The 71,065-nt window shown below is 48.6% G+C and overlaps 1 protein-coding gene, 2 long non-coding RNA genes and 1 pseudogene across 3 annotated transcripts in view; 2 read left to right on the top strand and 2 right to left on the bottom strand.

Moving 5' to 3' along the window:
- Positions 1-4,228, bottom strand: part of Insyn1 (inhibitory synaptic factor 1) — a 10,712-nt gene extending 6,484 nt beyond the window's left edge. Inside the window, 2 exon segments of the mRNA NM_001113791.1 lie at positions 3,075-3,795; positions 4,209-4,228. Of these exon segments, the coding sequence (NP_001107263.1) occupies positions 3,075-3,230 (156 nt within the window). The 5' untranslated portion in view covers positions 3,231-3,795; positions 4,209-4,228.
- Positions 4,229-30,234: 26,006 nt separating this feature from the next.
- Positions 30,235-35,594, top strand: LOC100911193 (uncharacterized). The gene is made up of 4 exons (XR_015627285.1): positions 30,235-30,394; positions 32,273-32,566; positions 33,327-33,436; positions 35,243-35,594. It is a non-coding gene; the product is annotated as an uncharacterized LOC100911193 (long non-coding RNA).
- An 18,518-nt stretch (positions 35,595-54,112) lies between these two features.
- On the top strand, positions 54,113-55,933 carry LOC148004161 (uncharacterized). Its single transcript, XR_015627284.1, has 3 exons — positions 54,113-54,464; positions 55,128-55,263; positions 55,476-55,933. It is a non-coding gene; the product is annotated as an uncharacterized LOC148004161 (long non-coding RNA).
- Positions 55,151-55,470, bottom strand: LOC148004162 (signal recognition particle RNA; annotated as a pseudogene).
- Positions 55,934-71,065: the final 15,132 nt, after the last annotated feature.

Raw genomic sequence — 71,065 nt, 5'->3', positions numbered from 1 at the left:
TCTAGCCACCTGGCCTGTGCTCTTTGTCCCTTGGGATGGTCTGTCTCTAAAGAAGATCCATGGAATCTGAGGAGTTTAGGGAACCTGCTGGGATGGGCCTGGCATCCTGAGTATTGGGGAACCTGGGAGAAACGAGGGCTAATTAATGTCTGACTGTCATGCCACATCCCTGGACACTTCGGTTTCAGCTTTCAAAGTGCTTTCAAATTCCTTACCTCCCTTAGTCCCCCACCCCTACCCAGGGAGCTGATGGCAGAGCTGTGGTGGGGACTGGGAGGGTGGACAGAGGGAACTCCAAATCCTCCGCAAGTGTGAGCAGGTATCGGCCCCTCCTTCATGCTATGCCTACAATGTCACCATGTTAGATATCACTTGCAGCATCCCTGTGAGGGACAAGACATCAGAAGCCCCTGTTCTGAGAGGAGCAAAAGGAGGCTCAGGGGCTTAGAGCAGAGGCTTTGGTGGCTTGCATCTTTCGGTCAATTTCAGGCTTTGTGCTCAGGAGTGTGTGTGTGGGTGTCTTCCAGGGCTAGTGGTGACTGGCAGGGAAGAGGAGGTACAGACAGCAGAGCCCGCTTCTTGCTGCCCGGCTCCTTTCAACAAGGTTCCTGTGCAATACCCCCGCCAACCATGTTTGTAACCCTGGTCTCCATACTTAAGTATTTGGGCTGAGCTGGCAGGTGCTGACATCGGGTATGATGAGGGAATAGGGGCTTGCTCATTCTACCATGGGCCCGCCACAGCGCTGATAGAGAAGCACTACAGAGGGCCTGAATGGAGCCAGCCAAATCAGCTTTATGTCTTCCTGAAGGACCTAGAGCTACACCAGAAGTTTGATACCAGGACCTGAGCTCCATAGATACTCCTGTTCCCAACAACCTCCAGCCCACAGGAAGTTGGTAATGACATCTCTTCTCCGTTTGGGTCTCTCTTCCTCTCTGTCCAGCACCCTATGCACACATCCCTTTCTGGGGGAACTAGGGAGCTCTGAGGCTCAACCTCCACCCAGCTGGGTACCATTGGCAGCGGGCAGGCAGTGGCATACGGGGTAGACTCTGGTTTCCATAGCAACCTGCCAAAGTCTTGGGTGGAGACACATGGCCTACAGATGTGGGGGGAGGGGACTCATCACTCTGTCCTGGCTCAGACCTCTGGGGTGTACAGACTATCACCTAGAGTGCTGGGGTGAGGGGCATGGGAATCAGTAAGTCTGAAAGGGATGATGGAGGCATCTAAAAGCTCCATAAGTTAACCCTGGCACTTGGGCACAACTCAAGCATCAGGCATCCCTCAGAAGTTGTCAAAACGCTGAAGTTATACAGCAGCCTTCCTGTGAAGTTTCAAATAGGTATTGGGAATCTTGAGTTCTAGGCTCAATCCTGTTATGGGTGGGTTGTGTGGCTCTGGGCAAGCCCCTATTCCTCTCTGGGCCCCAGTTTCTTCAATAGTTAAGTGGATAGGGCTTGTCTGAACTACCTGTGAGATCCCGCCAGGTTCTTTTTTTTTTTTTTTTTTTTTTTTGGTTCTTTTTTTCGGAGCTGGGGACCGAACCCAGGGCCCCGCCAGGTTCTTGATAACTACGCTGAGGCAGAAGAGGCAGGGGTCTGGAAGATGCCCCACTGGGAGTTGTACAAAGGCTAACCCCCAGGATTATAGAAAATACCAGCTCATGTTGGGGTCCCATGTCCAGGCCTGAGACTGACAGTTTGGATAGTTCCCATGGCCCTGATAAAACTGCAGAACATCCAGAATAAGACAGGCTGGGGGCGGGGAGGGGTTTCCTAATCCTCTGGATTCATGAGGTCAGAGGAAGATTGTTTAGGGGCTGTGGTCTTTGGTGTCCAAATTGTATTATGGAACCCAGAGCCCAGCAGCCCAGCATATGGGCAGGAGCACTACCACCTCTCAGTCCTGTCTCTGGTGAGTTATCTCCTGGCAGGATTCATGAAGCAGACCCTGGACCATTGGCTACACTGCTTTTAAGAGGCCTGACTTCAATTCACAGCTCCCTTCAAACAACCGCTCTCCCTGGCTTGGATTCAGACCATGCTGCAAAGGCATGGCCCAAGGCTTGCCCATTTCCTCAGCTTCCTAGAGCCTCCTTCCCCAAACATAGCTGGTGGGGGAGCTGGAGTCCATAACTCAGAATGATCCATTCTCCCTCTCTCTCTGCAGGGGCCCTGGTTACAATCAGTTGAAAGTTGCCTAAAGCCCACCTGGCTGGTGAAATGGGACCCAGCGGGCAAATTCAGGCCAGCGGCTCAGAATGCTGGTCATGCATTTTAGACTTGAACACAGCCCAGGGGGCAGGGTGGAAGACATGTGTACCTCATTACTCCAGCAATGTGGGAAGCAGTAATTAAACTAGGCTCTGCTTAGAAAGACAGAGAGGCTTTCTCTGTGACTTTTTGGTCCTTGCAAAAAAACACCCAGAAGCATGTCCTGTCGCGGGTTGGGGGTTGGGGTGGGGACTCAGCTCCATTAAAAAGAATTCCATTTTTTCTTCAATGAACAGAAGGACCTCTGATCCTTACCAGCAGCTCCTGGCCACCTTTTGACCCCAGGGCAGGGAGGCTGCAGCTGGTTTTAACTCCTCTCTGCCTTTGGAAATAAGAGTTTGGAATATCTGATCCCTGAAGTAAATCTTTTTGAGCTAGGCCCCAAGCAGTGAGGATTGACTAACAGAGCCATCCACTCTCCTAGAGTCCTTGCTCAGAGTCCAGGAGGCAAACAGTGGGGTCAAGGGGCAGCTTGGGTTTCAGAAGAATGTGTCCCATTAAGAATGGAGTAGGGCAGATTTAGTCCTCATTGAGCACCCTGAGTGCTAACCATAAAGATAGGCTCACTGATAGCTGCTCAGACATTCTCTGCCACACCAAGGCCCCATTACTAGCTCCAGGGATAGGGATTTTAAGCAAAACAGATTTGAGGCAAGGAGAATGGAAAGGGTGGTCCTCAGCGGAACAGCCCATGTGCACATAGCATTGCACACTCAAACACAGGTAAATGCTTTACTGCTGAGCCCAGCCAGGAAGGGTGAGGGTCTGTGTGGCCCCTGTTGGCCTCTCACTCACCTCCCTCAGCTCCTTAGCCACTTCTTTGAGTTCCCTCAGGATGCCTTCAAGTTGCCCGATGACCATCTTCATGCGCTGTCGAATCCGCTCTCTTTCTCCACCACTGTTGGGGTCGTCACTGGGCTGCCCGAGGTCCGGGGCACCCCGAATGTTCATCCTTCACCACGTGGCCGCAAGCCTGCCCATACTCGCCCCAGCGGGGCACACACTTCGTCTGCCTCCACGGAGCCCCCCTCGGACGGGCAGAGCTCCACATCTTAACGGCCCCCCAGCCTACCCTGGCCTTGGGCGGCCCTCACCCAGCCCCTGCTGCCTGCCACTCCACCTACTCGCCTCTGGGTGGGGGATGGAGCACCCAGAGGGAGACAGAATCTGACGGGGGTGGGGGGGTCAAGGTGAGGACACAGGAGGGCAAGGGGAGGGGCCTTGGGCCCAAGAACAGCTTCCAGGACTTGAAGTGCCAATGGTGTACAGAGCTGATCTTTGCCTGAATCTGGATGCGGAGGCAGGGGGATGATTCTGCAAGGACTAAGGGTAAGAGATGCCCTTGGGATGGGGGAAGGCAGCAATCCCCTCGCAACTCCTAGGCAGTTACAAAGGCAGAGGTCTTTAGATGCAGCCGAACCAGCAGAGGGACGGTGATCAGGGTCTTCCAGATGTGGAGGGGGCTCCAGATGTGAACAGCGCTGGAGAGGGAACTGGATTGGAGGAGGGCAGCCCCCTGCAGAAAGAGCGAGCCTGGCGTCAGCTCTCCCAGGCTGCTGCACCAGCCTGCTGCTGCTGCCTCCCTCTTCTCCCTGCCTGCACCCTCCTTCCTAGCTGGAGATTTATTTATTTATTTTGTTTGTGGGGAGGGGTGGTGGAGGCAGATGGTTTTCAGCATGCCCCTCATCTACAGGAAGAGTGGAGGAGCCCCTGTTTTAGAGGCATGAGTCCTCAGCCTCCTCTGGGGCACTCTAGCCGTGCCCCCCCCCCCCCGTCCCCAGGCACCAACCAAGCTTGGCCAGACAGGTTCAGCACAGGGCCTCTCCAGTTCTTCACCCTTCTTTCAATGACCACAGGGTGCCCTCCTACCCAGAGGACCCTTCCTCTCCCAGCCCCGCCTTCCCTCCGAAGCCGAACTCCCCTACTCACCGAGGGTTGGGGCAGAGGCCTTTCCTCTAAGCAATGTCGGGGGCCGAGCCCCAAGACGAGATTGGGGGGCCCCCAAGGCTCCCTAGGGCGGGCTTCTCTTTCTGGACCCTTCGGCTCCTGGCCTCAGGAAGGTCCTCCGATCGGTGACCGGAGACATCTGGGCGGTGGGAGGGGGCGGGGCCTCCGCGCTCCCGGGAAAGGGGCGAAAAAAAAATCTCCCCACCACGCTGGCCAGGCTCCGGGTCGCGAGGGTCCGGCGAGCTCGGGGGCCCCGAGGCCACAGGTGACCCGAGCCGAGGTAACACCAGTCCGGTCCAGGCGACTGAGTCAAAGTCGGAGGGCTGGGGAGGGCGCCGGGATCCCCTCAGCCCACGCCCGGCATTCCCCGGGCTCCACTGGGTTCGCGATTCTCTCTGTCCATTCCAGATCGTCAGGTCTGAGCCCCTCCGGGGTCTGTCCTGCCCCTGCCTTGCTCTGCCCTTCCCGAGCTGGCACTACTAGGCGTCCGGAGTGCACTCAGCCGGGACCCAGAATGTCGGTGCTCCCGCCGGGGTGGCGTCTGGAGCGGCCGTAGAAACCGCTCAGCTCAGCCCGGCAGTCGGCTCCATCAACGTTGGGAAAAGTCCGATTTCTTCGAGTCTCGGGGGAGGGGCCGCGGCCGTGGCCTGGGGGACCGGGTGTCGAACACGGTGGAGATGAGAGCACGAGGTGGGGGGCGGGGGAAGATTAGCACGGCGGGGCTGAGCAGAGGAAGGAAAGGAAAGCAGAAGGGGGCGAGCGAGACGCCAGGGAGGCGATGGAGGAGGCGCGCCGGGCCGGGCCAGGCACACCAGGCGCGCAGCCTCCGCTCGGCTCCACCGCCTCCAGCGCGCTCGCTCACCGCTCCGCGCCTCGCGGCCCGGGGCGCCGAGTGGCTGCCGATGGGGCAAACGAGGCACCGGGGCTGCTCCGGCCTCTCTGCCCAGCCGCTTCGCCCTCGCTCTGCCCTGGCCGTCCGGCTCGGCGGGCCTGGCCTGCTTACCCCGAGCGCCGCCGCGCCCCGCCGGACTGGCCGCCCGGCCGGGCGCAGGCTCCCTCAAAGGCCGCCGGGCTCGCGCGGCTCCGCTCGCCTCGGCGCTGGCAGGGAAGGGGCCGGCCCCGCGCGCCGGGAGGGAGCTTTTAAAGTGACACACACGCCTCCCAGTGCCCGGAGCGGAGCGCGCGAGCCGGGGGGTCTCGCCACCCTAGGGAGCGGGTTGGACTGGACGCCAGCAGGGCTGGAGGAGAGCTAGCCGGCCGTTGCCTGCCGCCCGCTGCACCGGGTGCACAGAGGCCCGGACTTGACTCCAAGTTCCTTCACCTCCTTTTACACAATCCCTTGACCCTCCTCCCCTCACTGTGGTGTGCCCCGGGGTTCCCCTTCTGGCTGTTACCCTCCTCTGCCATCATACCTCAAACTGCCCCAAATCTTGTGTCAGTTCAGTAAAAAGAACACAGCCAACCTTTACTGAACACCTATTGTGTGCCATGCTCAGGATGAGAAGGGCTTGGTGAATACTGGGCTGTTTCTCAGAAGGTTCTGTTCCCCTAGTTCTTCATCTAAGTTTTAAACATCTTTCTTTCTTTCTCTCTTTCTTTCTCTCTCTCTTTCTTTCTTTCTTTCTTTCTTTCTTTCTTTCTTTCTTCCTTCCTTCCTTCCTTCCTTTCTTTCTTTCTTTCTCTCTCTCTTTCTTTCTTTCTTTCTTTCTTTCTTTCTTTCTTTCTTTCTTTCTTTCTTTCTTTCTGGCTCTGTTGAGTAAAAATCGAGGAAAAGTTCCCCATAAGGACATTCTTGAGCAAACTGAAGGGTGGTGCACACAGTTCTAGGAGCTTTGGTAACCTGGCAGGTATGACAAGGATTCCCTCCATCCCCCAATGTTCTTCCCAGGAATTTAACCCTTGAGCTGAATCTTAACTGAGAAGTGGGAGTCCGGGTGACTGCCCTGGGGAAGGGAGGAATCAGCTTTCTAAGAGGGAAGGAAGATGGGTGAAGGAAATTCTCAGGAGAAGATGTGGGAGGTGGGGTGGGACAAGTTTCAGTCAAAGTGGCTCTGTTGATAACATTGGGAAGTCTGTATGAAGTGAAATAGAGGAAGACTGGATTAGGAAACAGGAGGCCAAGGCTAGAACCTCGGGATTTAGACAGTGGTGATGGAACACATCCCTTTAATCCCAGCACTTGGGAGACAGAGGTAGGTGGATCTCTGTGAGCTTGAGGCCAGCCAGGTCTGCTACAGCCTGAGAGCTATTACACAGAGAAACCCTGTCTTAGAAAACAGACAAAACAAAGAAAGCAGCCTGGAATTTCTTTGGCAGAAGGGGCCTGTGCGGTTGGGGGAAAGTCAGGTGCTATCTGCCCTTCTAAGAGACCTCACTAAACTCCCAAAAGTACATGGTGGGTTTGAGGAGGCCACAAGCCAGGTGCTCCATTAGGAGGTCCTTCTAGGATTTGAGCTGAGGGAGGCCAGCAACAGGATGTGGAGGAAGGGGTGCTCTCTTGGTGAAATCACTTGGTGATTTCCTGAGAGACTCTGAGAGAGCTAGGAGGAGGCAGACTTGTGCTTCTGGTTTATAGCTTGTTAGGCTGAGTAAATGGTTGTGCGCATCTGAGCCGTCTGGGGTGAAGAGCAGAAGTTTGGAACCTTAGAGAGAATCAGAAGGAAAATAGATCCCTGTTCATAGAAGGGCTGCGGCTTGACAGTGGTGGACTTATGGTGGCTGCTTTGGCTCATTCTCAGAGAAGATGAGATATTAAGCAGGTTAGCTGTGCAGAAGTAACATTAGCAGCATCAGGACCAGGCTGGCTGCCTAGAAGACTCTAGGACTGAGATGGGGAGGGAGTATTCAAAGAGGTAGGAGTAGAGCCCAGGGAGTGGAGCCCAGGGAGTGGAGTTGTGGGTCTGACATAGAGAGGCTTGTCTCAGTGGTGTCAAAGGCTGCTCATGAGAGAAGGGAAGCAGAGTGTTCAGGTGACCTTCACACTTAGGAGGCCATTAGTGACTGACAGGGACAGTGTTCTGTGTGTGTAGGTAGGTGAGAGGGAGTGACAGGAGCCACATTGTTAGGCATTTAGGACTGAATGGCTGGCGAGGAAGACATTCCAAAAGCTGGGCAGACAGGAAGTGGAGCTCCTGAACACAGAGGTAGGGAGGGCTGGAGACTTGGAGCCAGATGCAATTTTAAGGTGGCCTAAGGGGTTCTGGATTCAGGACAGTGAGAGTGATGAAGGTATCAATAGTTTCAGTTGGCCTCTGCGTCCTCTCAGAGGTTATATTCCCAGGGTCTTCGACAGCTACTGGGGAGTTCCTCCTCTTGCTGCCTTTTGAGGGGACCTAGATGCCTGAACCGGGGACAGGTTCACCTGAGGAGGTAACTCCAGAGATCCCACCAATCGCTTGGCTTGAACTTGTGGTAAAGTGCACATGGTAGCACACGCGCCATTTTATCTAGAGTCTCTAGTTCTGTGGCACTAGGTACATTGCCTGGAAGTCACAGAGTCCCATCCCTGCTTCTGCAGAAGCGATGGTGCTGGGGGACAGCCAGCAGCAGGCATGGACTAAGCCCAAAAGAGTGAAAGGAGGGTATCATCTGAAGCTTGGACCTGTCTCCTCTCCACCTCAGTAGGGGAGATGCACTTGAATTGAGAGTGTTGGGACCCAGGGAGGTTTCAGGCTAATGCTTACTGATGGGTCTTCGGACTCATTTGGAGGCTCCATGTTAGAAAGGGGGAGGTGAGATTTCTTCCATCTTTTGTGTGGTTCACACTATGCCTAGGCACTGTTTACCACTGAACTACACAGGAGGACCCCCAGGACAGAAGATGGGGGAGGGGCGAGTGTGCAAATGCCCTGAAGAACGCTGGTCTGGCCAGGGTGGCCTAGAGAAGAGCAGGTCCAGGGAAGGAGTTTCTCACTGGAAATCTTAAAATATCTGCCATGGCACAGAAGGGACAGACAGATGTGGATGTGCTTAGACTTGCTTCTTTGAGTTTTGGGGCTTGACACCCCTCCTTTCCTGGATACATGACCAAATGTTCTGTGTTCTCCAGACTCTGCTTTGGTTCACCCTAACACCGTTCCTCTTCCCTGTAGTCTTCCCTAATCTTCTAGTCTACGGGAAGCACTCTTTTGCCCTTAACCAAATACCTCCCACGATGTTCATTTGTGTGCTAGCTGTGTGACCTCAAACAAGTCACTTAGCCTCTCTGAGTGAGGATAAGGGAGCCATAAACATTTTTGTATCTTTCTGAATTGGCTACCATGGAGCGGAGGTGTTGGAGAGAGTATTTTCTACTCTTTTACTGTCTCTCAGACTCAGAAGAAAATGGGATGACAGCAGTGTCCACTTTGTAGGTTAATGCCCAGGCCCCTAGGTGCTCAGAAATGGTCACTGCTATCAGCTCTTATCAATGCCTTCATGCCTATAAACTTATTTCTCTCGGAGGCTGCAAACTCCACGTGGTGATGCCTGCCTGTGTCCTCCCATCTCTCAAAGGGGCCAGTGTAGTGGACTGTGACAGTAAGTGACTCTCACCTCTCTTGCCTGATTTCTATCATTTCACTTCTGACAGCCTCTTCCTTTGGGAAATGTCTCATGATTGTCACACAGTCATAGTGGGTTGTCAGTTAAAGGACCAGCTCCTCCGTCCATCCCTGCTCTACTGCCGTCAGGTGGACGTGTGACTCAGATGCTGTGCACCATAGGACTTCACCCTCCAGTCACAGTGATTGGTCCAGGGTGGCCAGTAGTACCAGTCAGACTCCGTCCATGGGATGGATGTGTTAGTGATGGGAGGAAGTAGGCATCTTCCATTTTAGATGAGGGTAGGATGGTGTGGGCGTCTTTCCTACCCCACATAGAAAGCAAGCGAGAGAGAGGGGTGCAGAGAGGATGCTGGAAGCATCAAGTTCCCTCTGTGGTCCTCATGACCTTGGCTCCTGCTGCTATTCTTTCCTTCCTGCGAGCATCTTACCCTCCTACAAAATGTCTCCTCTTATTCATTCCTCATAGTGGGTTGCCCAGTGCTCCTCATGTCAAAGGGCTAGGAACAGATGCCCATGGCTAAGGAGAGAAGCTTCGTGCCAGGCCTCCTTGGGTCTGGGTCCAGGCATCCCATTTGCTAGCTGTGTGAGTTTCTGTGTCTACAAAATGAGCAAAGTGGGATGGGAGGATGGCTCAGTCATTGTACTGAAAATGCTTGTTGTGCAAGCATAAGGGCCTGAACGGTGGCTAGCGTGTGCCATCCTAATGATGGGGGGTGGGGTAGAGATAGACTTTGGCGGCCAACCTAATTTAATGGGTGAATGCCAGGCCAGTGAGACATCCTGTCTCTAAGGAGGTGGGTGGCGTTCCAAATGCCCACCTTTTCGCTAATCACATGAGTAAGTAGCAGTTCCTGAGTCCCAGTTCCCCTCTCTATCCATAGATCCCGATAACTGACTTGCGGACTGAGTAAAACAGTCCAGGTGTAGTGCTCAGCACAGCACTTCGGCATTCAGTAAATATTAGTTGTATTGGGATTGGGATCTGGAGAGTTTTTTGTTTTTTTTTTTGAAAACAGTGGTTGGGGGGCTGGAGAGATGGCTCAGCGGTTAAGAGCACTGACTGCTCTTCCAGAGGTCCTGAGTTCAATTCCCAGCAACCACATGGTGGCTCACAACCATCTGTAATGAGATCTGATTCCCTCTTCTGGTGTGTCTGAAGACAGCTACACTGTACTCATATAAATAAAAATTAATAAAAAATTAAAATAAAAAATTAAATAAAAAAGAAAACAGTGGTTGGAATAAATGAATCATACCGAACTTACTGGAAAATGTCTCCTAATAAAGGGTCTAGAGAGTCACCACCGAGTCTTTAGAAAAAGCCATTTCAGACCAAGAGTCTGATCAAGCTCTCTGTGGCTGGCAACAGTGAGGCTCATCTCAGGAAAGCCATATCCAAGGCACTCCCACCATTTGCCCTTCATAATATCCCCAAGAAGCTTCTCTAGAGTCCCAACCCTCTGCCCTTGCTCTGCACCCCTGTTTGCTCCCTAACCCTTCTGACCCATCTGCACCACTGAGTCACTGGACTCAGGCCCACCCAGCTGAACCTGTTCTTAACAGGACCGGCAGGTGCTTTTCTTCTTTGTCTAAGGTGATGGCGGTGTGGTTCCTGAGCCCGGGGTTTCTGCTTGCTCCCCAAACCCTGTCTTCTGTAGATTGAACATAGCTATGCTCTCCTGATTACCATCTTGCCCCTCTGACTGCTATTTCTAAGGTGCCCAAAGGTCAGTGGTCTTCAGATTCTCATGAGGTCTCTTCTCATGATACCCACCTTTCTCAGGGCTGGAACATCCATGCCCCCAAGCCCTTGACTGCATTATCTTCTCTGTTCTTTGTTTATTTGTTTAGAGATGAGGGCAAGGTCTCTCCATGTAACCCTGATTGTCCTAGAGCTCTCTCTGTAGAGTAGCTTGGCCTCGCAAAGATCCTCCTGCCTCTGCCTCCCGAGTGCTGGGATTAAAGTCTGATCAAGCTCTCTATGCTACCAAACCTGGACTTTGACTGCATTTTCGATCTCTCAATGAGGCTGCCCACTGGGTATTTCCATGATGATGACTTGCAGCTGCTTTCAACCCAATGTGCCCAAGTTTGAACCCATTATCTTTCTCCCAGATGTGTCCATTCTGTCTTAGCATCTCAGGAATGGCTGCCCCTCCATGAGCACCACAAACTTAAGATGTTCCTAGTCACCTGGACTTCTTATTTCTACCCCCTTGGCATCAGAGACTGCTTTCTTCTCTCGGTGGGTGACAGAGCAGCTTTTGTGTCCGTCCATCAGTCTCTGCATGTGCCTTCTGCTGGATCTTCCCACTTTCAGACCTACCCTGAGGAGCCTCCCTGTTTCTCACCAAGGGCACCAACCCTCATGCTAGCTTTTTTTCATAATTACTTTTCTTTTTTCCCTTCCCCTCCTGAGATTCTCATATATTCCAGGCCATCCTGGATCTCCCCACGTAGCCGGTGGTGATCTTAAATGCGTATTCACTCTGCTTCTGCTTTCATTATCCTGGGATTATAGGTATGCACCATCATGCCTGGTTTCTGCAATACAGCAGGTTGGACCCAGGGCTTCATGCATGTTAGGTCAGCAATGTACCCTGAGCTACATTCTCTTGGTCAGCTTTCTGGCCTGCCCATTACAGTTACCTCAGACTCTCCTGTTCACACAAGGTTTCTTCATCTCCTTAGTGTGGCATCTACGTCCTTTCAGAAGATTGATTTTTTTTTTTGACAAGATCTCACTGTGTACTCCAACTGGCTTGGAACTTACTATGTGGACCAGGCTGACCTCGAACTTATAGAGATCTGCCTGCTTATGCTCCTGTGTGCTGGGATCAAAGGCGTGTGCTACTGTGCCCCTCAGCAGCTTCCTGGCACGCCAGCCTTGTTGCCCTCTGTCACCCTTTGCTCTGTGCTCCTGAGGACCGAGCTGCTTGCAGCCTCTCCCTGTTCACTGCCCTCCTCTTCTCCAGGTCATCTGCCACACCCTCCTAGAACCTTCTTCCTATGTGTGAGGACCCTCTTCTGCACTACCATAAGCCCCCATCCAACATAGTACAGTGCTTGTCATGTACCAGTAAGGCAAATTCACTTTTTCCACAAAACTGTAAGCTGCTGAGAGCAGGCACTGGGCTGTGCTCCCCAGGCAAAGGCCAGTAGAGTTGGCCGATGCATTGAACAATTTGCCCCATGAGCCAAGGCCTCCGGTTCAGTCTTCAATTGAACATTCTGTTGCTCTCAGTCAAACCTTTGTTAGGAAAAAAGATCCAAAATTTTCCTGGAAATGTAGCTTTAGCTTCTGGTTTATAAAAAAATTACAGAGAAAGTGGCTGCTACTCTACCTAGAAATTCAGTTTCTACATCTATGTTGGTGACCTGATACTTGTTTCTCTTTTTCTTTCCTTTTCCTTTCTTTTTCTTTTTCTTCTTCCTTTTTCTGTCTTCCCTCCCTCCCTCCCTTCCTCCTCCTCCCTCCCTCTCTCTCTCTCTCTCTCTCTGTCTCTCTCTGTCTCTCTGTGTCTCTTTCTCTGTCTCTGTCTCTGTCTCTCTGTCTCTGTCTCTCTGTCTCTGTCTCTGTCTCTGTCTCTGTCTCTGTCTCTGTCTCTCTCTCTCTCTCTCTCTCTCTCAGACAGGGTAGTATGTAGCCCTGGTTGGTCTAGAACTCGATATGCAGACCAGAGATCTGCCTCAGCCTCCCTGAGATCTGCCTCTCTCTGCCTCCTGAGTGCTGGGTTTAAAGGTGTGAGCCGCGGGCTCTTTGTTCACCAACTAGTCCAGCGTTACTCGGGAGGCCCAGGTCACTGCCAATTTGTGAGTCTTGTTTTAGTCACAGTGCCCCAGAGAGGGAAACAGAGGGGATTGCCACTTGTTTGTGCAGTTAGTAGGCATTTGGACCTTGCCAGTAAGCGTTCAACCCTAGCTTTGCTGCCTGCGTTTGTGAGTAGTTCAACCAGGTTCTGCCACTTTCTCTAAAACACCCAGGGTAGCAGTAGTGATCCCAATGTCTTTTTCAAGTCACCCTTGGTGTTCGTTCGTACCCAAGCCTCAGATGCTCCCGGAGGGCTTTTCCTCAGAGGTCTGATTCCTGTTGGGCCGAATTATGTGGTGTGAGGAACTGGGAAGTCTGCACTTTCTATTTTCTTCAGTGTGTATTTCACAACTTTCTGTTAAGCACAACAACATTTTGACTTTTGCCTTTAATATGTTTAGATATAAATATCTAGAGACATCCTTTTCCATCCAATATATCCGAGAGACAAATTGCTCGATTGATCTGAGTTGACTGTTGTCAGTTTCAAGGTGTTTTTTTTGTGAATACTGAATGAATTGCTAACCTGTTTGTTTGTTTTAAATTCTTATCAATATGTCTTTTAGATGAGCTAAGGTGGAAAAAGCCTGTAGGCAGGAGCATGGTGGGAGCATAGCTCAGGGGACCCCCTCATCCCTGTCCTGTAACTCAGATCCTATCCCAGGGGAGCCCTGCATGCTGAGCCCTGCCACGGTACTGTGCCTCAGTTTCCTCCTCTGAGAATGGGATGTTCGGGTACTCCAGGAAGACAGTGGGACACAGCCACACATGTCACCCCATCAGTTTGCCAGCAGCCCAGGGGAGCGGGGTAGTTGTCACCCGTGCTCCTTTATGGGCCTGTTTATTGGCTGTCTCTACTCTGTCTCTCAGCTGTGCCTCTTTTCCCTCTGCATTTGAACCTGCTCTCCAGACTCTTCTTAGAGCTGAGGTCCCACCTCTCCACAGGCTCTTAACTTCCTGCACAGTCAGACTTCTCTGGGAGTCATTGCATCTCTGTCTCTTGGCCCCTGTTGTACTCACGCTTTCTTCCACCATCCCCATTCGACCTCCACCACTAGCCTGAAAACCCTTCAAAGCTAAGGTCACCTTGACCTCCAAAATGCTCCACCTACATGGCACATTTGAGGGCACAGAAAATCGGCTTCACGGCCCATGTCATGCATTTCCCTTCCTGATGCTGGAGGACACCTAGGTCTGCTGGGTTCCTGCCAGCTCAAGGCTCACAGCTGATTGACTCGCTACCTGCTCATCTTTGAACTCTAGGGTTGTTGAGGGCTCAGCTCTGCATCTTTCTCTCTTCACCTTAGTCTTTCCCCATCTGCACCCTCTTCCCTGGTGATAGCAGATTCCACCAGTGTGGCTCCTTGTAAGTTCAGATCCCCAGCCTTGACTCTCCTCTACTTCATGTGGTTCAGTTATGGTAATGAAGGTCACTGCTTTCCCTGTTGAACTGACAGATACTGGCTGATAAAGTTCAGGATGGTGAAGCATCTTGCTTGAGGTCACACAGCTTATCTACAGCAGGCTTTGTTTCAAATACCTTTAGTTGTGGTGCCTCTCTTATTAACAGTAATTACACCTTATTGAACCTGACTGTTCAATGATGCCTCTGCTCTGCTAAGCCATAATCTGTTAAGGCTAGGACCATTCTGTCTTACTCATTCACATGCTCCCACTTTTAAGTTCAGTCAATATTGGATGGGGATGGAGGACTGAGTGTGTGTTGATTGACTTTTGGGTAACAAAGCTACCAACTTCTTTTCCTTAGCTTGGCTATGGATTATGCCTCCTTTTACTTTTCATTCCCCCATAAATCTTTGGAAGAATTATACTAATAACAAGCTGGGCAATGGTGGTGCACACCTTTAATCCCAGCATTTGGGAGGCAGAGGCAGGTGGCTTTCTGAGTTGAAGATCAGCCTTGTCTATGGAGCAAGTTCCAGGGCAGCCAGAACTACCCAGAAAAACCCTGTCTTAAAAAGAAAGAGAAGGAGAACTTGAGGGAACTGGAGATGGACCGCAGTCGCAGTCGGTAGAGTGCTCTCCTGGTGGGGGGGGGGGGGAGCTGGGGATTCCATCCTCAGCACAGCATAAACTGAATGTGAGGATACACACCAGTAATCCCAGTACCAAAGAGGTAGATGTCAGAGGGTTAGAAGTGCAAGATAGCCCTTTGTTGCATAGCGAGTTTTAGGCTAACTGAAGCTACATAAGACTGTCTAAACACAAAAAGTAGACATCCCACTCAAACTGTAGTGGCGTATCTAGGAAATTGTCCCATGGGATCCCACAGCCTAGCAGTGATGGGGGAACAAAGGCCTAGTGAGTTCAAAGTGATAACTGAGGTCTGCCTTACTGATACTGGCCAAGCCTGACTGTATTTTGCACTTCCCCAGAGAGCCCTGCCACCTAGTCATTTATACCCTCTTGTGAGAAGGGGAGGAACAGGGCTCCAGGCTGGCCTGGTTTGGGGAGGGGAGGGCCAAAGGCTTCGTTGGATGAATTGAGGGGGGCAAGGTGTGAGACTGAAGATGAACTCTGAGAGGAAGGGCAGGAGCCACCGCACGGAACAGCAGGTTCTTGTCAAGCACACAATTTAATTCTGAGGCTGTAGTCCTTGTGCCTGGGAGATTTTCTAGCTTGCAATAGTGTCGTTTACAGATGGATTTGCAGCGGTGAATTACAGAGTTTGTAAGCAACAGCTTCTCTGATGCCTAGAAGGAAAAAAAGCGTATCCCTCTGCAAATTATAAATTCATAACTAACAGTGTTATCCAACAGGATGCAAAACAAATTCATTACTGAGTACATTATTCCACTGAGCATCAAGTGAATGAACCAGGCAGGGTTTGTGGGATGGGGGATGTGACAGGAGATGAGAGCCAAACGGTCCCTCCTATATAAAGAATAGTCCTTTCCTACTCTATGTATACTTTTGGGAACATCTCATGGTAACCAGAGTGGAGGGTCTGGGGTGACAACTGTCCCAACATCTCATCAGTGACCATCACTATGACCTTCACACCTTGTTTCGATGATGATAATCCAACCACTTCCGTGTTAGCTTACAATTCCCTGGTGGGAACTCACATATGGAAGTCTGAAGTGGCTAAGACCTCAAGGAGGCATTATTCCTAGATTCATTCATACTGAGAGGCATGGGGCTGCCATACAAGAAGAGAGGTCAACAGCTGGGTCTACGGTGAAGTATCAGAGCGGGGACATTTCCTGTGTCTTTCTAGAACATTCCTCCCAGAAATCAGGCTTCAGGGTACTGAGACAGCTATCTGATTGCTTCTGGGTGGTGGGAACAAAGCGAATGCAGCAGCAGACTTCAGGATCTATGGGGGAGGGGAACACATCTTTGTGATCCAGATTACGTATTCTGATGTGATCAAGGTCAAGTTTGTAGGCCCTGGATTTTACTTCTTGTGTTATTTTTAGAAAATGAGAAAATACAAGTAAGTAAGACTAATATACCAATATTATAAATATATAAAACAATATGTGATACACACACACACACACACACACACATATATATATATATATATGAGAGTCATCTTTAGGGTGGGTTAACCTGAAACTCTACTGTGCCTCATGTCCTACAGGAGAATCATTTGTTCAGGAACTTGGGGCTGGGGATTAGCTTAGTTGGTAGAGTTGCTTGTGTAGCATTTACAAAGTCCAGAGCCTGATGGTACAAGCTTGTGACTTCAGCACTCAGGAGATAAAGGCGAGAGAATCAGAAATTAAATATCGTTCTCAGCTACAGGCAGAGAAAGGCGGCTATGCCCTGCCTCAAAAGAAGGAAAGGAAGGAAAAAAGATCAGCATTTGATAGCCCTAAAATCTGGTGTGGGAAGAAGAGATAATCATACTCAGCTTTTTTTTTAATCAACTTTTTTTTTTAATTTTTGAGACAGGGTCTTACTATGTAGCCCAGGCTGGCCTTGATGGAGCTTGCTATTTAGATCAGGGTGGTTTTGAACTCACAGAGCTCTGCTTGCCTCTGCCTCTTGAGTGCCCAGCCACAGTCACCTTTTAAGAGAGAACAGGTATCCCGTTGGTTGGTTGGAAGTTTCCCTATACTCCCAGCCTACCAGTTTCCTGACATCTGTCTCCATCTTGGTTTCTCCTCTTCTCTCTCCTCTGATACTGTCGCCTCTCTCTGCCACCTTCCTCAGGAAGAAAGCAAAGTCCCCTCTTGTCTTGTGCTGAGAGTTCTGATATTGGCGCATGTCTAAACAGTTGGCCTAAGAATCACTATTCCCCTGAAGAGTTTCCCCATTGAAGCCGAAACTTCAGTGCCAGCTATTAAGATAAAAATATTTCAACCATGTTTTGTGAGTGCACCTGTGTTTTTAGGAATAGATATTCTATATAGGAAATGTACCTTTATTCGCTAGCACTGTAGAGTCAGCCTATTTCTATGTTGATAGATAGACCCATGTTTTCTGTTTTAATGGCTGCATATTAATCCATATGGTTTCTTTAGACTTTTGTTGCTATGCATTTAGGCTGTTTCCAATTATTGCTATTAAAACACCCACACATCATCTTTGCACATTTATCTAATTATTTCCTCAGGGTAGGTTCTTAGAAGTACAGTTTCTGAGAATGCACTTTCCAGAGGATTTGCCATATTGTTATTTTTCAGGAAGTCCGTGGCAACGTACGCCCTTATCAGCAGCTTCTGTGGTACACACCGTAGCCGTGTCCCTGAGGGTTTAGGAAAGAGCACTTATGAGCATTGTGGTGGAACAGGAAGTGGTAAGAGAGTCTGGTAAGGATGCAGGGTCTCAGGAAGCAGGAGTGGGAGCCACAAGACCCAGCTGCTGTCTTCACAGACTACGTTCTGTTCCCCTAGTTCTTCATCCAAATTTTCAATATGTTTTTGTGCCCTCCCTTCCTTCCTTCCTTCCTTCCTTCCTTCCTTCCTTCCTTCCTTCCTTCCTTCCTTCCTTCCCTCCTTTCTTCTTAGCACTCTGTCTCCATGTATCTAAACACCAGAAGAGGGCATTATAGATGGTTGTAAGCCACCGTGTGGCTGCTGGGAATTGAACTTGGGATCCTTGGAAGAGCAGCCAGTGCTCTTAACCACTGAGCCATCTTTCTACCTCTCCAGCCTAGGTTCTTGTATAATGTCCATGAGAGGGCTGGCATTGGATGGACCAACTTTATGAAGGAAGACTTTTTCCTTCACATGCTGGGGGCAGGGGTGAGCCATAATGATGGTGGTGACATGTGACCTTGATGTTGTGACATGCACGAAGGGGAGAGTGGTGGTAACTGTGTGGCAGATGGGAACAGAAACTATGGTAGAAATCACGAAGTACAATGTAATTGGTAGCACTGGTGGTAGTGGTATTGACTATGATCATGGTCACAGAAGTTGAGTGGTGACATGGTGGTAGCAGTCAATGTGGCATTGCTAAGGGAGATGAGGTGGTGGTCCTGATGGGATGACAATTGTGATGGTCACCGTGGCAGGGAGAAAGCAGTGGGGAGATGGGCATCACACAGTGGTGTTTGGGAGATTTCCTGAGGTTAGTGTTGGAATGCTGTGGCAGTATAGGAATGGCTACGAACCAGGGCTCCTGCATGGTCCAGACTCGGACTCTCTTTCTTTCCCCCTGCTTCTGCCTCTCAGCAGTTCCCTGAGTCTCTTCACTTAATAGCATTGCCTGGGAAGAGCCCTTTCTCTGAATCCCCAGGTAAAGCCTGCTGTGCATGTGCACAAAGCTGTAGGACTCTCTCCTCAGGCAAGGACGTCTGGAAAACTTCAGGATTTGGAAGGCATATGTCTGAGTGGCCAACAGCCTGGGCATCAAGGGGTTAACTCTGTGCCTGGAGATAGAGCTTAGCTCTCCTTTCAGACTGGCCCCTGCTCCTGTGCAGAAGCCACTGAAGCCAAGTAGGGGTTCATTTTTGGGTGGCGAGAGGTTTCCCCCTCCCGTTTTAATGTTGCTAGTGACCTCATAAGGTTTCCATGGTGACAAGACCAAGAATCCAGGGGGACTTGGTGAAATAGGTCAAATAACCACCCTCAGAACGTTATCCTAGACACTGGGGTTGGGGAGGACTCTGTAGTCATGGGAGAAGGATAGGGCTGAGAGCATGCTAGGCTGGGGCCCCAAGAAGGGCCTGCAGAAGAGTCCTGTGTCCACCTTTGTCACAGAGCCCATCTGACCCTCTCAGCAGGCTGCCTGCAGTGGCATCCTGGAGCTGAGTGTGGCTCTCCTAGGGAGAGCTGGCTGCTACAGGACACCCACAGAGGGATGTTCCCAAGAGGAATAGTGGCTGGTTCTTAGATGAGAAGACAAGGCTCAGAAGAGGTGTGAAAGGCAAGGGGGTTGGCCTCCAGTAGGGTCTGGAATGGCTATCAAAAGCTGGGTTTTTCTGAGGAACGGCTTGGGAATATGAGCAATGACATCCCTGTGACCAGGTTTGATCCAGATGTGCATATTGCTTGCACCCTGAGGATGTGGGTTACCTGGTACCTGCTATGCAGTAACCTGCCAGTGGTCAATGTGGTATATCCCTCTCTTCTTTTCTCCTCCCTTCTCTACACCACTCAGTGGCCAAGGCCTCCTGAAGGGTTCTGAAGCCCTGTACTGTCCCTTAGTAATTACTGGCTTTCAGGCTGAAATGCCTTAGGCTGAGGACTCTCTCTAAGGGTAAGGCATAGAAAATCCAGGATTAGTCAGCTTGGGAGAGGAGCCGTGAGCTCATGTCAGGCCACACTCTGCACACTGTGGGTGAGTGAAAGTCTACAAACTTTCCTTTCTAAAGTCAGGCCCTAAGGAACAGTTGTACCTTTGCAGCCCTGATGGCAGGAGAAGCATGTTGCCCAATCAAGAGCCTGGAGGCAGAGGGTAGGCAGTAAGTGTCTGCCCCAGGAAGCCTGGATATTGGCTAAATGTGTCTCTTTACAGAGGACAAGTCCTCTTGGGGAAATCTGCTTCAGTGAATCCAGGGAGCAAGTCCTGGATTCATGGTTGACCCATGAATATTCCAAGCCACTCTTAGCTGGAACCTCAGTTACTGGGGGGTCTGAGCCATGCTGGGGATGACAGATCCTCATAACAGTCTAGAGCCCCCAGCAGGCATGGTTCAGTGGACTATCTGGAACTGTACCCCATGTCTCGAGGCCTGGACTACTGTTTGCCAGGCTGCTACGAGCCAGGCTTGGGTCTTCCCTCAGAGCAGCTCCAGGCCAGGCCAGGAAGATGGTCTGACACCCCCCTCCTTCCCATTGGCAACCCTTCCTCCTCTCCTCTCTGAGCAGAGGAGTTACAGGTTTGTGTCACCATGCCCATTGTGTGTCCACATGTTTGTGCGTGCCCCCATGTGGGAAGGTCAGAGGACAATCTTTGGTGGTGTTCCTCAGGTGCCTTCTACCTTTTTCTGTTTGAAATAGGCTCTCTTGGCTAAATGGAACTCACCAAGTAGGCTAGGTCAGCTGACCAGTGAGGCTTAGGGACCTACCTGTTCCCCTCTGCAGGGATTACAAACACATGGGCCACCACAGTGCTCGCTCTCTCTCTCTCTCTCTCTCTCTCTCTCTCTCTCTCTCTCTCTCTCTCTCTCTCTCTCTCTCTCTCAAATTGGGTCTAGGGATCAAATTCATGTCCCCATACTTGGAAGGCAAGCATTTCACTAAGCTATCTCTCCAGCCTATGCCAGTTTTATGGCATGCAAGGGATTAACCAAGGGCTTCACGCATGCTAGACAAGTACCCTGCCTACTGAGCCGTATCCTTATTATTTCTGTTTCTCTTTTGGTACTGGATGAATGCAAGGCCTTGTGCTAAGGCCAAGCTCTGCCACTGAGCCGTATCCCACCCTCAAACACCAAGCCACACTCCAGCCTCCATCACTAAGCTATACTCTGTTGCTGTAAAATTATATATATATATATATATATATATATATATATATATATGTGTGTGTGTGTGTGTGTGTGTGTGTGTGTGTGTGTGTGTGTGTGTGTGTGTGGTATGACAGCATCCTACAATACCCCACCACTAAGCCTTACCTCAGCATCCACCACTGAGCCTTATCCCAGCTCACTGAGCTGTACCCAAGCCTCCAAGGGCTTATTCCTGAACCTCAAATACCCTTTAGTCATTTCTACATTCGTTCTGGAACTTCTTTTTTCCCCTTTGTCTTAACGTTTTCCAACTGGGTTTTGCTAGTGTATTATTTTGACACTGGCCATCTTCCTGACCTCTTCTCTACTCTGTTATTAGTTTTTCAGTTGATTCTCTTGAGTTTTCTGAATAAACAGTCCTATCATGTACAAATAATGATAGCAATTTCTCTTCCTTTTCAAATGCCACACTTCTTTTTCTCTTTTAATGTAATAATGTATTGGCTTAAACTTCCAGAACAATATAACATAATTATGGTAATAGCAAGCTCCCTTGTCCCACTGTGACTTAAATATGAAACCCCCCTCCCCCCACCAATAGTGTTTTATTACTAAGAATGGTGCTGATGTTGGCTGCAGATGTATTTTTTTTATTGTGTCAAGGAAATTTTTATTTGTATTTTACTGAGTTTTGGCAGAGTAGATGTCCAGTTCTATTAAACTCATTTATGGTGTCGGTTAACATCTTAACACATAATCTTTCCCTTTCTGATAATCGATGTGATTAATTACATAGACTTGCTTTCTGATATGTCTTTTTTTTTTATTATTATTAACTTGAGTATTTCTTACTTACATTTAGAATGTTATTCCCTTTCCCGGTTTCCGGGCAAACATCCCCCTAATCCCTCCCCCTCCCCTTCTTTATGAGTGTTCCCCTCCCCACCCTCCCCCCATTGCCGCCCTCCCCCCATTGCCACCCTCCCCCCCAACAATCACGTTCACTGGGGGTTCAGTCTTAGCAGGACCAAGGGCTTCCTCTTTTTTTTGGTTCTTTTTTTCCGGAGCTGGGGACCGAACCCAGGGCCTTGCGCTTCCTAGGTAAGCGCTCTACCACTGAGCTAAATCCCCAGCCCCCCCCCCCCAAGGGCTTCCTCTTACACTGGTGATCTTACTAGGATATTCATTGCTACCTATGAGGTCAGAGTCCAGGGTCAGTCCATGTATAGTCTTTAGGTAGTGGCTTAGTCCCTGGAAGCTCTAGTTGCTTGGCATTGTTGTTCATAAGGGGCTGATATGTCTTTCTTATCATTTCTGACACAAATGTTTGTGGAGTGGAGAGGAGACTGGTTGATCCGGGGTCAGGGTAGGGAATTCAGGTGGCATCTGAATTGTGCCTGTGTATTCCCCAGGGCTACACTGTTCTCTGTTTCCAGAGTGGAATCTCAGGCAATCCTATTACAGTGCCCAAGGGGTTGAACTGAGGCTCAGGAGGGCTGGATGGGAGAGTTAGTCCCGGAGTGATCTTTCTAAGGACCCATCAGACCAGACAGTTTCCTCCAGTGTCTCTTTGCTGCTTTTAGCAGAAGACACAAGCTGTTGGCACATTGCCTAGGCCTTTGCAGCCAGCCTTTTTGCCTATATGCCTCCTTTCATCCCCAACGTGTAGCCCTTAACTGTTCAGAACTCCTGGAAGCAAACCCAAGCCTCCTCTTTGAGGTTCCAATCCTCTTACAGAGGAACTTTCCTGTTGGAATACCCTCCCTCCTTCCTTCCTTTCTCCCCAGAGAGGACTCAGTGTCACTACAAGGAGGGGGCTCCCCACCCTAGAGGTTGTCAGGCCCTGTGCCATAGGCCTTTTGCTTACCTGGGTAGAGAAGGACCTGTATTTCAGGAACCCCAGGGTGCTGAGGATCAGCCTGATTCCTCACAGTCCCAACTCAGAGTCATCTCCAGGACAAATGTTCAACCAGCTTCAAGTGGAACACATTGTTTCCAACAGTGGGCACCCTCTCCTTGCGTCCCCTCCACTGGGCAGTGACTGGCCATGCTTGCTGTTCCAGCTCCAGCAGCAGAGGATCCTAGGAGGCCTGAAACCCTGGCACACAGCTGCAGCTCCCTGGAGTCTCTTTAGAAAACGCAGCCGGCCTTGTTTCCTTCTCATAAACAGCGACTGAGCATAGCATCAGGCCCCAGGGGAAACTGTTCCCCCAAAGCTGCTGCCATTGGAGATGCAGGAAGGGGGGGACAAGTGGGCCCAGGAGGAACCAGATGATTCCAGATCATGTCAGGAGGAGCAGGAGGGGGGTATAATGGCTGTGTCTGAGTCTTTAGGTTTGCAGTACGTTATACAGGCTGGCGCCTGATCCACTCCGTTTCCCTTCTTCACATCTGGACGTCCAGTCCCAGGCTAGTGCCCTGTCACCTCCTTCCAGGGCCCTCTCACCCTAACAATCACTTTTCTGTCTTTGCCATCACTCAGCAGCTGGCTGTAGCATGCTCGGTTCTTGGGGCAAGCCATTATCTAGTGGAGGACTGTTTGGTGGCTAAACCTGGAGTGGGTAGGTACAGCTCAGACCAGCACCCTCTTTATTTCCCCACCCCTAAGTTTGATGGCTTCAAGGGCATCATCTTTGGTTGTGGGTTTAGACAGACCTTAGTACAGATTCTAACCTGTCCCTTTATAGCTGTGTGATGTCGGATAGAATTTTTGTTTTTCTTTTCACCTTCCTGAGCCTCAGTCTCTTCATCTGTAGAACAGAATACCCACTCCTAGACTTGTAAGAGACCCTGTGAGAGTAAGGCACTTAGCAGAGGGCCTGCCTGACCCATAGTAGGAGCTCAGTTAACTTAGTTATTGATCTATAACAGGTCAAGGGAGGCTGATCTCACACATCTTCCATTGCCACTGAAGAAACTGAAGCCTACAGAAGGGCAGGAGATGACATCGCTGTGTCCTTTCCTCTACCAGTCAGGCCCTAAGTCAGACAAAGGATCTATTGGGAGTCAGAGCATTGGATTTAAAGCCCCTGCTTTGTAGGACCTTGATACTCTGGCTTGATTTCATGCACATCCAAGCCATGACTAATTCATCTAATAAACCTTTCTACTGGGTCCAGCAAGTGTCAGGCACAGTTACATGCTCTTCATATATAAGAACTTTATACAATCAATAGTATTCAGTACATATTACTTTAACCCTTCTTCCAAGCTCCCAGGGGAGATGCAACCATTCATCGATCTTTTTTTTTTTTTTTTTTTTTTTTAACAAAGAGAGCTTTTTATTAACTTGAGTGTTTCTTATTTACATTTCGAGTGTTATTCCCTTTCCCCGGTTTCCAGGCAAACATCCCCCTAATCCCTCCCCCTCCCCTTCTTTATGGGTGTTCCCCTCCCCACCCTCCCCCCATTACTGCCCTCCCCCCAACACTCACGTTCACTGGGGGTTCAGTCTTAGCAGGACCAAGGGCTTCCCCTTCCACTGGTGATCTTACTAGGATATTCATTGCTACCTATGAGGTCAGAGTCCAGGGTCAGTCCATGTATAGTCTTTAAGTAGTGGCTTAGTCCCTGGAAGCTCTGGTTGATTGGCATTGTTGTTCATAAGGGGTATCGAGCTCCTTCAAGCTCATCGAGTTCTTTCTCTGATTCTTTCAACAGGGGTCCCGTTCTCAGTTCAGTGGTTTGCTGCTGGCATTCGCCCCTGTATTTGCTGTATTCTGGCTGTGTCTCTCAGGAGCGATATACATCCGGCTCCTGTCGGCCTGCACTTTTTTGCTGCATTCATCTTGTCTAATTGGATGGCTGTATATGTATGGGCCACATGTGGGGCAGGCTCTGAATGGTGTTCCTTCTGTGTCTGTTTTAATCTTTGCCTCTCTATTCCCTGCCAAGGGTATTCTTGTTCCCCTTTTAAAGAAGGAGTGAAGCATTCACATTTTGATCATCTGTCTTGAGTTTCATTTGTTCTAGGCATCTAGGGTAATTCAAGCGTTTGGGCTAATAGCCACTTATCAGTGAGTGCATACCATGTATGTCTTTCTGTGTTTGGGTTAGCTCACTCAGGATGATATTTTCCAGTTCCAGCCATTTGCCTACGAATTTCATAAAGTCGTTGTTTTTGATAGCTGAGTAATATTCCATTGTGTAGATGTACCACATTTTCTGTATCCATTCCTCTGTTGAAGGGCATCTGGGTTCTTTCCAGCTTCTGGCTATTATAAATAAGGCTGCAATGAACATAGTGGAGCACGTGTCTTTTTTATATGTTGGGGCATCTTTTGGGTATATGCCCAAGAGAGGTATAGCTGGATCCTCAGGCAGTTCAATGTCCAATTTTCTGAGGATCCTCCAGACTGATTTCCAGAATGGTTGTACCAGTTTGCAATCCCACCAACAATGGAGGAGTGTTCCTCTTTCTCCACATCCTCGCCAGCATCTGTTGTCCCCTGAGTTTTTGATCTTAGCCATTCTCACTGGTGTGAGGTGAAATCTCAGGGTTGTTTTGATTTGCATTTCCCTTATGGCTAAAGATGTTGAACATTTCTTTAGGTGTTTCTCCGCCATTCGGCATTCCTCAGCTGTGAATTCTTTGTTTAGCTCTGAGCCCCATTTTTTAATAGGGTTATTTGTTTCCCTGTGGTCTAACTTCTTGAGTTCTTTGTATATTTTGGATATAAGGCCTCTATCTGTTGTAGGATTGGTAAAGATCTTTTCCCAATCTGTTGGTTGCCGGTTTGTCCTAACCACAGTGTCCTTTGCCTTACAGAAGCTTTGCAGTTTTATGAGATCCCATTTGTCAATTCTTGATCTTAGAGCGTAAGCCATTGGTGTTTTGTTCAGGAAATTTTTTCCAGTGCCCATGTGTTCTAGATGCTTCCCTAGTTTTTCTTCTATTAGTTTGAGTGTGTCTGGTTTGATGTGGAGGTCCTTGATCCACTTGGACTTAAGCTTTGTACAGGGTGATAAGCATGGATCGATCTGCATTCTTCTACATGTTGACCTCCAGTTGAACCAGCACCATTTGCTGAAAATGCTATCTTTTTTCCATTGGATGGTTTTGGCTCCTTTGTCAAAAATCAAGTGACCATATGTGTGTGGGTTCATTTCTGGGTCTTCAATTCTATTCCATTGGTCTATCTGTCTGTCTCTGTACCAATACCATGCAGTTTTTATCACTATTGCTCTGTAATACTGCTTGAGTTCAGGGATAGTGATTCCCCCTGAAGTCCTTTTATTGTTGAGGATAGCTTTAGCTATCCTGGGTTTTTTGTTATTCCAGGTGAATTTGCAAATTGTTCTGTCTAACTCTTTGAAGAATTGGATTGGTATTTTGATGGGGATTGCATTGAATCTGTAGATCGCTTTTGGTAAAATGGCCATTTTTACTATATTAATCCTGCCAATCCATGAGCATGGGAGATCTTTCCATCTTCTGAGGTCTTCTTCAATTTCCTTCTTCAGTGTCTTGAAGTGCTTATTGTACAGATCTTTTACTTGCTTTGTTAAAGTCACTCCGAGGTACTTTACATTATTTGGGTCTATTATGAAGGGTGTCGTTTCCCTAATTTCTTTCTCGGCTTGTTTCTCTTTTGTATAGAGGAAGGCAACTGATTTATTTGAGTTAATTTTATACCCAGCCACTTTGCTGAAGTTGTTTATCAGCTTTAGTAGTTCTCTGGTGGAACTTTTGGGATCACTTAAATATACTATCATATCATCTGCATATAGTGATATTTTGACTTCTTCTTTTCCGATCTGTATCCCCTTGACATCCTTTTGTTGTCTGATTGCTCTGGCTAGAACTTCAAGAACTATATTGAATAAGTAGGGAGAGAGTGGGCAGCCTTGTCTAGTCCCTGATTTTAGTGGGATTGCTTCAGGTTTCTCTCCATTTAGTTTAATGTTAGCAACTGGTTTGCTGTATATGGCTTTTACCATGTTCAGGTATGGGCCTTGAATTCCTATTCTTTCCAGGACTTTTATCATGAAGGGGTGTTGAATTTTGTCAAATGCTTTCTCAGCATCTAATGAAATGATCATGTGGTTTTGTTCTTTCAGTTTGTTTATATAATGGATCACGTTGATGGTTTTCCGTATATTAAACCATCCCTGCATGCCTGGGATGAAGCCTACTTGGTCATGGTGGATGATTGTTTTGATGTGCTCTTGGATTCGGTTTGCCAGAATTTTGTTGAGTATTTTTGCGTCGATATTCATAAGGGAAATTGGTCTGAAGTTCTCTTTCTTTGTTGTGTCTTTGTGTGGTTTAGGTATAAGAGTAATTGTGGCTTCGTAGAAGGTATTCGGTAGTGATCCATCTGTTTCAATTTTGTGGAATAGTTTGGATAATATTGGTATGAGGTCTTCTATGAAGGTTTGATAGAATTCTGCACTAAACCCGTCTGGACCTGGGCTCTTTTTGGTTGGGAGACCTTTAATGACTGCTTCTATTTCCTTAGGAGTTATGGGGTTGTTTAACTGGTTTATCTGTTCCTGATTTAACTTCGGTACCTGGTATCTGTCTAGGAAATTGTCCATTTCCTGAAGATTTTCAAGTTTTGTTGAATATAGGTTTTTATAGTAAGATCTGATGATTTTTTTAATTTCCTCTGAATCTGTTGTTATGTCTCCCTTTTCATTTCTGATTTTGTTAATTTGGACGCACTCTCTGTGTCCTCTCGTTAGTCTGGCTAAGGGTTTATCTATCTTGTTGATTTTCTCAAAGAACCAACTTTTGGTTCTGTTGATTCTTTCTATGGTCCTTTTTGTTTCTACTTGGTTGATTTCAGCTCTGAGTTTGATTATTTCCTGCCTTCTACTCCTCCTGGGTGTATTTGCTTCTTTTTGTTCTAGAGCTTTTAGGTGTGCTGTCAAGCTGCTGACATATGCTCTTTCCTGTTTCTTTCTGCAGGCACTCAGCGCTATGAGTTTTCCTCTTAGCACAGCTTTCATTGTGTCCCATAAGTTTGGGTATGTTGTACCTTCATTTTCATTAAATTCTAAAAAGTTTTTAATTTCTTTTTTTATTTCTTCCTTGACCAGGTTATCATTGAGTAGAGCATTGTTCAATTTCCAAGTATATGTGGACATTCTTCCTTGATTGTTATTGAAGACCAGTTTTAGGCCGTGGTGGTCCGATAGCACGCATGGGATTATTTCTATCTTTCTGTACCTGTTGAGGCCCGTTTTTTGACCAATTATATGGTCAGTTTTGGAGAAAGTACCATGAGGAGCTGAGAAGGTATATCCTTTTGCTTTAGGATAGAATGTTCTATAAATATCCGTTAAGTCCATTTGGCTCATGACTTCTCTTAGTCTGTCTACATCTCTGTTTAATTTCTGTTTCCATGATCTGTCCATTGATGAGAGTGGGGTGTTGAAATCTCCCACTATTATTGTGTGAGGTCCAATGTGTGTTTTGAGCTTTAGTAAGGTTTCTTTTACATATGTAGGTGCCCTTGTATTTGGGGCATAGATATTTAGGATTGAGAGTTCATCTTGGTGGATTTTTCCTTTGATGAATATGAAGTGTCCTTCCTTATCTTTTTTGATGACTTTTAGTTGAAAATTGATTTTATTTGATATTAGAATGGCTACTCCAGCTTGCTTCTTCTGACCATTTGCTTGGAAAGTTGTTTTCCAGCCTTTCACTCTGAGGTAGTGTCTGTCTTTGTCTCTGAGGTGTGCTTCCTGTAGGCAGCAGAATGCAGGGTCCTCGTTGCGTATCCAGTTTGTTAATCTATTTCTTTTTATTGGGGAGTTGAGACCATTGATGTTGAGAGATATTAAGGAATAGTGATTATTGCTTCCCGTTATATTCATATTTGGATGTGAGGTCATGTTTGTGTGCTTTCATTCTCTTTGTTTTGTTGCCAAGACGATTAGTTTCTTGCTTCTTCTAGGGTATAGCTTGCCTCCTTATGTTGGGCTTTACCATTTATTATCCTTTGTAGTGCTGGATTTGTAGAAAGATATTGTGTAAATTTGGTTTTGTCATGGAATATCTTGGTTTCTCCATCTATGTTAATTGAGAGTTTTGCAGGATACAGTAACCTGGGCTGGTATTTGTGTTCTCTTAGGGTCTGTATGACATCAGTCCAGGATCTTCTGGCCTTCATAGTTTCTGGCGAGAAGTCTGGTGTGATTCTGATAGGTCTGCCTTTATATGTTACTTGACCTTTTTCCCTTACTGCTTTTAATATTCTTTCTTTATTTTGTGCATTTGGTGTTTTGACTATTATGTGACAGGAGGTGTTTCTTTTCTGGTCCAATCTATTTGGAGTTCTGTAGGCATCTTGTATGCCTATGGGTATCTCTTTTTTTAGGTTAGGGAAGTTTTCTTCTATGATTTTGTTGAAGATATTTACTGGTCCTTTGAGCTGGGAGTCTTCACTCTCTTCTATACCTATTATCCTTAGGTTTGATCTTCTCATTGAGTCCTGGATTTCCTGTATGTTTTGGACCAGTAGCTTTTTCCGCTTTACATTATCTTTGACAGTTGAGTCAATGATTTCTATGGAATCTTCTGCTCCTGAGATTCTCTCTTCCATCTCTTGTATTCTGTTGGTGAAGCTTGTATCTACAGCTCCTTGTCTCTTCTTTTGGTTTTCTATATCCAGGGTTGTTTCCATGTGTTCTTTCTTGATTGCTTCTATTTCCATTTTTAATTCCTTCAACTGTTTGATTGTGTTTTCCTGGAATTCTTTCAGGGATTTTTGCGATTCCTCTCTGTAGGCTTCTACTTGTTTATTAATGTTTTCCTGTGTTTCCCTAAGGGAGTTCATGTCTTTCTTGAAGTCCTCCAGCATCATGATCAAATATGATTTTGAAACTAGATCTTGCTTTTCTGGTGTGTTTGGATATTCCATGTTTGTTTTGGTGGGAGAATTGGGCTCCGATGATGCCATGTAGTCTTGGTTTCTGTTGCTTGGGTTCCTGCGCTTGCCTCTCGCCATCAGATTATCTCTAGTGTTACTTTGTTCTGCTATTTCTGACAGTGGCTAGACTGTCCTATAAGCCTGTGTGTCAGGAGTGCTGTAGACCTGTTTTCCTCTCTTTCAGTCAGTTATGGGGACAGAGTGTTCTGCTTTCGGGCGTGTAGTTTTTCCTCTCTACAGGTCTTCAGCTGTTCCTGTGGGCCTGTGTGTTGAGTTCACCAGGCAGCTTTCTTGCAGCAGAAAAGTTGGTCTTACCTGTGGTCCCGAGGCTCAAGTTCGCTCGTGGGGTGCTGCCCACGGGCTCTCTGCAGCGGCAGCAACCAGCAAGATCTGTGCCGCCCCTTCCGGGAGCTTCAGTGCACCAGGGTTCCAGATGGCCTTTGGTGTTTTCCTCTGGCGTCCGAGATGTGTGCACAGAGAGCAGTCTCTTCTGGTTTCCCAGGCTTGTCTGCCTCTCTGAAGGTTTAGCTCTCCCTCCCACGGGATTTGGGTGCAGAGAACTGTTTATCCGGTCTGTTTCCCTCAGGTTCCGGCGGTGTCTCAGGCAGGGGTCCTGCCGCTCCTGGGCCCTCCCCCACGGGAGCCCAGAGGCCTTATACAGTTTCCTCTTGGGCCAGGGATGTGGGCAGGGGTGGGCAGTGTTGGTGGTCTCTTCCGCTCTGCAGCCTCAGGAGTGCCCACCTGATCAGGCGGTGAGGTCTTTCCCACAGGGTCTGGGAGCAGAGAGCTGCTGCGGGCTGGGATCCGCGGGCGTGGGACCTCCGGCAAACACAGGACGTGCCCGGTCCTAGATGAAGTCTGCCTCTGTGTGTCCCGATCTCACCAGGCAGCTCTCTTGCAGCAGACAAGTTGGTCTTACCTGTGGTCCCGAGGCTCAAGTTTGCTCGCGGGGTGCTGCCCAAGGGCTCTCTGCGGCGGCAGCAACCAGGAAGACCACCATTCGTCGATCTTAAGGATGAGAGACTGGAACAGTTTAGTGGCTTCCCAAGGTCACACAATGAGTGAGTGTGGGGGGAGTCTCCATGCTGAGGTTCCCATCCTTGGGTATAGATCAGGCTCTGTAATGTGATCATATGAAGTGTTAAGGTCTTCTAATGTGGGGGTCACAGGAGACATTCTAGGGTGTGCTTGGCAGCCTATTTTCAGGTACAGCGAGAACATTGGCTTCATCTATTTTTATTAAGAGGCTTGTGTGGCTCAGGTTGCCCTCAGACTTGCTGTATACCTGAGGATGGTCTCAAACTTTTGATCCTCTTGCATCCACATCCTGAGTGCTGGGATGACAGGGCATGACTCACTGTCCTGATTTATGTGACGCTGTGGATCAAACCCAAGCTTCAGTGTGATAAGAAAACACTACTGAGCTACATTTCTGTCCCTGCTTCGCCCTACAAATGCCAATCACGGAGGCCACATCTCAGGCCATCACAAGTGTTTCCCTGGAGAGAGAGGACTGTGGGAACTTGGAACAGAAGAGCTCTTTATTATTCAGAATAACTGCACTATTTAATTTACTATTAATAACAGCTCTCCAGTCAACCTTTTCTTAAGAAGTGAGAACCAGAGAGATGCCCCTCTCTTCCCGCGCCTCCTCCCTTCTTTTCACAGAGTACTGTGGACTCAGTCACGAGAGCATGAGCTGTTTGGGGGGTTGGTGTGGGCGAGATGGAGGCTCAGATGATACAGCCAGCCCAGCTACCTTCCTCCTACAGAGCTTGCTTTGTTGTTCCTTCCTGGTTGTGAGGGGAGCATGGGTGTCCTGTAGGCTGAGCAGGAAGGCCAAGGGCTGATCTGGAAGTGACACTGAGTTTAAAGCTGAGAGAGGGCTGTTGACAGCCATCTTTTCCCTCCTAAACCCAAAGGTGATGTGCACACAGGGGCCACAGGCAACAGAAGACTGAAGGAGCTAGGGTTCTTTTGGGAAATCATGCTCTATCCTGGCTCTACTAAAGGCCCAGTATAAGAAGGAATATGTCCAGAGAGGAACAGAGCCTTTGAGGAGAACTGACCCCAAGCCAGGCAAATACTTGACCAAACAGTCAGAAGACTCACAGGGACCAAGAATAATGGTATCTGAGTGGGATACCTGTCCATTTCACCTAGGGCTCCACTCAAGGCCTTATTGTCTAGGTGTTGGGAACATGTGGAGCTCCCAACTGGCAAAGTATAGTTGCTACCACCATAGGACAGTGTTGGGGCAGTCACTGTGTCTGGATGGACATCTTGAGGGTGAAGCAGAGATTCTTCTGCAGGGCTGAACTTGGCCCTTACATATTTATTTAAGGTGGCACCCCAGCTCTCAGTAATGATTGAGCTTGGCTCAGTTCTCCACATTCTAGCCTCAGTGTGATCTTGGAGTTGCTGTTAGCATCCCGCCTCATGCCTCATGTCCTCTCATTCCTGGGCTGTAGTCAAGCATCCTCATATCCTCTGTTTTGGACCCCTCCTTGCCCTGGCCATCTGTAGAGTGGGTGAATCCTAGACACCCTTAGGAGGGGGTTGAAGAGTGTTCTGTCACACCATGCTGTGGGCTGGTTTCAGTCTGCTTGATGTAACAGTAGCTTTTTTTTTCCAAGCCAGAGCCAGGTTTCATATACCTGCACACACACACACACACACACACACACACACACACACACACACACACACACATTCCTAAGTATACATGCTACCAAACAGGAAGCCTGGCTCATTGTGAGGCCTCACTCTTTATTCAAGGAGCAGTCTTGGGTGTCTGAATGGATGCTTGAAGACTCCGTCTTTGCAATTAACACACTGCTGCAGTATTATTAGCCTCTGATAGGCAGGTCTGCCTTCGCCAGAGACTATAAATACGTGGGGCCAATGACTCAGCAAATCTGTTGCTATTTTTCTTGCAGGTCCGTGTGGATCTGTGTCTGTGTACACCATGGCCCCATCTCCCTGCAGCTCCCATGGCTAGTAACCATGGAAACACAGTCCTCCCCAATACCATACTCTGCTGACAAACACTGGGAGTCCCCCCAGCCCGCTTCCCACCTCAGGGAAGTAGCATGGACCTCACCAGTTCCCAGTAAGCAAGGGATGGTGGGATGAAGAAGGTGAACATTTGCTCTAGGGCTTTGAAGGCCCAGGCCAGGCCTCTAAGCCCTTCCATTGCCAATCTATGGTCAAGGCCTTGTTACTTGCCTAAGGTGAGTGCTCTGTGTCCTAGTGTAATTGAGGGTGGCAGGGCAGTTCACAAATGCTGTGGACAGTGTGGCAGGGGAGCTGGGGATCAGGTGTAGCAGTGGTAATAGGGATTGAGGTTAATCAATGTGGGGTAAACACTTGGAGCCTTGTTTCTCTGTTGAGAGAAGCTATGGAAGAGAGAGTTCTATTCCTTCCTCTCTTTCTTCACTCTGTCCCTCCTTTCATCCCTCCATCCCTCTATTCCTTCCACAAATGTTCTCATTCACACTTACTTGTGTTTGTGCCTGGCCCTGTGCTGGGTGTGGCTCCTAGGGATAAATCAGATAAATCAGTTAGAGCCTTTGCATTTGGGACTTGTTAGCTTGGAAACAAGAGAGTTCCTTGAATGATGCTCAGGAATCCTGGAGATCAAGGCAGAATAGAGCAGTAGGCATAAGAGTGTGACTTTCTAGAGGCCTGAAGTGAATGATGTATGACTGGAGAACATGGGATCCACCAGGGTCCACTCTGTTAGGAGGTGCAGTATTGGGTATGGGTGTGAGTAGGTAAGAGATATCTGAAGTTCTAATTCTGCCTCGAGTCAGGGACAGCCCTTGAGGAAGCTGCCTAAGTTTTCTGACTTTTAATGGGGATGATGAGATGACACCTACCTGGTTAGTCTGGGTAAAAAGCAAGATAACTCTGCTTCCAAAGACATGAACAATATTGTACTAAGAAGATGCCAGGACTGTTTTTATATGTACCCCAATTTCTTCCTTTCAGAGCCAAAAAGAGAGCTGAACTAGATGGTATATCAAGGCATTTTCTGTCCTCAGTTTCTCTATGTTCAAAACAGGAAGAAGCAGCTTTTAACAGATGGGAAGATGCAGGGAGCAGTTGGGACCAACTTGCTGTTCCATGCTTTAGGGAAAGCAGGGGTCAGGCCAGAGCTGCCATCTCTAAGGATACCATCTTTTTGCCTGGAGCAGCTTCCCCAGTAGCTGAAGAGCCCCAAAGCCAGCAGCCACAACTATGCTGGCCTTCCCCTTTCTATTCTTCTGCCTCAACAGGGGAGAAAAACATGAGCTCAGAAATGTGAGGACCATTCAGTCTCCAAGCCACTTAAATCCCAGTTCCCAGATTTCCTATGTGCCTGAGGATCTGGTACACCAATTATCTTTTTGTCAGTTTATAAAGGAGTCTCACACCAAGCTAGGACTTCTCAACCTGTAGATCAACACCATCAGAAAACACAGACATTTACATCATGATTCATAACAGTAGCAAAATTACAGTTATGAAGTAGCAACAAAATAATTTTATAGCTGAGAGTGACCACAACATGAGGAACTGTAGTAAAGAGTCACAGAACTGTAGTAAAGAGTCACAGCATTAGGAAAGTTGAGACCCACTGCACCAAGCTGATGCTGAGTGTCTACTATTATTTCTAGATAGGGAATCAGAGACTCAGCGAGCTTAAGATCTGGTCCAAGGTTGCATGGATACAGTGCCAGGGCCAGGACTTCAGTCCATCAGTGACCTTCATACTACTCTGCATCACCATGGCTCCATAATGGACTTCTATGGATGGGGAGCTGGGGAAGAGGGACACAGTATGCATACGGGGCTGGAAAGATGGTTCAGTCAGGAAAGTGATTGCTGCACAAGCACAGGGACCTGTGTTTAGAACCCCGGAACCCGTATAAAACCCATGCAGAACAGCCTACTTCTGTAATCCCAATACTGGCAAGGCAAAGACAGATGATCCCTAGGCGTTTCTGCCCAGCAAGCCCAGCCTAATCAGCAAGCTTCTGGTTCAGTGAGAGGCTCTGTCTCAATAAACAAGGTGAAGAGTGATTTAGGAAGGTACTTGGCATTGACCTCTGGCTTCTACGTATATGAGCACACCTACATGCATTCCACAGTCACACATACACAGAGAAGTAGTATGTATGTGACTGTGATCCAAAAGCAGGTTGTAGGATCATGTCTGCAGAAGGAGTACAGGCATTCAGACATACTCCAAGATGGTGCCTGAATGATGTGAGTCAGGATACAGGATTTGAATAGGCTGTTTCTCTAGTTCAGAGAGGAAAGTGGGGTGGGTTTGGGAAATCTGTCAATCATGAATATTAAAATAAACATGTTTTGGAATTGGCTAAGTAGCTATTACAGAAGGCTGTGTCTGTGTTCCACTTATATAGAGAAAGTACCATAAACAGGAGACAGATTCTAGTCTCTGTGAATACCAGCCGTGGAAGGCAGAGTAGACTTCAGAGAAGAAAATTCTTCAGACAGATGTGACTATTATGGGCCAGGTCATTCCAAGTCCTTCCTGTGTCCTTCAGTGATCTACAGAGCAGATTCACTGCCTGACTTAAATATGGGCACTCTTACATCTAAAAACAGCCCGGGTCATAAGGTCTAACATTCCATGGCTATGGTTTGGTTGGTTCAGGCACCTGCCTAAGAAGCAAACGCAGAGAACCTTGAGCTTTGTCTTCAGATGGCCCTGGCTGTGTCTTAATATAGTCAGTCCCAGGTCCTCAAAGCTTTGTCTGCAAAATTTCATGGGTGTGGCTACTTTGAAGTGCCTTAATGAGGGTCTAGTGGGACCTAATTTGCCAGGTTGCCCCTAGGAGTTTGGGGCTTTATTCAAGTATCAAAGTTCACATATTTTTCCCTCTTCTTTTTCCTAGGCATGCCATTCTAGATGTCTGGTTCAGTGAGACAGAGGCTTCAGCCTGAATCCTGCTGTGCCCATGTAGAACAACTTCTACATGTGGAATACATTGCAGTCATGTTAAATGCCATACACATGCATACAAGGCCCTTGATGCTACCCTGCCAACCTATTATTTTCCCCACTGTGCAGATGCATGAAGTGCAGACTAAAGTTTTGCTGGCTCCACAAAATGTCTTAGAAAGGTGTTCCCCTTTTCTAGGATACAAAGGATTTAAACACAAATTTATTCCTTCCTTTCTTTCCTTCTCCACCCCTTCCTCCTCCTCTTTCTTTTTGTAAATTAAAATTGACCAGATAAAGCAGGATTATTCTGTGAGAAGACTTGATTAATTCAATCTGAAGCTGGGTGTGGTGCTACATACCTTTAATTCCAGTGCTCTGGATCCAGAAGCAGGTGAGTCTCTGAATTTTTTTGAGAACAGCCTGATCTACTGAGTGAGTTCTTGGACATCCAGGGCTACACAGAGAAGCCCTGTCTCAAAAAAAAAAGACCCCAAAAAACCCCCAACAAAGACAACAATAACCCCCACTAGTAGTAGTAGTAGTAGTAGTAGTAGTAGTAGTAGTAGTAGTAATAATAATAATAATAATAATAATAATAATAATAATAATAATATAAATTCAATCTGTTTTGGGGTAATTTCTGTTTTCTATTTTTCCTTTCTGTTTGGTAAATTTCCTTCTCTCAAGAAGGTAAGAACAGCTCATACCTGGCAGGTGGCTAGAGACACTGGGATTATGCACTTGTACTTATTCTGTGTAAGAGAACAGCCACTCTGCCTGGAACACAGTAGGTCGCCTCACTGCTAGTACCACTTGTCTCTCTGTTGGAGCCAAAGAGAACCAGAGTGCAAGGCAGGACTCCCCCAATCGTTATAGATTAGGAGTTTGTGTCCCTACAAAATTCATATTTTAAAATGCTTATCCTGGGACTGGAGAAATAGCTTGGTGATTAAGAGTCAAACTCCTCCTCCAGAGGGACCCAAGCTCTATTTGTCGGCCTTTCATTATGTGAAAGGCTGTACTTCCAGCTCCAGGAGACCCTATGCTCTCTTCTGGCCTCTAGCAGAACACATGCCCACATGTGTAAATCCATAGGCAGACGATACATATATACATGATTTTAAAAATATTTAAAATTTGCTAACCCCTATCTTGATGGTGTCAGAAGGTGGGGCCTTTGAGAGGGATTGAGTCCTAGCATCTCCACACATGGGTCTTAATGGATGTGATCAACACCCACTTAAAAAGAAATCCCAGAGTTGCCAAGATGGCTCAGCGGATAAAGGTATTTGTCACAGAGCCTGATGACTCAATTCTTCCCAGGTTCCACATGGTGGAAAGTGAGAACCAACTCCTTCCTGCCAGTTGTCTTCTGACCTCTGTATGTGCTGTATCCCTTGTGTTCAAGGGCCTGTACGTTCAGGGTAGGTCTTTCCACGTCAGTTACACCTTTACTGACACACTCAGAGGTGCGTCTTCTAAGTGACTTCACATCTGGTTGACAATGAAGATTGACCATCACCAGGATCTTATAGCCAGATACAACCAGAGGGGTGTCCTCTGCCCTTGTCTCATCCTCAGTGCCCAGATCCCATATCTGAGTCCTGCAGAGCTCCATAAACCCCATGATCACTTCTGCAACTGCCAAGCCTAGGCTATATGGAGCCTTTACATCCAGGAGTCACTGGCCGGCCACATATGAGGAGACAGAGTATAAGGATGAGAACCTACTTAGTTTCTTGTTTCCAGGCTCACATCTCCCCACCCTACCCCCTACCCCATGGCTCTGTGACCCTGAATATGTTAGGCATGTGGCTAGAGAACTCATCCCTAAGATCAGCTTTTTGGGGAGTGCTTATAAAGAATCACAAGGCAAGGCTATAGGCCCACCACTTTATTTCATATTGGAAAGTCTAAGAAATCCTTCACATACTCCAGAGCAAGGCTTGTGAACCTGTATTGACAAGCTAATGTGGTAGTGCCTGCATAATGTGCAGAACCATGAGTAAACCAGGTCCTAGTTTTCTCTTCTTCAGTCAACTGATCATGGAGAACACCCCATCAGGCTATAGGTGCATGTTTGGCAGCAAACAGCATTGTATAAGGAGTAGAAACCACAGGCATTTGGGCAATTTCTTCGTGTAACTTGCTTGTGCCTTCAGAGCCTGCTCCGGCGTGATAGCTTATACACCATTTGGTAATAGACTGCTGTTGTGCATGTCCTACTTTATGACTTGGTGGGTCTGATAACACCCAGCTCACAATGGACTGTTCAGGTCGCATGGTGACTTGGTGTCCTATTGTCAAATGTTCAGTTTCCACTAAGGCCCAATAGCAGGCCAAAAGCTGTTTTTCAGAGAGAATAGTGTGTGTTAGATGATGGTAGGGCTTTGCTTCCAAAAGCCCAGTGGTCTCTTCTGTGTTTCACCCACAAAGGCTTGCCAAAGTCTCCAAACAGCATCCCTATCTGCCACCAACACCTCAAGTACCATCAGGTCTGCTGGGTCACATGGTCCAAGTGGTAGAGCAGCCTGCACAGCAGCCCGGACCTGTTGAAGAGCCTTCTCCTGTTCCAGGGCCCACACAAAGCTAGCAGCTTTCTGAGTAACTTGGTACTTGAGTAACATACCCAAGTGAGGAATGTGCTGTCTCCAGAATCCAAATAGACCCACTAAACGTTGCGCTTCTTTCTTGGTGGTGGGAGAAGCTAGGTTCAATAACCTATCTTTCACCTTAGAAAGAGTACCTCTGCACCACACCACTGGACTCCTAAGAATTTTACTGAGGCAAACCATTCTCGAATTTGGGTTGAATTTATTTCCCATCCTCTGATATGCATATGTGTTACCAATTGAGTCCAAAGTGGTTGCTACTTCCTACTCACTTGATCCAATAAGCATAATGTCATCAATATAGTGCACCAATGTGAAATTTTGTGGAAGAGAGAGATGATCAAGATCCCTTCTAACTAAATTATGATGCAGGGCAGGAGAGTTAAGATATCCTTGAGGCAAAACTGTAAAGGTATACTGCTGGCCTTGCCAACTGAAAGCAAATTGCTTTTGGTGGTCCTTACAGATAGATACTGTGAAGAAGGTATTTGCTAGATCAATAGCTGCGTACCAGGTACAAACTACTTTCCTAGTTAGGGTTTTAATGCTGTGAACAGACACTATGACCAAGGCAACTCTTAGAAGGACAATATTTAATTGAGGCTGACTTATAGGTTCAGAGGTTCAGTCCATTATCGTCAAGGTGGGAGCAGGGCAGTGTCCAGGCAGGCATGCTATAGGAGGAGCTGAGACTTCTACATCTTCATCTGAAGGTCTAGGAGAAGATGGACTTCTAGGCAGCAAGGGTGAGGGTCTTAAAGCCCATGCCCACAGTGACACACTTTCTCCAACAAAGCCACACCTTTTCTAACAAGACCACACCTCCCAATAGTGCCACTTGTTGGGCCAAGCATATTCAAACCACCACACTAATCCTTTAGTGTCTATAGCTAGAAGCTCATCTTGTGGCAGAGGAGAACACATAGGTGGCTCTGTATCTTTGGTCATCAGCAATGCTATAAAAACGGTCAAGGAACTATGGAACATAAGGGTGAAATAACTAACCCATTCTGGGCATGAGGCAAGAGATAGACATTACTCCTTGAGTTGAGTCTTGAAGGATACAGTGAGCTAGGCAGGAGGTTAGCCCTTCTGAAGAAAGGGAGGACACCATGTGGTCCCTGAGTTCAATCTGTTAGAGAAGTCCCCCACCACTCATGAGAAAACAGGGCAACTCTTGCTTCAGGGGTTGGCAGTTCTGGGTTCCAACTGGTATTGAACAAATATTAGTGGACTGAGCCCTGGAGCCCCACAGAAGGAAGGGAGAGTGAGCAGAGAAACCCCTGAGTAGACACAACACTGAGTCCTGACTGTGGTAAGTGTTGTTCTTATCTTTATCAAAAAGGACTGTAACTAGGGCCCAATAGAGGGCATGATCCCATTGTTAGACCAATGTCTGAAATGGGCTTCTCTAGGGGATGGAGGGAGGTGTGCAGATAATCGAGGGCAGAGGGGCTACCCACAGCCACTCAAGAAGGTCTTGGGCACAGGGTGTGAACTGATGCTTTCTGGGCAATGCTAGCCTCTGGGAACTGGGCCTGAACTTTGTGCCCCACTAGGCTCTCCCCTTCCTCTTCATGGATATTATTAGACACATCCTTCAACTCCCAGGCTTGGGTGCCAGGTGTTCTCCTCCCATCCTGTCACCAAGCAAGCTTGTTAAGATTCTTATGAACTTGTCTGTGACTCTCCCAACCAATTTCAGAAGCACAGCAGATCCATTCTATGACCAGTGGCAAATGCTCAGGAATTGGACTTTAGAAAGCCTGCGTGACCTTGGGCAAGTCAGTCAACCTCTTTGGGTACCTTGTGGCAGCAATGGCTTGAAAACAAAGCCATCGGGATTGGTATACTCTGCTTCCCTTTGCCCATCATGCCCATGTCATCTGTTTCACAAAGGGCAGCCTGTAGGCACCCTTCTCACCCACTGGCTTTCTATTCCTATTGTAGGGAGTAAAAAACCATCCCAAGGCACGGATTATATATCTGCCTTCCAGTCTTAGGGCACACTTCTATTTTACTTTTATCAGCTCTGGGACAAGGACATGGAGGACAAATGTGACCACGTGACATCAGAAAAATATGCAGACAAAGAGTCTACATTCAAGCAAGGCCTGTCCTGGTCTCGCTTTTTTTCTGATGACTGTGGCATCATGGCCAGTCCAGAAGTGCCAGGAAGGATTTCCTGCTTGCTTCATTGTGTGCCCATGCAGGCAGCTTATCATAGGAACCTTTTCTTGGTGTTTCTACAGTAAGATCTTCAACCCAAGCTCCCGCTGGGAGGAGTGCCTTCCTCCACAGACTGAGATGACAGCCTGGCTTGCTTAGTCGGCAGCCCTCTGTGCCCTCTGCCTTTCAATCCCACCATGCAAATCTCCTCCTTCCAGAGGTCTTCTGGCTTCTTTGGATCTAAGGAAACCCTTCTTCCAGAGAGTGGCTTCTGACTCACAAGGGCACCTAGAGATGTGTGGATTAAGAAGGGCCTTCCTGGCCTCCAGCCAAATGCTAATGGTGAAATTTGAAGCCAGGTCTTTGAAATCCAAAATGTCTCTTCCATGCCGGTGGATCTGATCACCACCCCCACCCTGAAGGCAGTAGGGTAGGAAGGACACATCATCCACCACCAGCCATTTGGAGACTGAGAGGGGAAGGCTGTGGCAGGGTAATCTGTGACCAGAGCTTGGGGACTTGGTTTGGGGCCTATAAAATCTGGCTGGACTCCACCTCATCAAGAAGATTAAGGGTAATTGAGTAGCAGCTCTCACAAGGCTACTTGAAAGTTGGAGGTTGGCCCAAAACCTGCCCACTAAGATACGCTTATGCCAGGATTGTGAGAGCTCCCATCAAAAACCAGGAGAACATCCAGGCATCCTGTGGTTGGAGGAAACCTGTGGCAACCACAGCAGGTCTCTTCTGACACAGACAAGACACTTGATGCTCATCAGTCTGTGAGGGACACTCCACCATTACTATCCTTATCTTTGCCATTTCACAGGGGAAGAAAGTGAGGCTCCCAGAGGTATCCTAGGCTTCCCTGTGTCAGGGAAGCCTATTGAGTGAGGTCAAGTGCCATAGCCCAAGTGACTCTGGGCAGAGTCCTCTTTGTTAAGCTCCATGAACCACCTTCTCTATTGAGTCAGACAAAGCCAAGAATAAGGGGCCTCGGGGCGGAGGGATCAAGTCGGTTTGCACACTAGCCCTTTTCTTTCCATCCTACAATACTGTTCTTGCAGGTACTTGCCGAGGCCTGAAGGGGGCATTGGATCTGGATCTGGAGTTTCAGGAGGTTGTGAGCCAGTGACACTGGTCCCCAGCAGCAGGAATTAGCATACTTAAAACGCAGAGCCACCTCTCCAGCCCTACACATGGGTCCCAGTTACTTTTGACCTCTTAAACCTACAGTGACTCCCACTACCTCCAGGATCCACCGCGGACCTCCACGCTGCCTTCCTCTCACATAGGCAGCCTCGCCGTCCTATCCTTGTGTCCTCTCTCCTGTGCCTTCCTGCCATCCTCGGGTCCTTTAGAGCTCTTTCTACGAAGCCTTCCTCTGTTCATTTTGTAACTGGGGCAGGTCATAAAGAGCAGCGTCAGTTTCTTAGCCTTCATCTTCATCGTCACATCCTTTTTTGGTGAGATAAAGGGAAGAAGAAAGGGAACCTTGTTTCTCTTCTGAGCTCTCAAAGCAAACCTGGTCCCGGTCCTGCGTTCTGTTAATCACAGGAAGAGCTTACAGCTCATATTCTTCCTTTGAGCTGCCTCATCAGGGATCCTGAACCCCCAAACCCCAGGGTCAGGACACCAAGGCTCTATTCTTCACACCTAGAAGGTTCAGATTCTTTCTTTAACCCTGAGGAGAACTGAATGTTAGCTCCCAGATTCCTGTGATGGGTGAGGGTGGAGCCAACTAAGCCCCGCCCCCTCCAGGCCTGGTGAGAGTTGTTCATTATCTCCCTGCCTTGCCAGCCAGGCCTTGGGGTAAAGCCAGCCCCAGCTTTTGATGGGAGACAGATTTAATTACCTTCTCAGGCAGAGGGCTAGGATAATGAGGAGCTGAAAGAAAGCTTGGCAAGGCAGGGCCCTTGAGCACTCGCTCTGCCCACCTCTACATGCAGCCTCTGGAGGTTTAGGGTGAGCAAGAGTAAGGAGTCCCAGGCAGCTGTGGCCCTTGTGTGGTGACACCATGCCTGAGATTGAGTTAGCACTCTGTCCGGGTTACACAGAGCACTCCCACGCCAGTGTAGAGAAATGGTCGGTCAGTCTTCTGCAGCAATGTGGGGTCCTAGGATGAATGGGGAAAGAAGAGACACAGGCAGACACCAGGGCTTCGGACTTGTATGAGACTTGAAAGTTCTGATGGAATGGGACGTTAACAGTAAAGATCATAGAGAAAGGAGATCCCATGTTGGGTGTGGCAGGGTTTGTCACGCTCATGATTAGGGCATCCTTGACTTTTTTCCGGCAGCTTGTCTGACCTGGGTTTTTTTTTTTTTTTTTAAAAACTCTTATAAAGTTGTCCTAGAGCTTCCTTCTGAGTCTGTCCCAAAATTCTTTTATTAATGAAACAAGGACTCCTGAGAGGGGGCCCCATTTATCTGGTAACATATGGTCGCCTAGTTGAGGGTCCCCAAAGTTTTCAGTAACATTATGGCTAGACTTGGGAACTTTACAGAGGGGCTAAGGCACCAGGGTGTTCTCGGATTCTTGTTGGTGAAGAAGAAGAGGAAGAGGTGGAGGTGGGGAAACAGAGCATGACAAGAGGACAATGACAAGAGGACAGTGACTAGGCGAGAGGAAGAACAAGTGAAGAACATTCTTGTGGGGTTCATCTGGGATTCTGGGTTCTTTCCTGAGGGTGGCACGGTGCGATTCTACCCAAACTAGTTGGGTATCTTTCTGCTCCCTGACTTTTCTGCCTTTCCCTTAGAAATGCCATCACGATGGGCCCCACAGCTACACAATCCCTAGGGGATCAATAAACCCGAGTGCCCAGAGGAGGATTGGTAAAGGCCTGAGATGAGGGTGACTCTTCAGCTTGGACCTGGTTCTCATGCTAATGAACGGAGCCTGCGCTGGGAGGATCTGAAGGGGAAATTGCCACAGCATTCTTTCATTCCACTCTGCACGCCACAGCTTCTTCCCAAAGGGGCAGCCTGACAGGCCATCAGGAGGTGTAGAACTTAATACTGTAGCCCATACTTCAGATGGGAAAAATTGTGTTTCTCTTAGTCCTGGGTAAGTTACCACTAACCTCCGCATCATAGTTTCCTGATCAGTAAAGTGAGGCTTAAAACTGTATCTCAGGACTGTGGCATGAATTTTAAAAAGAGAGACACAGAGAAGATAATGTATGTAAAATGTGTAACATCATGCCTGGCAAGAGGCAGCTCTCAACCACGAGCTATAATGATGGCTATTATTACTAATCCCATTGGGTAGTGTCTCTCCACCTTTGAAAACTCCAGGTTTCTTTGCTCGAAGCACACAAGCCTCAAACTCCTGTCTTCTTCCACACAGGATTTAAAATGTCAAAGAAATAAAGGGTTGAAGGGGGTAGGGGAGACATTTCAAGAACTTAACTAGAGAGCTACTTACAACAGTTGCTCTCGGTGGGCTGGGTTGGGAAAGGTATTCTGGGCTGCATTTCTGAGTGGTCCCCACGGCTTGGGGCGACCACTTGGGTAGGACTCCCTTCTTTCCCAGGCTGCCCGCAGTGTGTGTTGGATCCCCGCCCAGCCTCGAAGCTCTGGCCGCAGTGACTTTGAGCCAAGAACTGAGGAAGCTCTTTCGAATACAAATACCTTTGGACCCTCAGATCCCAGCCGGCGCTCTATTCTCATGCTAATGAATGGAGCTCCAGTTCGGGTGGTTTTGCAGGGGAAATTGCCAGCATAGTTACCCAGCCCAGCCTGCTGCGCTTCTCCTTTTGCCAGCACTAAGACCTCAAGGGTCATTTTTAGCACAGCCTCCGGCACCCGCACCAGCTCTACCCCAGTCCCCTTGTAGTTCTGCAAGTCCCCCGACTGGCTGGGCTCCATTATTTGGGGTTTATGAACTGGACAGACCCTTCTAAATCAAAGTAATAATTCACTTGACAGCGATAGCTGCCATTCACGCACCCCTCCCCAGTCCTGGCGTTTGGGAGCGTGCTCAGAGCACTCTATCTTTCCTGCGGCTGTCATTGTTCGGTGCGCAGAAACGAGGCCCAGAAAAGATGGCAAAGTGCTCCAGATCTTGCCACTGTGAGGCCAGGCTCCAAATTCAGATGCTGTGCAGGGCTACACCTGTAGGATACAGGAAGCTCTGCGGTACCAGATGACATCACCCAATGAGCATCAGTTTGGGATTTCCGGGCTTGTAAAAACTCCCCACTGAAGTCCCATTTAATTTTCTGGTGTCTTTTCATTGCCTCTTCTTTTATCCAGACCCGGACAATCCGTTTTAGCTCCATGAACTCCTACTCACTCTTCGAGGCCTAAGTCGCTTGTACCAGCTCTGCTACATACAGCTGTGCAAGCAAGCTCTCTTCACTGTTCCATTGTTCAAATCTCTAGGATAACCCGCCGGTGTGGCCCTGCGGGGGTGGGGTGGGATGAGGGTGAGGCTGGAAAGTACTGAAGGGAGAGTGCCTGCCTGGTTCATCTCCACAAGTGCTGAAGCCCAGCATGCTTCCAGAAATGTTTGAAGGATGAGCCATTGACTAAAAGGGATGGTTCCAAAGAAGAAGGCTGCGCTCTCCACTCCAACTGAAGGGGGGACACTGAAGCAGATGTCATGAGCTCTCAGCATCTTGAAGCTTGGCTTCACTCCCTCCCACCCCTCCATCTGCACTAGCAGTGTCTCCTCCAGGGCATCCTAAGACAGGTCACTTTATACCTCAGGGCCTTGTCTAAGGCCAAGGAAGCCTTGTCTCTAAAGTAACTTCAGCCTAGATAGGAAGGGCACCAGCATTTCATTTGATAACCCTCCCTGGAAGGCTGGGGAATGTGACTGGTGGATCACTGCCACAGCCTCCTGTCTTTTGGGGGTGGGCGTGGTTTTGGAGAGAGCATGCGTGCTTCTACTAGTGAGCAGCCAGACCTCTGGGTAATCAGGTTCTAAGCCATGTTCCCGCGGCTCAGATCAAAGGCAGCCAGACTATCTTCACTTCACAGGAGTCACACATTAGCCAAGCATCATGGGAGAGAGTGACCCTCCCCATGTAGCCTCAGTCACAAACAGCCTCCTGAAGCACAGACGTATTAACTAAGTCTGCTTCCTTGAGATGCAAGACCTTCCACCCCCAGAAACCTTCAAAAGGAGATATGTTCCTTGGCTGATGAGACAGAAACTCTCTTCCTCAGACCCTGTCCCCCAATGCCACCTGCAGCACCAATAAACCTCTACCCTACAGGACAGTTTGATTCAGCACCTCCCCTTCTCCTCCCTCTCTTCTCTTCCTGCCTAAAATCTAACACTCCTCAGACAGCTTCTGAATGAACTTCCCCCTCCACCTTGGCCAATTGCTAGACTGCACACTCTCGGCTCCTTCTTGAATTTTTCACCCCACCCTGGCCTTAGTCTAGACTAGAGAAAAGCCTTGTCAAGACAGCGAGCTGGTAAGCAAACTCCTGCCTGGGGTATTCCTCTTTTGTTCGGCTCTGACCTGACTCTGGTCCTGGCTCTGGAGGGGGTATGTGTGGGGTTCTGGGGAGGGAGACTTAGTCAGGAAGTCATGTTCTGGAATTCATCACTGTAGTCCAAGAGAAGGAGGGAGCACTGCCCGGCTAGTAGTGCTTGGGGTAGGATGAGGAGAAGAAAGTCATTGGGGTTTGATGGGAAGCTCATTTCGCCTTAATTGTATTGTGCACATTAAGCCAGAAACTATGAGAGTGAAGGCAGAGCAGAAAAGGTGCTGGAAGGAGTTTGCAGGGGAGGAGCAGGGGCTGAGGAGGTGTCCCAGAATAATATGGGATGAGGGATCCTCTGGGCCAGGCAGGGACAGCACCACCCTACTCTTTTAAATTTAAAATTTTATTTTTGCACATATATGTGTATGTGGTGTGCATGCACGCTTGGTGTGTTTGTGCATGTGTGTGCTCAGGTAAAGGTGTGTTGAAGCTAGAGGTTGACATTGGGTGTTTTGATCATTCTCCATCCACCTCACATATTGGGGCAAGGTACACAGGGCTTGCGGATTTGATTACTTAGCTTCCCATCTTGCTTTGGGGAGCCTCCATCTGCTTCCCAACACCCCTTAGAGGACTGGGTTTAAATAGGTTGGCTAACTTCCTACCTAGCATTTGTATGGATGCAGGGATTAGAACTCAAGTACTCAAGTTCTTAAAACAAACCCTTTAGCCACTGAGCCAACCACTCCCAACTTTTGGTTGGGCTTCTTACCCTCACTAGAACCAAGATGTCACCTCTGAACACCGAGAGCTATCCCTACCTTGGGGCAACACTGGAGGCCATGGCTGGAGGAAGAGAACAACTCCTGGAGGTGACAGATTCTCCTGGGAAGGGACTTAGCCCCACATTCAGTAGAACAGGCCACCCACTCCCCACCTATGTCCTGTACTCCAAGAAAAGAACCCTTGGGGCCAGCTTTGCCTTTCTTCTGATCCAGTGGGGTGTCCGGGGGGTGGAGCTGCAGAATATCGGGTAGACACAGCTTTCCCTGCTTATCGCTGTGCTGTGCCAGAAGCCTCACCAGAACCCTCAGCCTCACTGGGCCCACTTGGTTCCAGGGCCTATGTTCTCAGTGTTAGCTTGGCTGCTAGAAGAGGCACCTATGGATTCTGGGCCTCCATCCAAACTCTGAATAGTCCCTGCTCGGCACCTCACAATGATCGAGACTTTCAAGTCTTTCCTGGAGAAGTCACGGTCTAAGCCTATCTCAACAGCAGCTCTTTGGTCAACAAGTGGTGGTGTTGGCCATGCCTTGATTTTGAATGTAGACTTCATCAGGCCTCAGACTATGAGTGGAGTTGGGACTCATTCTGTGACCATAGCCAGGGCTTAGCGTGTGGTCAAGATCAGGGCTCGGTGTATGATCACGATCAGGCTCAGTGTATGACCAGGTTCAGGGCTAGATATGACTAGGATCAGGTTCAGGTGTGCTCCACGTGGGGCTAGGATTAGGCTCAACAGGCGACTAGGGCTCAGCAAAAAACAAGGATCCAGGCTCAGTATATGACTAGGATCAGGACTCAATGTGTAACTAGTACCTGGGTCTAGTGTGTGATCAGGGGCAGGGCTTGCTATGAGACTAGTGTTGGGGCTCAGTGTGTGCCTAGAGTAGGAGGTCAGCCTGTAGTTGTGATCATCATTAATCCCGCAAAGGTCACCAGCAGCCAGCATTTTCAGGGAACTGACTTTCCTTAGACCTGGTACAGGGTTTCGAGCACTGCTGTAGCAAGGTAAAGGTGATCCTTAGGGGCAGAGGTTCTTACCCTGTGTGTCATGACCTCCCCACCCTAGGAGTCCCCTATCAGATAGTCTGCATATCAGATATTTACATCACGATTCACAGCAGTAGCAAAATTATAGTTATGAAGTAGCAACGAATAACTGAGGAAATGTACTGAAATGAAAAAACATGAGGAACTGTATTAAGGGATCGCCGCATTAGGAAGGCTGAGAACCACTGTTCATGAGTACCACTGTGGGGCAGCCCGGATTGGCTCACGCTCGCTAGCTTTCACTGTAAGCAGCGTCCTAAGCCTTGGGCCACACCTTGAGTTGCTCACCTATAAATAAAGATGACGTTTTGTGTTGCCTTGATCCATTTTGGGCTGACCTGAACAGTTTGGGATGTTGGGGTATCCAAAAGTAAGGGTCTGGCATCTGATGAAACTTTTCCAGCTACAGTGAGAGGGATGGAAGGAGGGAGGGAGGAGGGAGGGATAAAGGGAGGGAGGGAGGGCACAATATGAGCCAGTTTGTCCTGTTGAAGGGACCTGGAGATGGCTCAGGAGTGGAGGCACTGGCCATGCAAGTGAGGACCTGAGCTCTGCAGAAACTCACATAAATGCCATGTGGGTTTGGGGCTTACCTGTAATTCCAGCCTTGGAAACCAGAGACAGAGGATGTCCAGAATAATCTGGGTAGCAAAACTAGCTAAATTGGTGAGTTCTAAGTAGAGAGATCCTGCCTCAGTGAGTAAAAAAGGGAGAGCTGCGGAAGACTGATTGTCAACATCGATTTTGGGCCTACACATGCACTCACGCACATACATACTCACCTTTAAAAAAATGCATGCTGGCAGCAGTGGCCTACGACTTCAATCCCAGCACTCAGGGGGGCAGAAGCAGGCGGATCTCTGAGTTCAAGGCTAGCTTGGTCTACAGAGCTAGTTCTAGGACAGCCAGAGCTACATAGTGAGACCCTGTTTCGAAAAGCAAAAATAAAACTAAAATGACTAACTAAACAACAACAACAAACCACACATGCATATCACACACACACACACACACACACACACACACACACACACACACCCCACAGGAAACATGTAAAAAGAAAAAAAATAATGAAAGGAACCTATGCCCTTAGAAGTCCTGCTGTGGTGACAGAGGTAAATTCCCTTCCCAAGTGAGCTCGGGGCTCCCCACCTCCTCCCACACATCTTGTTAGGACTCACTCCCAGCCTTGCAACTTGAGTTTTATGTTTCCCACATGGGCTGTAGAAGATGAAAGTGTAAACCACACAGTGCCTGAAGGTTGGAAAGACATATGAAGGTGAAACACTGGGGTTCAACCCCAAGCTCGGTGTATACCTAGCCAGGGTCCAGGAGATACCAGATCATCTCTCACTGCACTGCAGGCCCTGGGTCTTACCTAACGCTTACACAGCTCTACAGCTGCCTTTGCTCACTGCAGTAATAGCTAGAGGGCCAAAGGGACCAGCTTCCTTCCTCTGCATGCTGACAGGTCCTGGGAGACTTCAGCAGGAAGCAGGAGGGTTGGAGTAGAGGAACACACACAGATCCAAGTGTCCTTTGCAGCTCTGAGGCCCTGAGTCTTCAGAGGCAGGTGCCAGGCTTTCCCGGAGGTCCCTCCAACCCCTAGACTTCAGAATTCTGTAATTGATTTTGGCACCCGCTAGCCGGTTGCTCTTCCTAATTTGCATGCTTTTCAAGACTGGAATTCCAGCACCAACCTGTCCTCCCTGCCCCAGCCAACAAGATGAGCACCTGTTTTCCACATCCGTCAGAAGAGAAATAAGAGAAATGAAAACAAATAATTGAAATAGAAGTGACCCGGTGGGGATGATGATAGGTCATTTCTCCACCATTAGTGAACGAGCCAATTTAAGCCAGATTAGATTATACTAAAGACAGGTTTATTGGGAAGCTGCAATTGGGCGAATTCACTGGCCTCAAGGACCGAGACCTTAGGAGTTGAAATGGGAAAAGGAAGGAGGGGAGGGAGAAAGAAAGAAAGGGACACGTGCAGAGAGAGAGAAAACAGAAGAGGAGAGAAGAGGCAGGGAGGGAGGGAGGGAGGGGGAAGGAAGGGAGAGAGGGGAGAGGAGGAGAGAGGTGGAGAGAGGGAGGATGGGAGAGAGAGAGAGAGAGAGAGAGAGAGAGAGAGAGAGAGAGAGAGAGAGAGAGAGAGAGAGCGCAAAATGTCTGGATTATATAGAGAGGAGCCTCTGGGGGAAGGGCAGCCCAATGCCTGGGCTGTAAAGTTCGGGGTGGGAAGCAGGGTATGCCAGGTTGGAACTGAGGAATTCTGGGAGCACCTGGAGGCCAGGTCTGCTTTAATATGTAAAATATGTACCTCAGTCCCTTGTCCTGGGGTCTGAAACCCCAAACAGATGGGGAAGGCCCAATTATCAAGGGAGGGCTGTGGGCGTCTGAAATAGGCTGGAGAACAAGGCCACTAATCTTGGGTGGCATACAGACCATGCGGTCAGAAACAATGCATGAGCTCAGTCATTGTAGCAGACCCAATCACGGCAGAGAGGCATCATAAACTGTAAGCCAGGCAGGTCATGGGAGGCTATCCCAACCCTCAGTCTTCTCAGCTGAGTGGCCTCAGAAGGTTTCTTAATTTGTCTATGCCTCAGTTTGTTTCTCAAACTGAGTTGGTGTGTGTTTGCGCGTGCATGTGCGTGTGTGTGTGCGCGTGCGTGTGTGTGTGTGTGTGAATGGGGTGTGGGGTGGCTACATGAGCACATAGTTGTTAGCTATTCTTATCTCCAGGAGTGTGCAACAATAATTTCTGATTTCTAATTTCCATTAGTAAAATAATAATTTAATACAGCAAATGTAAGCACACTAACATGATGATTTGAGTTTTTAAACATATATATTGTTGGTATCAGGAGCCGATTTTACAGTTGGTTGCAGATCACCTCTGAACCCAGCGATGATGGTGAAGTCACTAATAGGCGACAGGGACCCTTGCATCTGTTGCCATGGCAATGGCCATACATTCCCAGCGTCCATTTGGTTTACCTCCCGAGATTTTATCACAACATTAGTGCCGAAACCTGGGACTTCTTGCAGCTATGCCCGCTGGCAGCTATGCAGGGACCTTGACTGACCACCCATTCCTGCGTGGTCACGCGTACTGTTGCCTGGATGGATGCGCCCAACACCACCACCACTGCACACCACGAGGGGCCCAGCCACGGCCTGCCTCCACTGCTCTGCCATTGCAGCTGCAGACCACTGCCACCCACCACTGCGGGGCTCACAGACTCCCAGCACAGGAGCTGCTGCTGCTGCCTCCAGAGACATACAGACTCCCACCACATGAGCTGCTGCCACTAAGATCCACCACGTGGGCTAACTTCTGCCACATGGGTCACTCAGTCGGTTGGCCCACACCAACCATACAGTTTCACATTTCCTGCTGACAGACTGCTTAAATTCTTGCACAAACATCAGCAGATTTAGGTAAGGTTTTTCCTCCAGTCAGCAGGGAAGACCCTGATTTCCCAATTATGACCAGCCTCCTAGCTGACATACAAGATTTCGACCCTTGGGTAACTACCCTCTCAAAAGCTCCTCTCACACCCCTCCCCCACTCTTGTCTCTTGCAGCTGTTCAGGAAATCTCAGGCCCAGGTAGACGCTTTCTGGTGAGTCTGAGATTCACCATAGCCTCTAGAGGGTCCAGGTGACGATTTGGACATCTAGCTTGGCTGAAATTTTGCTATTGAATTATTCTCAGGATGAGGGTACAAATAATCCAATAACTCCCCAATGGGTGCTATGTTGTTTTTTGTTTTTTTAAAAGATCTATTTATTTATTATATGTAAGTACACTGTAGCTGTCTTCAGACATGCCAGAAGAGAGCATCAGATCTCATTACAGATGGTTGTGAGCCACCATGTGGTTGTTGGTACTTGAACTCAGGACCTCTAGGAAAAGCAGTCAGTGCTCTTAACCACTGAGCTGTCTCTCCAGCCCGCTACGTTGTTTTTGAACGTACCTCCATCCTCCCCACTGGGAAATCTCAAATCTCTAAAGTTAACACCTGAATTGAGGGCATCAAAGCTAATTCACCTCTGCACTAAGGTCTGGATTCAGTACCCATTAGACAACAGCTCCAAATAGCCACTTAATAGCACACTAGATCTGATAATCTTACGGTATCGTCATACATACTGTCAGCGGTATGGTAAATGGAAAGAGGTTCCCTATGCCCAAGCATTTACCTATCTTCACTCCAACCCCTCCCCATGTTCTTCTTGTTCCCCAACCCAACTTCTCTTAGCCATGACACCTCCACCAGATGACGCTACAACCCTAGAGTCAGCTAAGGAACAATCTCCTTTCTGCCACAGACCTGTTTCCATGCCTCCAAAACCCAGAGTGCTGCCTCAGTTTCTCCTTCTCACCAGGCTATCCCAGAGTCTCCTTGCTCAACTTCTCCAGACTCCTCCCCTCCTCTGTGCCAGCTGCAGGTCTCTCCGATCGCCCTGTATTAGCACCTACCTACACCTCTCCCATCACCTGCTCTAAGGCCACAGCCAACCCCCAAGTGCTTCTCCCCCAGGGATACATGACCCAGCATCGTCCTTTCTTTAAGCAAAGTTGCTGGGGTAGAAGACCTTGACAATGTACATGTTCCTTTCTCGCTGAGTGAACTTTCTCAAATAGAAGACAGACTGGGTCCTTATACCTCTAACTCCTCTGCCTTTATCAAAGAGTTTCAGTACATCACTCAACCGTATAGCGTGACTTTCCACGATGTACATATGGTCCTTACTAATAATCTACTTCCTGACGAATGCAGGCAAGTTTGGGAACAGGTAAGAACACATGCAAACAAAATTCATCAAACAGAACATATCCAGTCGGACCTGAGGCAGTATCTGACCAAGATCCCCGATGGAATTATAATTCTGCAGGTGGTATTTTAGCCAGGGAGAGATTCATACCCTGACTCCTGGGCGGTCCCCACAGGACAGTCTTAAAAACCAGTAAATTTTGAAAAACTCCAAGAGGTCATCCAGGACAAACAGGAAAACCCATCTCAATTTTTAGAATGCCTCACAAAGGCTTTATTGCAATACACTAATCTGGACCCCAAAAACCCAGAAGGTAAGCAACTTTTGATGACCTACTTCTTTTCCCAGAGCTATCCCGACATAAAAGCCAAACTTAGAAAGCTGGTGAGGGGACCCCTAACTCCACAGACAGAAGTTTTAGCACTGGCTTTCAAAGTGTACCATGAGAGAGATGAGAAGGTCCACAGACAAAAATACCATATGCTGACAAAGACTGTGTGACCATCCCCAGCCACTGCACCGGACCACGGTCTTAGAAGACCAGACTCCTGGTCTTCTAAGGCTAATGGACCACAAGGCTCCTGCTGTAAATGTGGTCAACAAGGTCACTGGGCAAGGGCTTGCCCTAACTTCTGCAAGCCAAAAGGGCCATGTCCTAGGTGCCATCAGGAGGGACATTGGGCTGTTGATTGCCCTCATGTTACGCAGGACAGAGGGACATAATTTCCAACACCCCCCCCCAGCTAATCTCCTTGGCTTGGTTATGGATGACTGAAGGGGCCTGAGCTTCCTTGACCTGACCACCATCACCAGCAGGGAGCCCTGGGTAGTCATCGTGGTATGTGGGTGGCCCATCGCCTTCCTCTTGAACACTGGGGCCACTTACCCAGTCCTGATGGAGTTTTGGGGACCCAATTCTCCCTCTCGTTTTCCTATTGTTGGGGTAGGAAGACAACCTTACCTTCCTCACCAGACCCCATCACTTAGTCTCACTTTTAGGGGTGTACCTCTCGCTCACTCCTCTTTGGTAGTACCAACATGTCCTGTCCCCTTACTGGAAAGGGATCTTCTAGCTAAGTTGGGAGCCTCTCTTTCCTTTGCTCCCCCTATTCCCTAAACCCAAGCTCGCCAGCAGCCCCTCTTCTTCTTCTAGCCAGTCAACCTACCAACACTAACATGTTGCTTCCTTTACCAGCTTCTCAGGTAGATCCCCGAGTCTGGGACGTCCAGACCCCCTCTGCTGCTGAACAATATTCTCCTGTTATCTAATTACCAAACTCTAACAGGACCGTGCTCTGTTAAACTCCAAAACACGTCAAGACCACCCACCTTGTCTCCAACCCCAGAAAATGAGACTCCGCTCTGACAGTTGTGCTTGACCCCACTGGATTAGATAGGCATGAGCTTCTCGTCCTCTTATTGCTGTTCGTTTCCATTCAGGGTAGCCCTTACATCTGAAGATTCAAGGTTTGAGAAACTCCCACAGATAACAGTCTTTCCAAATAGGGCCAGGAAACTATTCCATGGCTGGAATGCCAGGAACCAATCCAAATTGCTGTCATCCCTGTATCTGTTATCCCATCTAAGTATTATGATCTCTTTACATGCTTTCTCTTTGGCCAGACAAAAGATGATTGTAAAAGATGGCCAGATGAATATGGAGGCTGCCCATGTTGGTCTTGGGCACCACCCTAGGATCACGGACCAGTCACTTCTTCTATCTACAATGCAAGACATTGCTTTTCTACATACAAGACCCATGGAATCTCAGGTGGGAGACAGGAGTTGTTGGTTAGCGCTACCGTAAATATCAAGCCAGGTTCCCAGTAAGTACTCTCTGCAACCAGTGAAAATATGTCTCAATTGCCCAACCTCTAGATATCAGAAAAGTAAGAGAAGTAATCAAATACTCCTCTGAGGTCCTTACCTCCTTGACATCCCCCTTCATAAATGGCACTAACTTGTCATTTTGTTCCAGACCTTGACCTCTGCAAACCAACTCCAATGTTGCCCGACCTGGTTGCTTTAAAGATTGCTGGCTATGTGTACCCCCTGGAACTAGCTCGAAACTGCCACTTACAGCCTCTCTGATGATACTGCCAAGTAACCGTACCTTACCTTTTGTCAGCTGCCCTGACTCTGATGTCTCCATGACTCCATACTTTTTTTCTATCTGTCTTTTTGGCATGGCAAACTGTTTTAAGACATCCAGGACACGTTCTGTAGGAATGGTGGGCTCCCTAGACTGCAATAGAACCACAACCTTTGACACCTCATCTCTGCTGAAATGCCCTGCAGTCCCAAGCACATCTGTCCTCTGTGGCGCTCAGGTAAAAATCATCGCCTACCTGCCAGCTGGTCAGGAGTTCGCACGTTGGTGCTCCTTTTCCTGAACTAGGAGTAATGCAGGGAACTGAGCCCCTGCCGATCCCAGCTGTAGATATGAAGCTGCCCGACATAAGAGGGCAGGGCAGGTTGTGTCACTCTTGGTCTCTGTGGGAATAGCCATTGGCATTGGGATGGCAGGGATAAAGACTTCCATGACCCAATATGATAAATTCACTTCCAAGCTTGACACCGGTTTTCAAAAAATGTCTGAAACCATGCTTACTATCTAGAAACAAGATTGATTTTTTTTGGCAGCTGTGGTGCCTCAGAACTGACAGGGTCTGGACGTCCTGACAGATAAAGAAGGTGGTCTTTGCCGGTTCCTCCAAGAAGAACGCTGTTTCTATGTCAACCAATCCAGGATAGTGAGAAATAAAGTCCAGGAGCTACAATCAGACATGCAGAATTTCAAGGAGCGTGAGGCCTCCAACTCCTGGACTTTTGAAAGCCCTGTATGGAAGTGGATACTCCCTTTCATAGCATCCTTTCTAGTCGACTTCCTGGCGTTACTATTCGCTCCCTGCCTCATTAATCTTGTCTCTGCATTCCTTCAACAACAGATACAAAAAGTTTCTAACCAAACTATTAATCCGTTCCTGTTACAGGATTACCAGCCGCTGTCCACAGAGGAGCCTGACGTGAACGTTTACCAAGTGGACCCCAATGGTGAAAGTCAGATGTACCCTGAAATTGGTGACACCCCAAGGCAGCAGGACATAGTCTAGAGACATGACAGTCCTAGTCCTTTTTCCGACCTGGGCCGGTTCACCCCTCCTTAGGCAACCTGGTGGTCCCCCGCTCCCGGGAGGTCACCATATTGATGCCGAACTTAGTGCGGACACCCGATCGGCATAGCGCACTACAGCCCAGAACTCCTGGACTCAAGTGATCCTCCTGTCTCAGCCTCCCGAGTAGCTGGGACTACAGGCGTGCGCCACCGCGCCCGGCCCTAGTCCTTTTTCATCATCAGCTTCCCCCTCCACCTTTTTTCTTTTTATGATAAGAAAAAGGGAAGTATGTTGGTAACAGGAACCAGCTCTACGGTTCATTGCAGATTCCCTCCAAACCCAGTGATGACGGTGATGTCACCATAGGCGACAGAGACCCTCACGTTTGTTGCCATGGCAATCGCCTTACATTCCCAGTATCCATTTGGTTTACCTCCTACCTTTGCCTGGGACTGGTTACATCACAGCCTAAATAAAAGGCAGACCCTTTCTGACCTTTGCCCCTTTTTCTTTCTCCTTTCCCACTTCATGTCCGTCATCCCTGTTGCCCCTTTTCCCCACAATAACCCTCTGTCATGTGGAACTGCATTGGCCTGCTGTGGTCTGTCCCAACATGAGCCTCAATTCTATCACACCATATATGAGAAACCACATCTACAAAATCATTATTGTAAAATAATGAGAAAAAGAATAAAATATAAACAGAATTTCTAGTATTCTCCCCACCCAAGGGTTCCTCCTTCTCCATGGACCAGTGAGTGTAAGAACAGAGTTCGATGCAAACGAAAGAGGTTTATTTTCTGGCACATGGGGGTCGACCCTCAATCAGCAAGTGACCCCGAATGGCTATAACAAGCAGTTTTATACTTTTTAGGGGTACAGGTTACATCAGCAAGGTCACAGTTTAAACTCATTGGCTAAGCATATTGACCTTTGGATCTATTGGCTACCAAGCAGATTATGACATGCATTTGAACTCTATCTGGTATCAGTGTCAGGTGACTACCAGTCAGCATATTCTGCGGTTTTTCAAGAACATTCCTGCTCCCCCAGAGAACTGTGGGTGGAGAATGGAACCAGGCCTATCCCTTGACCAGAGGCAGGAAGCTGGAACCTAGCCTAGCCTTGCCCCCAGGCAGGTGGGTGGAAGGCTGGCCAAAGTCCCTAGGGTCCTTCATGAGTAGTTTGGATAAACGGTAGAAATTCTGCCAGGGTGGATGGGAAAGAAGTTGGGGACAGGAAGAGGGCAGGGAACATGACACGAGGGAGCCAGGGCGTGCTAATGTAGGTGATTAAATCATTTGCAACAATCCATTTGGAACGGCAGTGGTATCTAACACAGGGCGTGATGACAGTTCCACAAATAGAAAGGTGGCCAGGGAGGCAGCTGGAGAGACACGTGTTCCAAGGGCATGGGTGGACACTTGAATTACTTCCTCTTGCCCACCCAGGTAACCCACCAGGCCCTGCAGCTTCCAGCCCGATGACCAGAGTTGCCCCTTCCAGGGGCACTTGCCTCTGAGTCCGTTACTTTACTTCCAGGAAGCCTTTGCCAGTGGCTCATTTCTCCTCCATCTACCCCACGAACAAATTCTTGAAAACAATTTTGTTTTCATCTTTTCTTTTTACATGTGTTTATTTATTAGTGCCTGGGGAAGGGTTATGCCACAGCACAAGTGGGAAGCTTAGAGAACACTTTTCATAAGTCAATTCTCTCCCTGTTCCACGTGGTTCCTGGGGATTGAACTCGGATTATCAGGCCGGTCAGCAATGGTCTTTACCTCCTGAGTCATCTCACCGGCCCCAAAGCCTTATAGGTTTGACCGCTCCTCTGCTCTCTCTCCCCCTTTCCTCTCTCCGTTTCTCCTCTCTCTCCCCTTTCCCTCCCTCTCTTCCCTGTCCCTCTCTCTGCTTCTCCGAGCTGTCAATGACTGTGCTCAAACCTACCTCCCTTCTGCCCAAGCCCTCTAAAGCATGTCTACTGTGTTTTGCTTTCTGGGATCAGTTTTTTTTGTTGTTTTTTTTTGTTTTTTTTTTGACGCAACATCTTTCTTTCTTCCTCTCTCCAGTCAGCCGGAGGTCTTTGGTGGACTAGATCTCACCCTTACTGCTACAAGAACAGAACCGTCACCCAGGCTGAACCAATCAGAGTAGTAGTGGTTGTCACATGTTACAAGCTAGGCCAATGAGAGCCTGCTCTGGGACTTTGGCTGGACTGCTAAGCCCGGGAATGTGTGCTGGTGGCTGATGTGGACCGGGCAAGCCTGGCATGGATGGAAGTGCCGGGATCCTGACAATACCAGTTGAAAACTTGATTCAGTGTTCAGGCTTAGCCATACTGAAACTCAGGGTCCTTGATAATGCGGCTTCTTAGGATCCCATGACCTGCCCTGCCTCATCAACCTGGCCTCCTGATTGCTGTTCTCAACTTCCCTGTGGCCACACAGCTTCCTTGCTGCTTCTGGTGATAGCTGAGCACTCCTGCTTTCGAAGCCTTTGCCCTCGCTGTCCTTTCTGCTCATCTAGCCCTAAGCGTGAGTAATTTTCAAGGCTCCTTCCACAGTGGCATCATATTATATCACACTAGTAAGTAAATTTGGTACTGGCCCAAGGATGGCATCTTCTACATCCACATCACACCACTCCTATAGTTTAGCACTTGACTTTAATTAAATGTAACCGAATGCTGCAACCCTGTAATACAGTTCCTCATGTTGCGGTGACTCCCAACCATAAAACCGTTTTTGTTGCTACTTCATAGCTGTAATTTTGCTACTGTTATGAATCATAATGTAAACATCTGGTATGCAGGATATCTGGTATTGGACCCCTGTGAATGGATCATTTGACCCACCCCACCAAAGGGGCTGTGACTCACAAGTTGAAAACCACAACTTTAACTACTTTTCCTGTTACTATTCATTAGACAGCTAGCTAGGACACCTACCCAGGGCAAGCCTTTGCTGTATCTACTGTTACCACTCCAGGGGTCAGGACCCAGGCTGACTCACTACATGGCCAGTAATTGCTGGTTCTACAAATGGGCTTCTATTCTATTCCGTGAGGTTGAACTCCACTGTGTTCCAATCTAGGGTATAGGTGAAAGGTTAAAGCTCCTATACTCCCTCTGTTCTATTCCTCTTCCTTTCTTCCTTTCCCCTTTCTTCTCTCCCCTCCTCCATTCCCTTCTCTACTCCCCCTCCCCCCTCCTCCCTCTTTTTTCTTCTTTTCTTCATCTTGCCCTTCTTCCCCTTTTTCTCCACCTCCTCTCACCCATTTCCTCTTCCTCTTCATCACTCCCTTTTCTCTCTCGTCCCCTTCTTCCATTTCACCAATTTAAGGGCTGATCCCTGCCACCTGGCCTTCTAATGATTTCTTGGGAGGGAGCCTGCTTTCCTGTCTTCAACCTTGCCTGACCTCAGAGCAAGGCTGCAAAATGAAGAATCCAGAAGGGGCTGTCGAGGAAGGAAGCAGGAGGGCCTGGTAGCCGATCAGGCAGCACCTTCCATGATACCCAAGACCACGTGGATGGAACAGACAGTTAATTTGCTCCCTAATTACCAGCTTCACCGTGGCCATCCTCTGAAGATGCATTGCTTCTAATTGAAACAGCAGGGTGGATCGTAGGCTCTAGGCAAGCATCCTTTGCCTCTCCTAGCAGGAGCCAGAGGCAGGCAAAGGTGTTTCATTAGAAGAGAGTGGGGGTGGGGAGAAGGTGGTCACAGTGCCTCCTGTCTCCTAGAAGGGTTATTTGGAGACCTGCAATTTAGAAGCACAATGAAACTACTGATGGGAGATGACCTCATCCAGGAAGGAGAGGCTCCACACGGCTACTCCTCCTGCCCACAGATAGCAAGAATCCCTCCTCTCCTTCCTGGAAGAGAATATCTTGGCTCATGCACCCAAACTCAAAGTCTTAGGGCATACTGGGCATGTTGGCAGAATTTACGCTACTCCCCATATTTTGCTATCCCCATTTCCCACTTAGTTTTCTAGATTGCAAAATGGCCAGTTAAAAGACTACATTTTCCAGGATCCTGTCCAGATAGGTCGGTCACCAATGACATTGTAGGTTGTATTTTCAAGGAGATGTTGTAGGGAGGATTTGAGGGGAATTCCTCTTAGGAGAAATATGTGCAGATGACATTATTATTATTTTAAGATGTATTCATTTATTTTATATACATGAGCACACTGTAATCTGTCTTCAGACACACCAGAAGAGGTCATCTGATTCCATTACAGATGGTCGTGAGCCACCATGTGGTTGCTGGGATTTGAACTCAGGACCTCTGGAAGAGCAGCCAGTGCTCTTAACCACTGAGCCATCTCTCCAGCCACTGACATATTATTATTTTTTCATGTTTTTATTTCTGCTTCTTGTCCTGGATATTACTGTGGTGGTTGGAGCTTATATAAACATCTTGGGGCCCTGAGGTTGAAAGTTGAAAGTGAGGTTATCATTCTAGACATCTCTGTAGAGGGAACCTGAATCCTTGATAAGCATATTGCTGTGGGCTATTTGTCTCTAGATTTGTTTTGTTTGCTTTTGTTTTTGAGACTGCGTTTCTCTGTTTAGTCCTAGCTGTCTTGGAACTAGCTAGCCTAGAACTCAGAGATCTTCCTGCCTTGCCTCCCAAGTGCTGTGCTTAAAGGTATGAACTACCATGCCTGACATAGATCTGCTTTTGTTTTTGTTTTCCTTCCTTCCTTCCTTCCTTCCTTCCTTCCTTCCTTTTTGGTTTTAGAATAAACTTTTTATATGATCACATCACTGCAGCTAGGTTCTGTCACTAGCTAATTTACTCAAATCCTAGCAAGTGCCCCGACCTTTTGAGAATGTGGAAGATGGGTCTGCAGCCCCTATATATGCACTATACGTGGACGGACACTCTGCTTTGCATATGATTTTAGTGTGGAGAAGGCTGGTCATCTCTGAGTAAGGAGATTTCACCAATGTCTTAGTCGGCAGCCCAAGCCTGGGTCACTATTGCTTACTGCTTTGGGGACTCTGGGAGCAAACCCATGACCTGACATGTGGTGTCTGCTTTATTGACAGCCTTTTGCTTTTATTACTGTTAAATTAAAATTCTGCACTGCATAATAGAAAAGATAGTAGACTGTGTCCTTGCCAAGTCGTGGGGGACACTGGATTCCCACAGACTGACTTGTCATCAATATGGATGATGCCTCTCTGGGCTTTAGAGATGGCTGAGCAGAGGCATTCTGTACAGAGGGAGGACGGACAGGAGGACATGGAGAGGACTCCCTGGAGGCGGGAGGAGCCATAAGTCCAGAGTTGTGGACTTAGTGCAGTGAGCTTTGAGAGACGCTGTGGAGGGCAATGGCACTAGTGGGGAGGCTAAGGGCAATTTACCTGCTTCCCATAGGAGGCTGGACAGAAGGCTTGGCCTCATCTGAAGATGAAGGGACCACAGCATATCAGACCCTAACAGGAGATAGAGTGTAAATTCAAAATCTTTTCCTCTTGAGAACAGAAAAACCTTATCTGTGGCGACTACCCAGAAGGATCTGAGACAGAGACCTCAGGGCCACTTCCGGGGCCAGGGTACCATCTGGTGTATCATATAGATGTATCACATAGATGTATCATATAGCTGTATCATCTGATGTATCATATAGATGTATCACATAGCTGTATCATATAGATACATATATCTCTATATGAGTTTGTGTCTGTGAGGCTGTGTAGAAGTCATCCATGTTGTTCTCTGTCCCTGCCTCTCAGAAGAGCATGAGGCTTTGAACTCAGTCTTCAGGCCTCACTCTGCCAGGAGTTCCCCTGACTGTGTGCCTGAACCCCTACCAGATCCCCAAGCTCTGTGGCTACGAGAGATGTCAGGGATTGAGGCTGCAGAGGACAAGTGATTGGTACTATCTCTTCCTGCCTCAAGGAGAAATTGCTCTGATGCTGCCAAGGGTCCCTCCTCCCATGGTCAACCACTCTGAAACCCCTCCTCCCCCTCTTCCTGTTACCTGTCTTCCACCCCCACCCACCTCCAATTCCCACAGTGACAGAGGTCAGGGAGATATAAACAACCCACGGTTTCCAATTAATTTTTAATTGCCACTTGAAATTCTTAATTGCAGCTGAAACACTATCTGTAATGGAGGCCTGGGGTAGGGGTAGGGTGGGGGTGACCCAGTTAGAGGTGCTGAGCCAGTAGGGGAGGACCAGAAGGCAGCCTGACAAGTGACCCTAGGAGCCCCTAGAGTAGTGCCTCTACCTCTCAGGGGCCAGAGGCCTAGGCTCCAGCCTGTTCCCTGGGCAGGAAGTCTATAGCAGCACCATCTGTTTGTGTCTTATTACAGTAATCGAGGGTCCTAACAAGACAGTGCTGCAAGGTCTCCTTGGCCAATTAGAACCCTTGCCTGGAGCTGGGGTCAGAGTGGCCAGAGTGGCCCTAGGAGCTTCCTGGGAACCCTTATAGGAGATCTGAGCACTTCCCACAGATCCTCAGCCTTACACAGGAGGTCCAGGCTTCTGGAGAAGCCTTGAGGTGATGCCACGGTTGGAAGAAGGATGAGCAACTGTCTAGTCTTCAGGACTGAAGAACTTCCTGTGTCATGGCATTTCTGGAGCTAAGGCCAAGGAAAGGCCCAGTAAGCCAAGCCAACCAGTTTAGGTCAGCTGGCTCCTTGACACACAATCGGTTTTGGGGAGTGAGGAACTGTACTGCCCTGAGGCTCTTCAGCCTGACTAGAGATCTGACCACAGGAGAAGCTGCTATTCTTCTTGTCCACACTGCCCTCAGCCTGGGCTTCCCCAACTAGACTTGCTGTTGGTCTGCTCAGTCATTCTACTCCCAGTTGCACAGATGATTTCCTTGTCCCACATGGCATAAGGCCTGAGCTGGGCCTCAGTTTCCCCTTCCTCTAGCCTAGTGGTAGCCTGGTTCACCTAGTGATGTGGGCAGGGCAAGGATCTATTTGAATCAGGAAAGAACTAAGAATAGACAACCTGTCCAGAAGTGGAAAGACCTGGCCTAGCTACTGGCTGGGGTGAGGCGAATCATTCACATGAATTGTTGGAAGCAAGGCCTGCTGTAGCCCTCCGTCTGCCTTCCTCTTCCAGACATGCATTTGCAAACTTTTGGTTAAGACAGCTGGTTCACCATAGGCGACAGTACCTGAGTCTTGACAGCTAGTGACAACAGAAGCCTGTGCAGAACAGCTTGAACATCTGCTGGAGTTGCAGGGCAGGTGGAGTGGGGGCTGGGGTCATGGCGAGAGGCAGGGGCTGTGGCTGTAGTCAGGAGAGAATCTGGCCAGGCTTAGGGCTTGGAAAAGCAGGGGGACTTGAGGAGAATGGGCTTTCCTGGGGAGCTGGGGAGCATTCTGTGGGTGAGCCTCTGTTAAATGAATGAGTGGAGGAATTTATGAGCAAACAGAAGCCAGAGTTGGATTACTAAGCAGAGTTTAGTAAGCTACTAGGCATAGTCACTATTCTGCCTCTTAGAGCTCTTAGGAACAGATCACAGCTAAATGCCTCTTTCCCCTAGAAGCTGCCATCCCTCCAGCGACATGATGACTCTAACCTCTTGCTTGGATCCCCTCTGGCAGATTCCCTAACGACCACCAGTCAGCAATACGGTGGCCTCAGAGGTCTGAATTCCAATGCTGTCCAACAGAACAGCCTTGAGTGAGGTGGAGAGATAGGGCTGAGCGACAAAAGGACTGACTTCCGCTCCTGCCTGGGCAGTTGGAACCCAAGTCTCTCTAGATTAACAGAGTCCTGTCACCGAGCCCAAAGCATGAGCAACTCCCTGTCCTGCCCCCTGGGCACAGGCTGCTCTGGCTTTCTGCTCTGGCTGTGATTCTTTTGTCAGAGCAGTGTGGCTGCATGCCCCTGCTTGCCTGCTCTTAGTCCTCCCTCTGTAAGACTCCTCCCTCTCTCCCTCTTCCCCCACTTCCTTGGATGTAAGGATCTCGTGAGTCACTCCACTTTGAGCTGCCAGATGCCAGATGCAGTTGGACTCAGAGAGGAAGCCAATTTTCCCCCGTTATTTAAATGGAGCCCTGGGCTAATGGAAGCCCCTGTCCCTACCATCCCTGCATTTTTCAGTAGGGTGGGAAAAGCTGACTGCTCTGCACCTCCCAGGCTCTGTCTGGCTGCCCTCCGGCCCCTGAGCTTGGCAAGCTTGTCTTGCTGCCAGGAGACATGGCACCGGTCAGCTCACTGCAGCCCAGGGCATGCTCAGAGAGGACTCCCATCACCAGGCCATCAAAGCACTTATGATCAAAGCCCAGGTTAATCCCCAGGGCATCATCCAAGGAGTTTTCAGGAAGCGATTCCTCGGTCCCTAGCGCTGTGCTGGTGTTGTGGGGGAGACAGAAAAAAAAATCCCTGTCTTCAAGGAATCATCTGTTTAGAGAGAGAAAAAATTTCATACAAAATAGTGGTTCCTGTTTCTCTTCTTGGATCTCCTTCCAGACACGACCTCATTTAATTATCACAGCTCCTCCATGTGAGGGAAACTCTGAGGCGTGAGGCTCTGAGAGATTGACTCATCCAGGGTCAGGTCTGTGGTAGGGGGCTGAGTACTATCCCGAGGCCATCAGAATACAAAATTTCCCTGAGTCTTCAAACGGTGTATGGAGGAGACAGAGACAACTCCTAAAAAGGGAGCCCAACAACCTCTCTCCCTGCCTTCCTCCAGAGATGTGGCCTCTAGGCTCTCCTGGAGCTCCTGCTTCAGCCTCCCTTGAGCTGAGTTTACAGCTGTACACCACCGTGCTAAGCATTGTATGGAATTCCTACCAGCCAGTTCTGGCCATGTTGAGAGAGAAGACACAGCAGAGGAAAGCGAAGGCGCCGCCACACTCTCATCGTTGGGCTCATGGGCAGCCTCATGTGCTCAGACATCTTTTTCTGTTGGCTGACTGGCACCTCAAGGCTGACAATCAGGAGCCATCCATCTGTATCCTTGGCTCCAACACGGAAGTTGGCACGTAGATGCCCAGAGAAACTGCACTGGAAAACTTATCACGTGATGACCACCCAGCCCAGGCCTTGGCAGTCCAAGGTTGAATGCGGGGTTCTGGGCTAGCATCAGACAGCTCCAGGTCTTCATTTTGGATAGAGAATGAGAGGGGTATGCCACCTGGTCTCTGGCTTGTGAAATTTGGGGTCTCCTGCTTTGATCACTTGATCACTTATCTCTAGAGTGAAGTGATTGCAGGCTGCCAAGCGTTTGAGGGAAATAGTCTGCTCTGGAAAGACACATTTCCCCCCATAAACTTGCATTGCGATTTTTGACCGTCTCCTATAAAGGAAGAGAGGCGTCTTTTAGTTTATGTTTACAACTGTGTGACTGGAAAAAAAAATCGATCCTCTCACTCGACATTTTCTTCAGCCAGACTCTTCCCCTGACCCCTGGAGTCTTTGATCTGGGACAAAAGGCTGATGCCCAGAACTTAGGGCCAGAGGCTCCTTGGGCAGGTGGGAATGGCCCTAGCTTTAAGCTAGCTATGGGTCTGGCATGGACTGGCATGGGAAGGGCCTTTTGATTCCTGTATGGTTTCCAAGCTGTCAGCCAGAAGGCAGGGGCTGGCTAAGAGAACATGGCACCTCCCTCCAGGCTGTGGAGAGGAAACAGGAGCAGAGCCAATTCCATTGCCCTTTGTCAGACCCAACAGACCACGGATAGTGGTGGAAGGGACCTCTCCTGTAGCAGCCCCAGGGATTGCTGCCTCCCACACAAAGCCTCCTTTACTGCCCATGGTAAAGGTGGCTCCTCCCTCTGTTGGCCTCCTTGTTGGCCTCCTGCCTGATGGATGTCTGTCTCTCAAAGTATAACGTGGAGCAAACTCGTCAGGCAGCCACCCTCACCGCTATGAAAATACCTTGGCTCAAATATTAGCTCCTTCCTTCTTCATTGTGTGACCCAGACAAGTAGTTTGACCTTTTTCTGAGTCTGGGTGTCCCTGGCTGTCACATCAAGGGTATTTGAATGTAACAGTAGACCATTTGATTTAGAACCATGCCCTCCCCTCCCGTCTCCCCTCTCCATACTCTTTCCCAACAGGCACCGTGTTATACTGCATCTGGCTTGGTGCACTGCAGGAGGACCTGGAGCCTGCTTCTTCTGTTGCAGTCTGCTGGCACACACAGGAGGCTCCTCAGAGCCAGCTGGACCGGTAGCTCGGAGTGAGCATGGTCCGCCAGGCTGATGCACGGTCAGGGCCAGCTCTGTTCTCTCTCATCTGGGATTCCAGGCTGAAGAAATACTATTCAGCCAAATCCAATTCTGAAGGTTGTCTACAAATCTGCTGCCAGCACCAGGCTGGAACCCTTCGGAGTCAGAGATCATGTCTTGCATTCTGTCCCCAGGGTCCAGCAAGGGGCACTCATCATGGTTCCTAAATCCCTTAGTTTAAAAGACCAGAGAGGGGATGTTAACCCAAACTGTGCTGGCAGGTGCTGGACTGGGAGCCTCTGTCACGAGGAGATTACCTGGCCAAACCAGACCCAGGTCAGCCGTACACTAGTCTACCAGCTCAACCCATGACTCAGTGGATCTTAGCCATCTGCTTTCATTCACCAAGTAGCTCCCTGAGTATAAGGTGATGCCAGATAGCCGTGCTTCCTTGTCTGCTTGACGGATTGTTACAGTGACCTTGGGCTAGGGCTAGCTGCCTTGAGTTCCACTTTATTTTTATTTTATTTGTACGAGGGTTTGCCTGTGCTGTCTCTCCGTGTTTTCCAAGCTTGCCTGGTACTCATGATGTGGACGAGGCTGGCCTCAGTTGGGAGGCCAGCTTCTTACCTCTGTTTCTCTTGGTGCTGGGGTGACAGGCATAAGCCACCACACACTGTTATTATGTTCATTCTGAAGATGGAGAAACTGAGGCAAAAAGAACAGAACCAATCCCGGAGGTGCCTCAGCACCTTGAGGGCAGACAGAGAGCTCTCTTATCTATTGGCTCACTGGCACCAGCGTAGAGGTTGCTGAAGGGTGGTAGCGAGGGCTCAGGGGGAAGTGCCGGCTGCTACCCACCTCCCTCCTGCCCACCAGAGGCCTGCTGATCTCTCTCCTCCCTCTGCCTTTTAATTGCTTGGAAACAGAGCTGACGGCAGTGGGAACGGCTCAGCCACCGCGGGTCTCATGACTGGAGGCTTTTGTTTGTTCGCAGAATCATATTTTTACACTCCGGCTTCCGCTAATTTATGCCGCAGACCGAGCTCTCCCTCGCTGAAGATGGCGTGCTGAAGAGAGGGGAGTCAATTCCTGGCTTTATTTAGCCATCCTGGAGCCTATCAGAAGCCAAGCAGGGGATAAATGAACAACAACAAAAAAGTAATAATAGCTGGGCTGGGTGTTTATTTTCTAGCGGTTTGCCTCCTCCAACGGGCCTGCCGCGTTCCCTCGGCGCATCCGCCCGTGGAAGCTGTGCTGGGAAAATTAAGCGAGTCCTCATTTAAGATGGAGCAATCAGCCCCGCTAGTTGCTGCTCAGCACCTATAGAGGCTCAGTTTGGCTCAGCTCCAGGAGGAGCGGAAAGCGAGGTGGGGAGGCCTTGGAGCAGCCCCCAACACACACACACACACACACACACACACACACACACACACACACACACTGACACTCACACACACACTCACACTCACACTCACACCTCTATATGTAATGATGAACCACGGGTGCAGAGCCATAATATCCCATAGGTAAGTAGTTTCCGATGGTGGCGATCAGGGAGGGCTTCTTAGAAGAAAGGACTCAATGATCCAAAAAAAGAGGAGCCATTAGCCTGACTTGCAGTGGGTCAGAGGCGGGGATGGAGACTGCACGGTTATGAAAGTAGCAGAGATGGGTGAAGGTTTGCAGTGGGACTGGACTCCATCCTGGAAGTCTAAACAAGAGGGAGATCTGTCTTGTGCGTGGCTCTGGACCTGCAGGTGGAATTTGGGGCAGAACACTTAGCATTGATCATAAATAAAGACCGGAGGCTCCCTCACTTGAGAGGATATGCCCGAATGCTCCTGAAAGGCCAGAACACAGAGAATTGTATTTTAATTAATAATTTAATTAATAACTGAGGCAGGGAGGGCCTGAGTCAGGCCCATGAGGGTCAAGCACATGAACATGAGGTCCCGAAAACAGGAAGAAAGGGGGAAAAGTGAGTCAGAGCTGGCACTGTGCCTTAAAGCTGGCAAGTATCGGGCGGGCACTTACCACATTCAAGCTCTTAACTCTTTCTTCCCCCTACAGGACATATGTGGCTATCTTGTCACCTGCTATGCCACCAAAATCACTCTAACCAGTGGGTACAGACATACCGATTATGCTCACCCATCCCGGCCGCTCGCCACCATCCTCTGATTCATCATTCATCTTCCTCTCTACCACTGACCCCTCTATCCACACTGGGCGCTGAGCTAGTCCACCCTAGCTAATCGGGCAGTAGAGGCAGTGAGGGTTCTCCAGCAGGCAGCCTGGAGGCCTTTAAAGATGGCATCAACCTAGAGAAAGTACAGCGAGCCTGAGTGCTAGACTCAGGGACTTGAGAAGCTGCTGTGTGAGCTGGGTGCTAAGCAGATTCATCTTCCTGTGGCAGACGCATGTACCGAGCTCACGGGGACTGATATTTATATACGCACCCGATGCCAATTTATTAATTTATAATAAGATGCTACTCAAGTGCAGCGGATGTTTGCCTTGGCAGAAGAGCATCGCTCCCAGTAGGCAGGCTACATGGGAAGTGAATTACCATCAAAATGCTGCGTTAGTAATTTGCAAGAAAAACTAGAACTTCTGAAGGCCCTAGATGCTGGTATACGTCTAGCTCTGGCTTCTCTCCCTAGAGAGAAAAGGCTCCTCAGGGGACCTGAAGCAGAGAGCTAGAGGTTTGCTGTCTGTCTGATAGCTTCTGTATCACGCGGAGGCCCCGTTCTGCCTCCTACTCCTATTGGCTCAGAGATCAGCAGGCAGAGGCCTCCACTCCCTGTTTTTATAATGCCTGTGAATGAAGAATGGGTTTTACATTTTTTAAATGATTGAAGAAAGAGTCAAAAGAGGAATAATATTTCATGACATGAGATAATTTTATGGCATTCAAATTTCAGTGCCCCCATATAAAGTTTTATGGTACACAGACACATCCGATCATCACGTGTCATCTCTGGCGGATTCATGCAGCATTAGCAGAACTGAGTCATTGCAATGCACTCTTTAGCGTGGGACACCTAAAATCCCTACTTCTCTGGCTGTTATAGGATTTTTGATCCTGGCCCAGGCCAGTGCCTCATCTTCTGTGGCCTATATAGAATTACTGCCACAGCCCAGCTCTGAGGATGTCCACTGATTCCTCAGACCATAGGTGCTGCCCAAGTTGGCCGGAGATGGATTTTAGGTGACCTCCAGGTTTATACGCACCTCTGGTGCATCATAACCACTATCTGTCATCAGCTCAGCTTGCAGCCGGCAGCCATGTGGTACCTCTGCACGCTGACAATGTAAATACCTTCCATCTGTACTTTCCATTCACCTCCGGTTTACTGTCCTTCATTTGCCGAAGCCACCCTTCTTTGTCTGCCAGAGGGCCTCCCACCTTCCTACCTCTTGAATACATTCTTTTTTTTTATTATTTTTTTTTATTTTTTAAGATTTTATTTTATTGTATGAGTACACTGTAGCTGCCTTCAGACACACCAGAAGAGGGCATCAGATCTCATTACAGATGGTTGTGAGCCACCATGTGGTTGCTGGGATTTGAACTCAGGACCTCAGGAAGAGCAGTCGGTGCTCTTAACCACTGAGCCATCTCTCCAGCCCCCTTGAATACATTCTTAAACCATCTATTCTCTCTCTGATCTACTCAGGCAGGGAGTGGTGATGTGGACAAGCTTGTGTATATGCCTGTATATATTCCTGTATATATATATGTATATATATATATATTCCTGTATATATATATGCCTATATATATGCCTGGATATATATGCCTGGATATATGCCTGAGTATATGTATATGCCCTTAAACCTTCAGTGGAGGTAAAAGGTTGGAGAGAAGGGCACATTCCTGTGAACAGAGGTTGGGAGGACCCTGAATAGGGTTGTCCACTTCCAGTGAGAGTAGTTTTCGCTAATGGAAAAAGAACAGTAAAATTGTAACCCTATGGCCTTCTGGAATTTTGGGACTACAAAGCAGCAAGGCACCATCATCTGGTATTCTTAAGAGGCAGCTGTGTGGGAGAGAGAGAGAGAAAAAGAGAAGAGCAAGAGAGGGAGGGAGAGAGAGGGAGAGGAATCAAGGAGAGGAGCTAGAAGCCCAGGGAAGGGGAGAGGGGAGAGGGAGAGTTGGGAGAGCGGGGAGAGCAGGGAGAGCAGGAAGATAGCATTCAAGCTGTAGTGGTTCGGGGCCATTGATTCATTTTCATAGGTTTGTCTTGTCCTGAATATGGATAGTGTAGGCAAGCTTGTCTGAGAATGCCCAAGGGTGACATGGGCACAGCTGGCACTCAAGCAGCCAGTACCCAGGGCATGGCTTACCTTATGGTCCTCCTGCCCAGCTGGGTATTCTTGGCTTAAGTATCCCTGGAGAGCAAGGGGGAATTTGAAGGATTCTGTCCAAGCTTCACTGGCTATCAGGGTAACAAACCTTCCTCTATGGAGAAGCTTCTTGGCATCAGACGTGGGACCCAGCACCCACCCACCTCAGCTGACTCTCATTGGCTGGGGACATCTGACTGGATATGGCAAAGCACACAGAAGTGCCTGTGTGCATAGGAAAGACCTGAATCCCACTGTCTGAGATCCTCCTGCTCCAAACTGCCAGGAAGAAATAGGCCTTTCCTGGTGACTTCATACCTGTCATACTCAGCCAAGGTCCCTAAAACCAAGGGCAGAAAGCTGGAGCAAAAGGAAGAGAAAGTAACTTCCACAGCGGGAGATCTGTTCAGAAAGCCTCAATTTTCCTGAAGTTTGTAGACTTTTAACTCCAGCTCCACCGGTTTGATGGACAGTGAACAGAAGCATCAGGCTGGAAAGAAGTAAAAACGATGCAGGGCCCAGGCCTTTGGAAGGTCGAGAACGTCCATCTATATAGGGAGGCAGCACAACCTAACTTAACCTTGGGCCCTGCTGTCAGTTGAGAGTCCTACACCTACCTCACTTCCTGGGCAGTGTGAGCTACAATCTCTCAAGTTCAGAAAGCCAGCGGGGATGCAGCTCACGCTGTAGAATGCACAGTGCCTAGGAGTGGTAAGACCCAAAGTGGCAGGCATAGCTCTTCTCCAGGTCGACAAGGAGAGGGGAACACTCCAGAGCAGCAGTTCTTAACCCTGCTGATGCTGCAAGCTTTTAACACAGGTCCTCGTGTTGTGATGACCCCAACCATAATTTTTTTTGCTACTCATAATTGTAATTTTGCTACTGTTATGACTTGTAATGTAAGCTGTGCTTTCTGATGGTTTTAGGTGACCTCTGTGAAAGGGCTGTTTGACTCTCTGAAGGGATCACAGCCCATAGGTTGAGAACCACTGCTCTAGAACATTCCAGGGAGAGGGCATAGCCTAGGCCATAGCAGAGAGGTGTAGGATCTTCTCAGATGGGCAGTCACAACAGAACTCTCCCTGTCAATGCAAGGCACACAGCTCCCCAACACCCTCCCTCCAGTGGGAACCCTCAGGAAGCTGACTGGCTCAATATTTGCTAACACCAAACACCATTTTGCCTCATCAAATTTCCTGATGGAAAAAAAATTCTGTAATGAGGCCCCAAGTTAAATAGACTTGGTGTTTGGAATTATCTGGCTTCACTCTTTGCCAGAATAGATAGGAATGGGGATAAAAG

This window comes from Rattus norvegicus, chromosome 8, assembly GCF_021556685.1.
Source record: "Rattus norvegicus strain SHRSP/BbbUtx chromosome 8, alternate assembly SHRSP_T2T, whole genome shotgun sequence".
NCBI lineage: Eukaryota > Metazoa > Chordata > Mammalia > Rodentia > Muridae > Rattus > Rattus norvegicus.
Note: the sequence above shows the minus strand (reverse complement) of the source record. Positions and strands in the feature narration are given on the sequence as shown.